Source organism: Hakea prostrata, chromosome 5 (assembly GCF_041222555.1).
Source record: "Hakea prostrata isolate BN-2017 chromosome 5, UWA_Hpros_2, whole genome shotgun sequence".
Taxonomy (NCBI): Eukaryota; Viridiplantae; Streptophyta; class Magnoliopsida; order Proteales; family Proteaceae; genus Hakea; species Hakea prostrata.
The window spans coordinates 41,329,188-41,401,276 of NC_142604.1; the positions used below are offsets into that span (position 1 = coordinate 41,329,188).

General features: G+C 40.2%; 3 protein-coding genes across 5 annotated transcripts in view; 1 reads left to right on the forward strand and 2 right to left on the reverse strand.

Annotated features, from left to right (window-relative positions):
- The window catches only part of LOC149015995 (disease resistance protein Roq1-like), a 4,526-nt gene extending 797 nt beyond the window's left edge, over nt 1–3,729 (forward strand). Inside the window, exons 2-5 of one of the 2 annotated variants that reach the window (XM_089157212.1) lie at nt 675–1,797; nt 2,135–2,422; nt 2,561–2,927; nt 3,207–3,729. In XM_089157212.1, coding sequence (XP_089013338.1) covers nt 675–1,797; nt 2,135–2,422; nt 2,561–2,927; nt 3,207–3,211 — 1,783 coding nt within the window. In that variant the 3' untranslated portion in view covers nt 3,212–3,729. Of the gene's footprint in view, nt 1–674; nt 1,798–2,134; nt 2,423–2,560; nt 3,044–3,206 lie in introns of those variants that run through there. The other variant, XM_089157211.1, reaches the window with a different exon arrangement.
- A 31,019-nt stretch (nt 3,730–34,748) lies between these two features.
- LOC149015996 (thioredoxin-like protein YLS8) lies at nt 34,749–44,751 on the reverse strand. Of its 2 annotated transcripts, XM_089157027.1 has the most exons (4): nt 44,548–44,751; nt 44,388–44,440; nt 42,955–43,100; nt 34,749–35,485 (listed from the first exon to the last, which is right to left on the reverse strand). In XM_089157027.1, exons 3-4 carry the CDS (start codon nt 43,072–43,074, stop codon nt 35,177–35,179), a joined length of 429 nt encoding a protein of 142 aa, XP_089013153.1. In that variant the 5' UTR covers nt 43,075–43,100; nt 44,388–44,440; nt 44,548–44,751; the 3' UTR covers nt 34,749–35,176. The 2 variants fall into 2 exon arrangements, with proteins under 2 accessions (XP_089013153.1, XP_089013152.1); XM_089157026.1 differs by lacking the exon at nt 44,388–44,440 and having other exon boundaries at nt 34,752–35,485; nt 44,548–44,750.
- Nucleotides 44,752–66,634: 21,883 nt separating this feature from the next.
- Nucleotides 66,635–72,089, reverse strand: part of LOC149015997 (magnesium transporter MRS2-F-like) — a 15,690-nt gene continuing 10,235 nt past the window's right edge. The window contains exon 5 of the mRNA XM_089157032.1: nt 66,635–67,682. Within this exon, the coding sequence (XP_089013158.1) occupies nt 67,404–67,682 (279 nt within the window). The 3' untranslated portion in view covers nt 66,635–67,403. The remainder of the gene's footprint in view (nt 67,683–72,089) is intronic.

Genomic DNA, 72,089 nt, shown 5'->3' on the forward strand with positions numbered 1-72,089 from the left:
ATTGTTCTCTAAAACTCGAGGTAGATCTGCACTGCGTTTAAAGATCCGTTTGTTCTTGAAATCATTTCTAGTGTCAACCCCAAGATCATCAGAGTTCTTAATTTGTTACTCCAATAAGATCACTTGCATTATTTCATTGTATATTAGGTGTTAGCCTAGCGTGTCCCTTCCATTGACTGCTAGGCTGTAATCAGTCTTCTTCGAACGTTGCATGCTCATGCAAAGATTTATATATGAAAACTTCGGTTTGTGGTGTATATCAGTTTCTTAATAATTTTCCAGTTCGACAAAAAGGGTACTTCTTAATAACAATGTAATATTTCGGTAGGCTTCGGTCCAATTTGGGCGTCTTGGTTTGGTTTCAACTTAATATACTCATAATAATATCTATGGGAAAAATGTGATTATTCAATGGATTTCAGGTACTATAAGTTTGGAATTGGTGTTGGGCTCTTTTGCTTTAAGTGTGTTTTGGGTTGGTCTTGGGTTCTTAATGGTCTACACCAAAGCGAGCCCAATACGACTTGGGTTTGATTCTACGCAAGTCCAAATGGACACCATCCCTGGAATTGCAACCTCCATTTGTTCCGTTTATGAATGGCTTTCCAATGAGAATCAGGAGATATACATCATTATTCAACTCATTTGCTTTCCTTTTTGTTTGAATAATGCAGGCACCAAGCGAAGTTAGTAAGCTTAGTTGTTGAAGAAGTTTTCCGTAGAATCAAAAGTCCCTCGACTGTTCCAGACATCAAAAGTCCCTCGACCATTCAGTCTATTCCAGACATCATTGTGGGAATGAGCTCTCACGTAGAGGAAATAGAGAAGTTGATGAGCATGAAACCTAATCAGATTGTGGGAATCCATGGTTTAGGCGGGATTGGAAAAACAACAATTGCCCAATGCGTGTACAATAAAGTCTATCGTGATTTTGAAGGATATTGCTTTTTAATGGATGTTCGAGAGACTTTCAATTCAATGGGAATTATCTATTTGCAGAGTCAACTTGTAATGGATCTCTTGAACCAGAAGAGACCAGACATTTGTAGCATTGATGAAGGAATTGCTATGATTAAGCAACGTTTATCCACTAAAAAAGTTCTTATCGTTCTTGATGATGTGGATAGATATATTCATTTAGATGCACTAATTGGGCATGGTGACTGGTTTGGTTCTGGAAGTAAAATTATCATCACAACAAGGGACGAGCATGTTTTGAGTAATCTTGGAGTGGACAACATATACAAGCCCAAATGGATGGATGAAGATCAGTCGCTTATCCTCTTTAGTAGATATGCCTTCAAGACCGACAATCTTCCAGAAGATTATTTGGAACTCTCAAGAGAAGTGGTAAAAACTACTGGAGGACTTCCTTTGGCACTAAAGGTTGTCGGTTCGTATTTTTTTCTCAAAAAGAAATCAGAATGGATAAATGCATTAAAAACATTAGCCAACCGTCCTCTCAGAGAAGTGCAAGAGAAATTGATAATAAGTTATGAAGGATTAGATCACGAGGAGAGACAGATGTTTCTTGACATTGCTTGCTTTTTTATTGGAATGAAAAAGGACATTGCATGTTACATATGGGATGGCTCTGACTTTTCCCCACATTTAGGAATTGAAATCCTTCGCCAAAAGTCATTCATTGAGATTGATGAGAGAAATATAGTAAGAATGCATGATCAGCTCAGAGACCTTGGGAGGGAAATTGTCTGTCAAGAAAACCCTGTTCTGATTGGCGAGCGTAGCAGGTTATGGTCACGTCAAGAAGTAATGGAAATATTGAAAACTCAACAGGTTAGTTCTCAATAAGTAGTCCCAATAAGTAGTCGTATATTTAAATTTGTGTTTTTAATCATTGCAATGATTTAAAGAATATGTATAGTTTCAGGCTTTCAGCTGAAGTTATCATTTAAAATAAAATGTAGGGTTTGAAATCAAGTCGTAGACATGGGTGGATCCCTGCTACAAAGGATCCAACGTAACCCACAGCCCAGCTCCAACCATTTAAGCTATCCCCTCTCAGTCGAATATAATGTCATAATGACTTGAATGGGGTCATTATGCCGTTTATATAAAGTGGATCTTGAGAAAATTTTGTGAATGTGAAGCTTCTGGTAAATTTGTTGTGCAGGGAACAAACAAAGTTGAAGGAGTCTGTCTCTCTCAAACCTGGGAGGAATGGAGAGATGGCCAACACACAATTATTGAAGGATTTGGGACAATGAACGAACTAAGGATACTTAAAGTCGATGATGCAAATGTTGCAGGAAATCTTGTGCATCCGTTTCCACGTTTGAGTTATCTTAGTTGGCACAGCTGCCCTATCCACTTTGTGCCTACACATCTAAAAAGATTGTCTGTTCTTGATCTATCAAGAAGTGATATCAGTGACGAATGGATGGGTTGGCAATATATCAAGGTAGGTCTCTAAGAATAAGATCTCTCTGTGTCTTTTCCGTTAAAAGTTCTTTTGTAACGGTTGTAATTCCTTGCTATATATCAAATGTAAATATAGAACAGTTTAAATTAATCAAGTTGCTGCTATTCTGTTATGCAGGAGGCAGGGTCTCTCATGGTTCTGAAGCTATCCTGTTGTCGTCAACTATCCCAGACTCCAGACTTGTCAGCAAATACACAATTGGAGGAATTGCATGTTGACGGCTGTTTAAATTTGAATAGAATTGATGAATCCGTTGGTCATCTCAAGAATTTGGTCACATTGGACATTAAGTATTGCCGCCATCTAAGGTTTCTCCCAGACAGCATTTGTGAGTTGAGTTCTCTCGAGACGCTTGACCTTCGATGGTCGGGAATCCGCCAATTGCCAGAAAGATGGGTCCACTTAGAAGCCTCAGCAGAGCAACACACTGAGTTTTCTAAAATACGGCTACGACACCTTCCAAACCTCGAAATTTTAACTACTGGTGTGTAGAAATGAATTTAATCCCACTCCTAGAGCTCCCTCCGAGTTAGAAATACTAGATGCTTTGAGATGCAAAATAATTAAATTGTATTCCATTTGTCATCTTGCTGGTCCATTCTTTTTTGAGTCCGGATCGTCTCTCCTAACGGGATGCTCTCCGGACGACTACAAATTACAGAAGGTCCACAGAGTCAGGGTGATGGAATTTTTTTATTTTTTTTTATTTTTAATGTTGTCAGGAGAGATATCCACACTCATTTTTTCCATCCTTCTGTTTCAGGATGATGTACCTAAACATGGTATGCTCTCTCATATAGAGGTGATAATGAACATGGAAGAAGAAAAGCAGCAGTACTATTGCAGAGGATGAAAACTACTAGGCCAGCGCAAAGCTCCATGTTGCAGTTTCCTTTTGTAGAATTGCTATTGCTACGTCTGCAATTGCTACTACTACAGAGCATTGTCATGATTTGGTGATTAGATGACACAGGTATGCATTTTTGTGAAGGTTACCTAAATGGCACAAGTCCTTGACTATGTCATCGGCTCTGATGTTAAGTGACTATTGTTAGGGACCTCATATTCCTTATTATCTGTAACATCAACTAGAAAACGGGAATTGATCTCTTTCTTGTTTTCTTTTTTTAATTTATTTTACTATTTGTTTCAAAGATTGCAACTTGTAATGCTGGTGGTTTTCATTGCAAAAGCATTACTTGCTTATCAGTTAGTGAAATTATCTATCCATTTTATCATACTTCCCTAGCAGGTGTCCCTGAAGATAAAGAAAACATATAACCATGACTGTCTTCAAACATAATGAGTAAGGCCCTTTCTGTTTCTCATCCTTCTCTCAGTTGCTCACTTCCCTTCGCCTCCCTCCTTGTTTCATGCTATTAAATGTAAGATGTTGTCACACACCATCGAAGCATTTGACTGTTGTTACTGGAGCACTTTTAGGCATTAGCGAAACAATCTTATTGTTTTTTGGTTCAGTTCATTCCAATGCCAATGAAGGGGGTGCATCAGGATCCCCTGCATGAGTAAGAAGTCTGGCTAAGCTTTGGCGCTGCTGCACTTCTGTTCAGTTGATGATTAGTCATTTCTGGTTAAGCTGATGTATGGGTCTCTTTCTAGGTAATTGGTTGCACTCTTGTAAGCTTAACTAGGGAAGCTGGTAACCTTTTCATTTTCTAGCTCTTGACCAAATATTCTAATGGAGATGGTAATACTATCAACACTAGCTTTTAAAACAATATAAGAAAGAGATAATTACTGTTGCTCTCCCCTGTGTTATAGTTTAATTACTATTTTATCTTCTATACCTTTTAAAATTATTAATTTAATCGTAGAATTTATCTATAATTAATGTTGTCTCACCGTTAAATTCCATTAATTAAAGGATGACGTGGCAGATTTTATTTGTTTAAAAATTCTAAAATAATCCTAAGGTTTTATTCTACTTATTTGTACTTTATATTGAATTATATTATTACCTTTCATAATTAGGAAAAATTAACCTTCATTTGGTGGTTCTTTATTTTTGTTAGCTTTTTTATATTTAATTTTCAATTTGGTATTATTTTTTAGTTTTTGTTAATTACTTTTCAATTTGATGTTATCAATTTTAAGAAGTTCTTACCTCAATGAGGTTTTCATTTATTTACTACCTAATTTAACGTTATCAATTTTAAGAAAAAATTTTCTTATCCGGAAAAAACATTAATTTAGATTGTCTTTTTTTAGAATTCAAAATGATAAGAATACAAATGTAAATTTGGTACTTGATATGGTTCTTTCTAAATGAGGATGGTATTGTATTTTGACTTCTTAATTTTAGAATGACAAAATAGATGCTAAACATTCAAATCTAACGGTCTCTTAATACCACTAGAGCTGAGGGAGACAATAGTAATTTCATAAAGAATATGATTTTTTTTTAATAATTAAGTTATAATACAAGGGGTAACAGTAATTATCTCTATAAGAAATATGAGAGGAGGGTACTTCTCAGAGAGCTCACAATAGAATGGTGCAATTGTTCAGCAAGCCCACCCACAATGCATGAAGTTCACCAGAACCTATTGAACAGGTAATTTATTAGCTTGGTTGAAGTTAGGAGGAATTCAAAGCATTTCGTCAACTAAAGAAAGTTAAAGCTTATTAAGTAAACAATTGAGAGCAGCTGTTGGGGTAATTGTATTACAAATTCTATAAAATACAAAAAATGAAATTGCAACACAATTGAAAGATGAAGATCCTTACCTAATCCGGAGAGCTTGATGTTGCAATCGAACGAACCACCGATCAATGAGGTTGAGTCACACCTTGAGTGTTGTCCACATTTGATTCCGGTTGGTACGGAGCAGTCTTTTCATGGTGATGAGGTGGGCTTACTTGAATGATGGAATTTGTCCACATTGAATGAGCGTCTAGAACTTCTTCAAGGGCCGGATATTGAGATGACCTCCTTAAGAGCTCTCCAACCAAGTGGAATAACTAGGATGCCTGCACACACAAAGAAAGCAAGAACGGTCCGGCCTAGTTTTGGCCGGGGAACCGCCTCCGAGGCCCAAGTCAGCCTAGGCAACAATAAGGGTTCTTGAGAGAGTTCTCAAGAATGTAATGAATGATTTATCAGGTGAACTTCTCGTACCTTTCTCCATGTAGGAGGTGGGTTTATATAGAGGTTACCTGGAGGCGGCGATTCCTTAAGTTTCGGATCCATAGTTGAGGAGTGAGTGGAGTAGTGGAATAACGGCTCCTTCTTTGTCGCACCAGATAGTGCCGTTATGCTGACTCACCTCCCCAATTCTCGGAATAGATATGCTGGGTGTTTATGCGTAACTAACTCTTCTTGACTTGGTCAAGAGAGTCTTCTGAGAAATGCTTGAGTTGGATATATATCCTTCCCGAGTGAGGCACTTGGGACCCTTCAAATCAACGAAGAGATGAGCCTGCCTAAGGGGGTGTATCTGTCCCGAGTGATGCACTCGGGACCTTTTCCAAGGAAGAGATCAGCCAGCCCAAGGGGGTGCATCTGTCCCGAGTGAGGCACTCGGGACCCTTTATGAGGGAAGAGATGCACCAGCTCGAGGGAGGTGTATCTCCCGAGGGGGGGGGGACTCGGGACCTTAGTTCCCCACAACAGAGCCCCCATTCCGTGCGATTGACTTCTCAAACGTATGAAATGTTATTCCCAGGCTTCTTAGAAAATTTCCTTTCTTCTCGGAGAAACTTTAAGACGTCGTCTTGAATAAGAACCATTATTTCTCCAAGGCCTTCGTAACTCCCAACCATCATACTAATTCACATTTATTGTTGCTTTTGATATGCGAACGGTCACATTATCTCAGCCGTTGATTTACTCGATCATGGGCCGTTTGATTGAGATCTTGAGTCCCTCAATCTCAACCGTTGTGTCTGTTCATTGTTGGTCGTTGGATCGCGACCTTTTATGTGCCAGATCTTAACCGTCGCCTTGCTTGATTCACGACCATTGGATGTGTCTCTTCATCTTCTTCCTCCTCACTATAAATATAGGTTCAATCCTCTTTCTACTCTTTTGCTTGCAAACTCTCTCTAAAGTCTCCTGACTGCGTTGCTTGCTTTCTTCAACCAGCTCTTCCAATCCTTCGACTAGTAAGTTATCTTTAACTTTTCTCCATTTCTTTCCTTTGTCATTTCTGCATTATGGATAAGTTGAGAAAAGGCAAGGAAATAGCCCGAGCCCCCTCCCGACTACTGAGATCTCCAGTCCCGAGACGTCTTCCCGAACTCAATCTATGCATTATTCCAGTGAAGATGATTTCTCAAATTCTTCTATTGTTAGAGCTGCTGCTGACTTAGCTAGGGACGACCCTCTTGACCAAGAACCCCTATGCTCTGATTTAGGAACGGACTTAGTCAATTTCGATGCTTCTGTAAATTCTTTGGCTGAGCAGGAGGTTGATAGTATTAGTCAATCTCCTGCTAAATTCCGAGTTGCTAGTCAGAGGCATTATTCGCCTCGTCCACCCCTTTCTCGCCCTCAAGATTGCCGGAATAGTTGGCCACCATTTCTCCCTACTAAGTTGCTTCCTGAAGAGGAAACTCTTGAAGAAAGGAACAAACCAAAGACGCCCTCTCACATTGACTATGACCTCAAGTTTTCGGGTCCCGAATTCTATCCCGGAGATCTTAACCAAAACCATCTCAAGCGTTTAAGGGATTTCTCTGAAATTCCAGAGGATTATTCCTTCTTGCTCCCGTCTCTATCCAGTCGGGTTGGAGAGCCCCCGGATGGGGCCTTCTCCCTTTATTATGATGCTTTCTTAGGGGGTCTTCGCCTTCCCGTCCAGAAAATCATTGAAGACCTTCTAATTCATTATGGAATTTCTCCTTCCAACCTTATTCCAAATAGTTGGAGAAATGTCACATGTTTCATGGGTTTCTGTCATAATGTTGGAGTCGAACCAACATTCCCCCTTCTCCAGTGTTTCTTCGAAGTTAAGAGTCAGTCGAAGGGGGGTTGGCTCTCTCTTCAACGTCGGGCAACTGACGCGGTGGACTGGTCGGGCAACATCATTTTGCCGGGGTCTATGCCTACGTCCACCAAGGGGTGGAGACATCACTTTTTCTTCTGCAAGCCCCCGGTCCCGCCGCTATTCCCAACTGCCTTTGTGAAGAAATCCAAATCAGATCTTAAAGAACCCAATACTCTCATTGAGTTATCCGCCGCCGAAGAAGCGGCTTTAGAAAAGATCATCCAGGTTGACGGAGATTCATCCGCAGTTCACGGATACTTGTCTGAGTATCCGTCTGTTCTTCAGTTGTGGGGCTTTTCTCCGGGTGAGCCCCTTCTTCATTGACGTTCTTCAATTTTGTGGATTTTCTTATCTTTGCATTTTCTAATCTTCTTCATTTGTCGTCGCAGTGGCCAACAAATTGGACATCGATGCTCTCCGGGCCATCACGAGCGGGAACACCAAAGAGGCTTTCGCCCGAAAGCCAGTGAAGAAAGGCGGAGCCACAGAGACTGGTCCCGTCGTCCAAGCTCTCAGCGCTCCTGACTCGTCCAAGCCCTCGGGCAAGAAGACCGCCAGGAAGAGCTCTTCAGCTGGAGGAGGTCCTCCCGAGATAGGCGTCCCTCAGGCGTCCCCGTCCAGCCGCTCGGGTAGGCCCTCCAAGAGGCCTCGGGACAGCGAGGATGCTGCCGAGGGGGATTCCCAAAAGTCCCCCGTGTTCGTTCCCGGATGGGACTTAACCTCGAGTGACACTGTGCTGGGGGATTCGAACGCAGCCAGGACTTGGCTTCTTGAAGGGATGATCCCTTCTGATCGCCAATATTTGAAGAATCTTCCGGATGACAAGTTTTATGCCAGCGCCTATAGGTAATTCTCTGTCCTTATCTTTTATAGTTCTTCAAGTGACTTCTTTAACATGGTATTCCATATTTTCTTTAGGTACTTCTCTGGAGGGGCACATTATATGGGAGAGTGCATGATCCGTTCTGAGCACTTGGCTAATCAACTTCGGGATGTTGAAAAGGATCGGGAACGAACCGTCATGGAGCTTTCCGAGTCCATCAAGACTGTTGGGTCATTGAAGAGGCGGGACGCAGAAAGGAGTTTGAAGCTGAAGGAGATGTCCAAGAGCAAGGCAGCTCTTAAAGAGGAACTTTCTGAGACCAAGGAAAACTTGGAAGAGGCCCTTAAAGAAAAGGAAAAGTTGGAGCGCGAGAAAGCTGATATGGAGTCTATTGCCCTTCAACTTCGTGAAGAAGTTCGGGCAGGGAAACTTCCCGTCAGTGCAGACGAGGTGCCTGACGTCGTCCAAAAGGAGATCATCACTTCTTACCTCGGCACTTCTCAGTTCAAGAAACTCCAATTGGCTCTCTCTGCTTCGACTTATCTCCTCGGGCTCAATGATGCTTTCACTGCAGTTCTCCGACGGGTAGATATTCCTAACCCGAAGGAATTAGCCGAATTGCTGGACGGTAGAGTCTATGAGACTCTTGAAAGAGCCGTGCCTGAAGGGATTGAATGCAGAGAACCTTTCAACCCTCCCGATCCTCTTCTCTATGTTGATGAAGATGAAGAGGTGGGCTCTGGAGAGAGTCATGAGAAAGAAGCTCCTGGCGGCAACGGGCCTGATGAAGACAAGCTTCCCAAATCTGGGAATCCTCCTGAGAGTTGAAAGACTTGACTTTTTCAAGACTTACTTTTTCTTGCTTTTGTTTCTGAGAAACTTTGAATACTTGAACTTTTGCTCTTGTTTTTTGGAATTTTTATAAACAATGTTGAATTTTGCGCAACTTTTGCGCTTTCTGTAATATTGGTCCTTGTGGCCAAATATTTTGGATGGTAACTTGTAGTTGTTTGCTTCCAATTGAGGCATTAAGCTTCTTTTGACTTGTCCCGAGTGTCTTCCCGAGTCACTCCCCTAGCGTAATGCCTTAGAGTTGATGATGTTTGAGTTCTCCCAGGCCTTTATTCCAGTTGGTCTGCCCGAATAGGGTCCCATGAAGGTCTTGTAGAGAATTCTATCTCATGTGTTGGAGAAATTCATAAGTGATGGAGAAATTCTCCCGAGTGGCTACCTGAGTGACGCCTTTGAATAATTCCATCTTATGAAAGCCTTTCTTGGTTTTCATAAGAGGTGGGGAAATTCTCCCGAGTGAGGTCCCGAGTGTAACGCCTTTGAATAATTCCATCTTATGAAAGCCTTTCTTGGTTTTCATAAGAGGTGGGGAAATTCTCCCGAGTGGCTACCCGAGTGAGGTCCCAAGTGTAACGCCTTTGAATAATTCCATCTTATGAAAGCCTTTCTTGGTTTTCATAAGAGGTGGGGAAATCTCTCCCGGGCGGCACTTTGCCGTTAAAGGGGGAGTGAGGTCCCGATTGTAACGCCTTTGAATAATTCCATCTTATGAAAGCCTTTCTTGGTTTTTCATAAGTGGTGGGGAAATTCTCCCGAATGGCTACCCGAGTGAGGTCCCGAGTGTAACGCCTTTGAATAATTCCATCTTATGAAAGCCTTTATTGGTTTTCATAAGAGGTGGGGAAATTCTCCCGAGTGGCTACCCGAGTGAGGTCCCGAGTGTAACGCCTTTGAATAATTCCATCTTATGAAAGCCTTTCTTGGTTTTTCATAAGTGGTGGGGAAATTCTCCCGAATGGCTACCCGAGTGAGGTCCCGAGTGTAACGCCTTTGAATAATTCCATCTTATGAAAGCCTTTCTTGGTTTTCATAAGAGGTGGGGAAATTCTCCCGAGTGAGGCCCCGAGTGTAACGCCTTTGAACTCTTTTGGGTTCCTTGTTGATATGAAGGGCACTCCTGGGTTCTTAAACTTTAGTAAGAACTCTCCTGGGCTCTTCTTAAGAACGCTCTCGGGTTCTTGAACTTCGTCAAGAACTTTCTTGGGTTCTTTTGAAGAGATGCTTGTATATTCTTCGCTATAACTTTCTTCTTGAGAAAAAGGATGTCAACAATGAAGACGTAGTTTTATTGAAATTCAAATGGTCTTTCGACTTACTTGCAAAAGCTACATATCTGGACTAATTCTATTGATAGAACTTCCAAAGGTTCATGGAATTCCAAGTTCGATCTATTGTCTCGCCCGTGTCCAAGCTTTTTAGCTTGTAGGTCCCTAGTTTCATCTCTTGTTCGAAGAGATATGGCCCTTCCCATGTGGGTGAGAGCTTGCCTTGATTTCTTGGGTCGGATGCCGCAACTTTGCGGAGCACTAAGTCACCCGCACGATGTCTTCTATTTTTTACCCGAGCATTGAAGTATCCAGCTACTCGGTTCTGATATCTGTGATTTCGGTATTCTGACATGCTCCGCACTTCATCTATTAGATCAAGATTGCTCTTTAAGCCTTCTTCGTTGAAGTCTATATATCTCCTTGATTCTGCCAATACCTCCACCGGGACAAGTGCTTCTGTGCCGTAGGCTAGCTGAAAAGGTGTTTCTCCCGTAGGAGTTCTGGCCGTGGTGCGATATGACCAAAGGACGCTTGGTAATTCTTCCACCCATTTGGTTCGACTTGTCTCCAAACGCTTCTTTATTCCATCTAAAAGCGTGCGATTGGTTATTTCAACTTGCCCATTGCTCTGCGGATACGCCACGGATGATGTTCTGTGCTCGATGTGATATCTTTCACAAAAATTCTTGAAGCCGGCGCCGACAAATTGTTTTCCATTGTCGGTCACAAGGATTTTGGGAATTCCAAATCTGTAGATTATTCTTTTCTTGAAAGAATTTCTGCATTTGTTTCTCAGTTATGGATGAGAGAGGTTCGGCTTCCACCCACTTGGTGAAATAGTCAATTGCCACGACCAAATATTCTCTATTGTTGGCGGCCTTAGGGAGCTTTCCCACCTAGATCCATTCCCCACATAGCGAAGGGGATCGGACTGGAGACAGATGTAAGAGGGACAGCCGGAGTCTTCGGAATAGATGCATGAAGTTGACATTGTTTGCATTTCCTGACATAATCCACGGCGTCTTGCTGAATAGTCGGCCAATAAAGCCCTTGACGTATTATTTTGTGGGCCAAAGCCCGACCTCCCATATGCGCTCCGCATATTCCTTCGTGTACTTCGGCTAAGGCATATTGAGCTTGAGAAGGGCCAACACATTTTAGAAGAGGCTGAGTGACCGATCTTTTATAAAGTTGTTCTTCAATAATGGTGAACTTCGCGGCCTGGTTTTTAATTGCCTTAGCCTCCTTGACGTCTTCTGGAAGGATATCATTCTTCAAATATGCTATAATTGGGCTCATCCAACTAAGCTCTTCTTCATCATCCATCGCCTCGGCCTCCCGAATGCTAGGAATTTCTAATTGTTCAATATAAACGGTTGAGCCTAAGGTCGAATATTTGGATAAAGCCAACTTGGATAACTCATCTGCTACTTCATTTTCCTTTCTCGGAATTTGCTTTATCTCAAGATGATCAAAATAATGGCAACAATCATCAATTTTGGCTAAGTAATTTGCCATTCTTGTTTCCTTCGCCTCATACACACCACGAACTTGATTCACGATCAACTGAGAGTCACTTCGGACTTCCAATTCTCGGACTCTTAGGGCTCGGGCAAGTCTTAGTCTTGCTAGTAGGGCTTCATACTCGGCCTCATTATTAGAGGCTTTGAAGTTGAATCTTAAAGCATAATGAATAGTGAATCCATCTGGGCTGATTAGCATTAGCCCTACTCCACTCCCCGAAGAGTTGCTCGAGCCGTCAACATGCAAAGTCCATAACTCCGGACCAGGTGAATTTTCTACTCCCGAACTAGGCATGCTATTCTCAAGAACAAAGTCGGCCAAAACATGTCCCTTTATAGCTGGACGAGTTTTGTACTCAATTTGATATTTGCTTAACTCAATAGCCCATGTGACCATTCTTCCGGCTAAGTCTGGTTTCTGTAGTATCTTCTTCAATGGGAAGTTGGTCAAGACTACAATTGGATGAGCTTGGAAGTATGGTCTGAGTTTCCAAGATGCGATTACAAGTGCTAAGGCTTGTTTGTCCACATCCGGATATCGTGTCTCGGCATCTACTAAAACATGACTTATGAAATAGATAGGGTTTTGTGAAGTACCTTCTTCTTTTACTAAGACCGCGCTTCCTGCCGTTGGAGATATGGCTAAGTATGTGAATAGTTGCTCTCCCGTTGAAGGTCGGGCTAAGAGAGGTGGAGTCCCGAGTTTTTCCTTCAACTTCTCGAATGCTTTCTGACATTCATCGGTCCATAAGGTATCCTTTGCCTTCCCGAGGTCTTTAAGAGCCTTGAAGAAAGGCAAACATTTTTCACCCAACCTCGAGATAAATCTGTTTAAGGCTGCTACTCTTCCGGTTAGGCATTGAATATCTCTAACCGTCTTTGGCGACTCCATCTTGAGCAAGGCTTTAATTTTTTCCGGGTTTGCCTCGATTCCGCGTTGGGATACCATAAATCCAAGGAATTTTCCGGAAGAAACTCCAAACGCGCACTTCTCTGGATTTAGCCTCATCTGATATGTTCTTAAAGTATCAAAGAGTTCTTCAAGATCTTCCAGATGACTTCTTCGGACAATACTTTTGATGAGCATATCATCCACATATACTTCCATATTTCTTCCTATTTGGTCCTTGAATACTTTGTTTACCATTCTCTGATAAGTGGCCCCAACGTTCTTCAACCCGAAGGGCATTACTTTATAAAAGTAACTTTCTCGATCCGTCATGAAGGCCGTATCCCTTTCATCCTTGGGATTCATCCTAATTTGATTATATCCCGAATAAGCGTCCATGAAGCTCAATACTTCATGTCCTGTTGTAGCGTCGATCAAGAGGTCGATCCGTGGAAGTGGATAGCAATCCTTGGGGCATGCCTTATTCAAATCTGTGTAATCCATACACATTCTCCATTTGCCGATGGCTTTCTTCACCATTACTACATTCGCCAACCAAGTTGGGCATTCTATTGGTTTTATGAAACCCGATTGCTCTAGTTTCTCCACTTCGGTTCTGATGGCAGCATGTTTCTTGAGCAAAAAATTCCTTCTTTTTTGGATCATTGGAATTGCATCGTCCCTGATCCATAAGCTGTGTTCTGCAACTCTTCGATCTATTCCGGGCATATCTTCGGCCGACCATGCGAATACATCTAAGTTGTTCCAGAGAAACTCGGTCAATTCTTCCTTGAATTCTGTAGGTTGTTCTAAACCGATCATAGTCCCTCTCTCGGGAGGATCCGGATGAAGTTGAATTCGCTCAAGCTTTTCAATAGGTACAGCTCTCTACATAGCTTCTTCATCCCGGTCATCCCGAATTTCAATACTCATTGTATTGCCCGATCTCTCGGTTCTTCTGACTTTCTTGAGATAATTCACATAACATTGTTTGGAGACTCGCTGATCAGAAGAGCACTCCCGACTCCTGTTGTGGTTGGAAACTTCAACTTCATATGTGTTGGAGAAACCAACGCCCCTAAGGCGTTAAGAGTTGGCCTCCCGAGTAAGACGTTGTAAGCTGAAATGTCCCGAACCACCATGAATGTTGCTTGGACGACTGCATCCCGAGGGGAGGTCCCGATCCTTAGATCCAATTGGATGGTCCCTTCGGATATGGCGGACGACCCGGCGAACCTATATAAGTGAGTCCCGCATGGAGTCATCATCTCATCCTCAAATTTCAATTTCTTAAATGCTTCATAAGATAGTAAGTCGGCGGAAGATCCCGTGCCCACAAGAACTCGGTGAACTTCTCGATTTGTCAATTTCACTTTGATAACTATAGCATCGTCGTGAGGAGAAGTGACGCCCTTGAGATCTTCGTCGGTGAAGGTTATTGGATCTGGGCATAAGTCATTTCTTCGTTTTCTTGGCAATTGCATCGATCCAACGAACCGTGCCTTTTGCTTCGCCTTCTTAATGGATTCTTCCGTCGGATTTCCCAAAACAATGTAAATGGGGGAAAATTCTCGAGTGTCGGTTTCTTCTCGGGATTCTTATCTGCCCTCTCGGGACTTTTGGATCTGAGTCTTTTTGTTGATCTAGGTGGGGACTTCTCTCGATCTTGTCGGCTCTTCTGAAGATATTTTTCAAGATGCCCTGCTTGGATGAGCTTCTCGATCTCGACCTTGAGATTTCTGCACTCATCCGTATGGTGGCCGTAGTCCTTGTGAAAGCGGCAATATTTCGTCATATTCCTATCTTCGGGTCGGGCTCTTATCTTACCCGGCCATTTCAAGTTTTCTTTATCCCTGATCTGTAATAGAATTTCTGACCTCTTAGTATTAAGAGTTGTAAAGTCCCCAGTGGCGAGTCTTTCTTTCCAACCTCCCTTTTTATCATCTTTTGCCCGAGCATTTGAATTCTGACCTCTTTCTCCATAATTCTTCTTGTCCTTTACGCCTCTTGTGGACTCTTCTCGGGCTTCAATAACTTCTGCGACCGTCGCTTGCTTTTGGCATTTCTTAAAAAGTGCTCCATAAGTCCTCGGCTTATCTTGGAGCAATACCTCAAGCAAACGTCTTTGAGTTATTCCACTCCATAGCGCATTGTATGCTATTGTATCATCCAATTCTTCAACCTCAATAGCCACTTTATCGAATCTGAGAAGATAGTCTCGAACAGACTCATTCGGCTTTTGCCTGATGGCGAAGAGGCTATCTGCTGTCTTCTTACTCCCGATGCAACTTCGGAATCGGGCAATAAATTTTCTCCTGAGTTCTCAGAAGTTTTGGATGGATCTTGGCGGTAGGCTAGAAAACCATTATATCGCCGGGCCTTTGAGAGATGCCGGGAAGGTTCGGCACAATAGCTCATCTTCTAGGCCAATAACAGCCATGACAGATTTAAAATAACTAATATGTTCTCGAGGATTGGACTTACCTTCATAGGGAGTAAACGTCGGCATGATAAAGTTAGGTGGAAGAGGTGTTCTCATAACTTCTTCTGAGAAGGGTTCTCTGTCAACCACGTCATAGTCGTCATCAAGGTCCCGATCATCAAGCCGTCTCTCCATGGCATCTAATCTTCTCCCGAGACCATGCGCCTCTTGACGTTCTTGCGGAGACCGAACACTTCCGAGATCAGAATACTGGGAAGTTGGTCCATGAGAAGATCCATACTGACTAACCGATCCTCTCGAGTCATTAGATCTGGAATGGCCTCTTCCGTGGCTTTCGCCTTCTTGTTCCCGGTGTTAATGACTAAAATGGTCATTCTATATCCCCTGGTCTGGACTGGCAGTTGCACGATCCGACCAGGTTCGATACTTAATAAAGTTTGACCAGTCGGCTCATGGTAGGACCGACCAACTTCATTCACCTAACAGGATGAGAAACCTCATAAGGTTAGAGTCCTATCGACCAACAACCACAGAGGAGTTCCAGTTAGGTAAAAGAACTCTCCCAAAGAGTTACTCTCCTATGGCAACTCTCATTAGAGTCATATTCCGAATATAACTCCATCACCATACTCTATATAAACACCTCAGGTAAACATTATGAGGCAGGTATTCATACTTTGTGTGATCAATTACTTGAGTTCTCCATTGATTAGTTGAGATCATAATATTGTTACTGACTTGTTCGTCGGAGACGTACCTCGACCCTCCAAGGTCGAGCTCGTATCTTGCAGGTTCGTGACAGGGAAGGACGAGCGACATTCCGTATCAACAATTGGCGCCGTCTGTGGGAAAATACCTAAAAATCTCAGGCAGAAAAGACCTGAAAATCTCAGGCAGAAAAAGACCTGAAAATCTCAAGCAGAAAAAGACCTGAAAATCTCAGGCAGAAAAAGACCTAGGCAAAAAAAAAACCTGAGATTCCTAGGAAGGCCCTACGAATCTTAAGGCACAAAAGACCTAAGATATTACTTGGGCAGAAAAAGACCTACACCCAATAGGTAATAAAGACCTAACATTCCTTAGGCACGAATACTTCAAAAGACATACCAAGTTATCATGCCCGGGAGGTAGGGGTTATGGACGAACAGTTGTTGATGAACACCTATTTAGTCCATGACCGAACAAACCTTACTATACAGAACAGCATGGCTTGGAATGATACAAGTACATGACACAAACGAGCACCATTATATATCGAACAAAGGTATTCCCACGACCAAGTAAACTTCGTACAAAGGAGGGAAATATGCCAAAATTGGTATCATACCGAACAAGCATACTTGGTACAAAAAGAGGAAAATACCATTGACAAAAATTTACATAGGCAAAAAAATCCTATGATAAATTATCTATTACAAACTTCATTGTTCAAAGGAAGTGAAAAGAAGGCTACTCGGCAATTATATCATCAGAGGCAATCACATCGGTTGGATTGGTGGTCGTCAAGGGATCGGCTGGATTGATGGTCGTTGAGGGGCCGGCATCATCCTCCTCCTCAGGGGCCGGTTCCCTGTCGGAGTCTAAAAAATCCTGTACGCTCACCTTCTTCGGCAAAGGAAAAGCTTTCTTACCAACCGCCCAAGATGGTCGAGGAAGCTTAAGCTCATCGAAGATACCCGGGTCGACATACTTCTATAACAGATCAAGATCGATTTCGGGATAGTTTTCAATAACTCAAGTAAAAGCATCTCTTCGACCATATTTGAAGCCCGGGGCTGCAACTTTAGAGACAAATCCTATACAACCTTTGGTACGTACCCATCTCTGAATCACCTCCCAACGTGATTCCTCGGAAAGATTCTCGAAAGAGGCTAGGCATGCTCGAGCAAGTTGATCGGTCAAATCTCTTATAAGCTGATCCTTCTCTTGCTCGACCTTCGTAAGGGCAACATCTTTGTCTTCCAAAGATATCTTCAAACTTGCAACCTCACGCTCGAGAACTAAAATGTGCTCTTCGGCAGATAAAGCACGAGCGTCAGTGACCGCCTTCTCATCCTTCAAAGCAGCATTTTCACCGATCACATTCTCCAGCCGACCACTTAAATCCTTGACTTTATCGTCAAGCTGATAAATAGTGGATTGATCCTTTCGAGCAGCCTCCAAGTTGCCTCCCCAAGCCTGGGTTAAGGCACAAACCAACCTACCAAGAAAAAAGCAAATAATGAAAAAGGAGGACTGTACGGGAAAAGGAATCTCGTGCAGAAACCACATACCTATTCATTATATCTTCAGTTCAGGTGGGTCCAATTTTCCGAAGAAACTGCTGATCGGTGGGGAGCAAAGCTGCCAGCAACCATGCCTTGGCAACTTCAGTACCATTAGTAGTGTAATTTAAAACATAAGATCCAGCTTTAAGTGGTCCACTGGATGGAGCATCAGCAGATTGGGTACTAGGAATATCCTCAGGAGGAGCGGAAGGGGAGGCGTCCACATCTTCTCCCGAGCCTGCAACGAAAGACGAAGGAGCCTTTTTCTTGTTCGGCCTAGGAGGAATGGCTGGCACATCAGCCGATCTCTTCGGACCTGATAGAACTTGCTTCTTTCTATCTGACCGAGTTCGTTCAGGTTTGGTAGGGATCCGAGCTTCAACTTCTTCCATATCCTCATCAGCTGCCCGGGAACAATTTGGCCGATTAAGCATCACTGAAAAAGGAAAGGAGAATTACTATCGAACACAAAAAGATAGCCGCAAAAAAATAAAAGATACACCAACAAAGAATACTCACCAGGAAGGAACCCCCAAAAACGTAGTATATTGGGGTATTCCAGACAATAGCCGTGAACGGCAAACCTGTTCTTATCCTCGGTTGGAAGCCGAAGAATCTTCTCCCTGGCACGTTGCTCGGCTTCAGAAAGGATAGGGATGTCATTGGAACCTGTAATCGGTCCACGAACCCAGAAGATGGGAAAAGAGGGTTTGGATGGCGGCAGAACAAAAAAATATTTGGGACGCCATCCCTTCGTGTTGGATGGAAGAGTTCCTGTCCCGACAAAGTTGCCTTCCCAACCACATTGGGAAAAGGTACGTTTTGAAAGGTAAAACCAACCATCTTGTTCCTGCTTCTTCGCCATGAAGAAATGAAGGAATAAGGCAAGGGATGGTCGGACACCTACCTTTTGACAAAAGCAAATAACATTGCGCCAACTGTTCGGCACAAACATACCCGGGCACATGCGGAAATGAAGCAGGATCTCCCGAAAAAGAAGGTGAACGGGAAGACGGAAGCCACTCTTTAGGGCATCCTCGTACAAGGCAAACTCTCCGGGACGAGGAGAGTTTGCCCTCTCTTCGGGGGTGGGTACACGGAGCACATGATCGGAAAGAACTTCATATTTTTGTCTAAGATTGATGCGTCCAAAATCTGCTCAGCCCTTGGATCTCCACGTGATGTCCTGCAAAACGAAAGCGTCAGATGTGGCCCGACCGCTGGGGTCGGGAGTCCACCTCCGAAGGCTAAGTCAGTTGATGAACTTAATCACAAACGGCTCTGCTAGAAGCACAGAGCTAATGAATGAAGAAACGGGAAAGGTGATCTAGATAGCAGGACGTTGATAGTTTGGATCTATCAGTATGTATCTGAACCTGAGTCTCAGATAGTATTCTTTTTGATCGATTGATCCCTCCCTCACCTTGTATGGTAGTGAGGTTTATATAGAGTGTACCTTCGAATCTCCTTCGTTGGATGCACTCGAGCCTTCTTCGGGTAGTCGTTGGATCTTATCAATAAGATCCGTTGAGCGATAGACTTCTACTAGTTTGGGCTAGTAGAGGACTCCTGAGATAACCGTTAGGTTATGCGATAGTTATCCCTTTGATGATGATTATCCGCAGCCGTCGGTTTGAGTCTCTTTGTCATCGGGGTGATTACCCTAATCCATAAGTAAGATTAGGGCACGCTTGCAGCGAGAATAATCTTTCTTCTTCAACAAGCCATCTTCCGGCTCCAGTTCGCTCGGGAGCGATTCGGTTTTCTCCGTCTCGACCGGTGGTCGAGGGTCGGACCAGGTATGAACCCGGTCAGATCATAAACTCTCCATATCACGAGCCCCCCGGACCAAGCGTTCGGGTCGATCCCGAGGGCTTGGTTTTTAACTCGGGTTGGTCGTCGGGTGATGATCTCTACGTGCTTCATTAAATGTCATATCACATTTAATGCGGTGGTCACTTTTCCTCGAGCGTTGTGAGTGTAAGGCCACGTATCTTCGTTGCGGTTGATCGTCGTGGCTCACGTCATCCAAGCGACGGTTTCCGAACGCCTATTTCGGATTCGTGAGTTCAAACTTTCAAAACGTCTTTGAATCCCGATCGTTGATTTTTAATCAATCTCGATCGTTCGGATTCCCGAACACTCGTGCGGGAGTTTTAAAAGCGGTTCGTTGTCTTCGTAGGTTACATTCTTCCTGTCTGGAATTTGAACCTTTGTTGTACGCCGCGCCTTCCTGCTCTCAAGCTTCCGTCTCCATTGAATCGGTAAGTTTCTTGGTCTTTTCTTTTTGTAGTTTGCTGAAACGAGTAATGGCGGACGATAGGGCTTCTTTAGTACCCCATGTTGGTGATAGCGAGTGATGCTTTTGCTTCTCCCTGCTCCCGAACGATCGGATAGTGATAACAAAACCCTAACCGTCCTCTGCGGGGAGTTCGCTGAAGTTTCTCAAAAGGTTTTGAAAGAAAACCGAAACTTCTCCTGTCCTTCTCGAGTCTGGATCTTCCAAGATTGTCGAGTCTTCTAGGCAACCTCAAACCTCCGGGTCCAATGGTGGGCACAGCTCTGTTCCTTCCATTTATAATGGAGAAACCCTTCTTTCAGACTGTCCAAGATTTTGACCTTCCTTCCTCATATCGAGTTAGGGCTCCCCACCCCGATGAGAGGGTTGATTCATCCCTTTCGGGTGAATTTTCTCTCAGTACATAGATGCACCGGAAAGCGGGGTTCACTTTCCCTTTTTTAATCCTTTATTCTCCGCAGTTTTGAATCACTGGAACATTTGTACCGGAATGCTCCTCCCCCAATAGCTGGCGTCTCATCGTCGGCTTCTTGGGTTTGTGTTTTGAGCTTGGCATTACGCCATCTCTTTCTCTTTTTGTACATTTTCATGTTCTTTCTATCTCTCATCCTCCCGGATGGGTCTTTCTTTCCAAACGCAATAAGGCTGAACTTGATTGGAGGGGCAGCATCCTTGTCAAAGGAACTTGCCCTTCTAATCACAAAAGATGGCGCGAACGATACTTTTCCTCCGTCGAGCGCCTCCATCAGATCTTAACTTCCCGACCACCTGGAGGAGGTTTACTTCTTCGTCTGAAAGTAACCGGGGCCTTCCCTTATCCAAAGAAGACAAGGCGGCCATCAGGAAGATCAAATCCATTCCGTGGTATCAAGAGATACATGGATATGAAATGGAGTATAACTCCATCCTTCAGATCTTGGGGCTTGGCTCATTGTGAGCTTCTAACCATCATCATTTGATTTGGTCGAAGTGATATGTCTTGAATTCGATTCTTGTCCTTCTTCTTTGCGGTGCCTCCCCGAACGAACCCCGAAAGCCTGCGGGTGAAGGCCGCTAGGGTCGTTGTGACAGCCGAGCAACGATCGCCCGGGGTCTTGACTGCAGATCAAGAGGCTTCTCTTCCCTCTCCCGACCCCTCTTACGGGGGTATCGGGAATATCGGGCCTGTAGCTGATGCTTCGGGTAAAGGGAAGAAACTAATGGTGGAGAGGGCTAACGTCTCCTCCTCCGTCCGAACCAAGAGGAGGCATGACACAATTGATGCTCCCTCCAACAAAAAATCCAAAGCTTCGACGGATGGTGAGGAAGTCTTCATCCCCCGGTGGACCCCGAAGATGACCGACGGGGTCACTCGGGATCTTGAGAAAGCTGCAGAGTGGAGCTCCCTCGGTCTTGCTCCTTCGATCGCCAGGAGTTTGAAGCCCTAGATGACACCTCCCTTGTTAGTCAATCTACAAGGTATCGGTCTTCTTGCTTACTTATGTTTTCATAATTTCTTATGACTTCTTTCGATATCTTCCGTCTTCCCAAGAATGCTTTGTGTTGAGCTTTTATCAACACATGGAAGCATTGAGCCGGGTTGGTCGCACCAGCTCCTTCTTTGCAAACTTGTGAAGAGAAATTGGCCAAGGCCAATTCCGAAATAGACAATTGATCGCAGCTATTGTGGAGCTGCTGGAGAAAAAGCATGAGGAAGAAGTGATCTCCCTCAAGGAAGCTCTTGAAGCTTCGAGAATTCGTGCTCTCGCTGCCGAGCGCGAGGCCGGGGAAGCAAAAGGAGCTGCCACGTTGTTTGGTGACAGCCTTGAAATCAAAAGTAGGGAGCTGGAAGAACATCCTGAAGTTGGCAATCCCTAGCAAGCCCGAGCATATAAAGCCGGACCTTCGGAAGGAGTGCATTCGGAAATACCCGAACAGCGTACCTTTCTCCGAATTGCTAGGTTTCTACAACATTCGGGCTTATTGCATGGGGCGGAACGACGTTTGGGAGCAGATCCTTGGAACGATCCCCGACTTCGACACTTGCTCCTTTTCGCGAGGTATGCCACCCAGAGGTCTTCGGGAGAGTTGGTATGGATCTCCCAGACTAGGCTCAGGGAGAAGATGATCCTTTTCCAGCTGACCCTCAATATGAGGCATATCTAGATGACGAGCCGGCACTTCCAGAGGAGAAATCACAAGCCGAGTCTCAAGTTGTTGCTGTAGAGGATTCAGCCGATGCCACTCTTTGAGGAAGGCTATTCTCATGGTCCTGAGAAAAGTCATCCCGACCAGGGTCCCTCGGGCAACAATGAAGAAAAGGCTTAGGGAGTTGTTCTTTTGTAAAGTTGTACTCTTAATTTAATGAATAGACATTTCTTTATTCATGTTGGCCTCAAAATTTCCCCGTCTCCTGCCGAAGTCTTGCCTTGAATATCAAAGTATTAATGATAAAACCTATCACTTAACTTTTCATTCCTCGCCGAATAATGATCTTGTAGAAATATTGTGAAGATGCGTTTCGGGAAGATGCATTAATCTTCCCCACTACTTCATTTATTGCAAAGTCCGCACGTTTCCCTTCTGCGAAGTTCAAACGTTTTCCTGCTTTTGTATATCATTCTTGTTTCCAATGAATTGGAAATACATCCATTATTTTAATGGCGGTGCGACGATTGGAGGTTTCTCTGCATCAGGTGCTCGCTTCCACATGTCTCCATGTGGCATCTCTTCGACCGTTGATCTTGCTTTTTGCGAATTTCGAAGCGTCGTTTTGATCTGGGTCGTCGGTTGTCCTTAGCCTTCAACCGTCGTCTTATACTTTAGGCTATTTAAAGCCTTCGTGGGTACTCTCCATCTATCCTGACTTCTGCAAGATAGATTTGCTAAAGTGCCAAAGCAACCTTTCGTCCTTCGCCTCGCTTCCGTATTCCTCGTACTCCAACGACAGCTCTATCCATTTCGAACAAGTGAGTTTTTTGATTTCTCATCTCTTTCCCCACTTCCCCCGAAGTAAACCGCACGATAGTTATACTTGGGGTTTAGGTTGTTGGTGCTGTCCGAAGCTTTAGAAAACTAGGGTTTCCCCATTGTTGTTGTCGTTTATTTCTGTATCGATACGGGCTGTTTTTTTTTTTTTTTTTTTTTTTTTTTTTTTGCATAGTGGCTCCCAAGATCAACCCGAACTTTATCGGAGCAAAATCTTGCAAGAAAAAGGTTGCGTCGGTGGTGGTTGGGGCCGGTGCGGTGGTTTTAGCTAGTGAATCCTCCAAGCGTAAGGCGATCGCTGGCGGTGAATCTTCAAGTCGATTTCCGTAGCTTCGTTGATGCCGTCCCTACGCCTCCTTTGCCCGAAGTGATCGCTCGTCTTTCCCCGGAAGATCTTGATCACTTCGTTGCCGCGATGGTGCCGCCGAACTCCCGCTTGTGAGCTTTGTTGGTGAGCCTGTTGGTGCACCCCGAAGAAGACTCTTTGGGCATCCGAGGCAACTATGTTGGCGTCGATGAAGGTGTGGTCCCACCAGGTGTTGCTCCTATTTCTAACTCTAGTGCTTGTTTGGCATCCTCCTCCTCTCCTTCGAGTTGGAGGATTTTGCCACTAGGAAGCGCCGTCGGGTGACAAGTGATGAAGCTCGGCCTTTGCTTGGTGTAGTTCATCCTTCTCATCCTTCGCTTGAATTAGTGTCAAACGAGTTTGACAGAGCGTTGGAATGGTGTACTTGCTTCTCGAATGACTTCTAAGAGCGCAGTTCTTTCCAAACTTCCGGATGAAGTCTTTACGAAGTCACTTGGTGATGTAAGTCTTTCTTCATTATCCTCTCGATTTTGAAAAATTACTTTTCTCGCTCCTCGCTAACTCGAAAGTTGTTTGCGGGAGTCTTCTTGGTAACTTCCACAACCAAGTGGAAGCAAGTTACTAGACTCGAGTAGGTTGAGCAATGAAGTTTCTAGGCTTCGGGAAATCTCTCGAAGCTAAAGATGTTAAGATTGCTCGCCTTCGGAATCTAGCTTGGGAGGTGGCGGGGAGAAAAGAATTCGATGATTGGTCGTCTTCGGTCGGACTTGGATGATGCCGGGGAGAAGATTCAGCGACTGGAGCGAACAGTTGGAAAGTCGGGAGCTAAAGGATCTCGAAACATTACCCGAAAGGCAAGCTGTAGTTCCTTTGCCCGAATCCCTTCCAACCGATGTTCGCAGAGCCTGCGTCTTCAAGTATTTACACGGTAAGCCTTTTGTTGATATGCTGAATGCTTATAACTTGCAGAGCGCATCGGGATGGTGAGAACGAAGTATGGGAATCAATATTAAGGAAAGATCCTCATTTTGATACGACTCCCTACAGGTCTTGTTTGCCATCCTGAAGTATTTACCGACCCGAGTATTCCTCCCCGACTGGACCAAGGATAAGATTGATCCTCCACCTTCCGATCCGGATATTATGCAATATCTGGAAAATTCTCTGTTTATTCTCCAGTTTGGAAGAAGTCAATTATGACGAGCTTGTGCCGAATGCGAGTTTGGTCGAGGACCATTCTCCTCCTGGACAAGCTGGACAAAGAGTATGAAATTGCGGAGGATTTTCTAAATATCGAAATTTTTTTGTAATCCTCATTTCTTCTCTTCTTTTCCTTGACTCCCCACCAATGGTTGACTCATATGTTTGTTCTAGCAAAGTCGCGTCGATCTTGTATAACTTGTTAATGATCTGTAATGACTTTCTTCTTTGATCGGAGATTGTATCCAGCTCTTGTAATTGTTTTGATACTGGCCTCTTTGGATCTTCTTGAAGAAATAAGAAATTACTTTATCTCGAACTTTGCTAGCCACTTGAATCGCCGTTGCATTAGGTCTTAGTTGTCGCGAAACAATGCCTTTACTTAAGGATTTCCGGAGAAATACAATAAGTCTGAGAAGGAACTCACTCGGGTTTTAAACCGATGCCTTATACTTAAGGATTTTCGGAGAAATACAATAAGTCTGAAAATGATTACATCGCTAACAAAATTGAAATCATCCTCAAGGATAAAACTTTTTGAGATGCCTAGCATTCCACGAACGATCCAACTCTTTCTGGGAATCGATGTTCTTCAGCCTGTAAGCTCTTGAACCGACCGGTTTCACAACCATATAAGGTCCTTCCCGGGGAAGGGTCCAACTTTCTTTGGTGACGCGGGTCGGAAGCTAGGGTGTTTCTCAACACCAAATCTCCGGCTAAGTACCGACGATTCTTCACTCGAGTATTATAATGAGACGCTATCCTTCTTTGATAATGTTGAGTTCGTGCTATTGCCTTTGCCCGAACTTCGTCCAACAAATCAAGACTATCAAGCAGTCCTTGTTCATTTGCTTTTTCCTCGAACTCACGATCCCTTAACATCCCCGCCATTATCTCCACAGGTGCCAATGCTTCGGATCCATATGCCAACCTAAATGGGGTTTCTCCTGTAGGTGTTCGAACCGTAGTTCTATAAGCCCACAGTACATTATGTAGTTCTTCGACCCAAGAAGCTTTGTCGACTTCGAGTCTTCTCTTTATTCCTTCCAGTAGCGTTCGGTTAGTAACCTCTACCTGGCCATTGCTTTGGGGGTATGCCACTGAGGACATACGATGCTCGATCATATATGTTCCACAGAATTGCTCAAATTGTGGACAATCGAACTGAGTACCATGGTCAGTGACAATTATCTTTGGAATCCCAAAGCGATATATGATTGATTCAAGCACAAATTTCTCCACTTTTTCTCAGTAATTGTCGCCGGTAATCGGCTTCTACCCATTTTGTGAAGTAATCAATTGCTACTATCGGGATATTCCCGTCCGCCTTTGATGCCTTGGTGAATTTGCCCATGATATCAATTCCCCACATTGCAAAGGGAATGGGATTTAGAATTGAAGTCATAATTTCCGCCGGGCGCTTCGATCTTGTAGCATGAATTTGACAGATTACTACATCGACGAACGTAGTCCATAGCAGCCTCTTGGATCTTAGGCCAATATAACCCAAGTCTTAGAATTTTGTGGGCCAGGGCTCGCCACCCATGTGAGCACCACAAATTCCTTCATGAACCTCAGCCAAAGCTGATTTTGCTCCTTCGGGGCCTATACATCTCATAAGGGGTCCAGCATAAGATCTTTTGTATAGTCTCCCATTCTGAATGACAAATCTAGCTGATCGAATCTTGATCAACCTTGCCTCTACTGGATCCTCGGGTAGCTTGTCATCTCTTAGATATTCGATTATTGGATCCATCCAAAGCAATGTTCGCTTCAATATAAGAAATTTCTTTCTCATGATAACTTGGAAAAGTTACCTCTTCAATGTAGACCGAAGGGTCTAGATTCTTTTCCTTGGCATTGGCTAGTCGGGATAGCTCATCTCGCCACCGAATTTTCATTCCTCGAAATCTGAGATATCTTCAAATTTCGAAATTGGTTCTCGAAATGCCCGCACTATCTCCCAATATTTTTGCAAGCGTGGTTCTTTAATGCCATACTCCCCCCGGACTTGGTTGACTATAAGCCGAGAGTCACTATAAATAGTAACATCTGCAATAGCTAATGCCTTTGACAACCGAAGTCCCGCTATCGTGGCCTCATATTCCGCTTCATTATTACTTGCATCAAATGCGAATCTCAAAGCATATCGAATAATAAATCCTGCTGGACTTTTTAATAGAATTCCAAATACTGCTCCATCTTTATTGCTCGAACCATCCACATATACCTCCCAAGTGGTTGGTATAATGGGATCCTCAATGGTGGGTTCCACTGGTGCAGTAGTTTCTACTACAAAGTCGGCTAATGCCCGAGCCTTGATTGCGGTTGTGGGCTTAAAACTCACTTGGAACTCACTTAGCTCAACCGACCAGGATACCATCCTTCCGGACAAATCAGGTTTGTTAAGAACTTTACTAAGAGGAAAAGTTGTAAATACCTCAATTGGATGAGCTCGAAAATATGGCCTTAGCTTCCCGGCGGCCATCATGAGAGCCAGAGCTCGCTTCTCAATCTGCGAATATCTCGTCTCCGCATCTAGCAACACGTGGCTTACATAGTAAATCGGCCCTTTGTTTCTTATCTTTCTCCCGAACAAGTACTTGCACCGACCGCCGAAAGGGATGTCGCTAGATATAGCTGTAATATTTCCCCCTTCTCCAGTGCCGGACAGGATCGGTGGTTGTCCAAGTGCTTCTTTTAATTCCTCGAAAGCTTTCGGCACTCTTCGGTCCACTTTGCTTCTTTACTGCCCTTCGGGTCTTTAAGTTCCTTGAAGAAAGGCAAACATTTTTCTCCGGACTTGGAGATAAATCGATTTAAGGTAGCAACTCTCCCTGTCAAACATTGTACATCCCGAACGGTTTTGGGAGCCTCCATATCAATCGAGCTTGTATTTTGGCAGGATTTGCCTCAATTCCCCTCGTGATACCATGAAACCCAAGAATTTGCCCGAGGAGACTCCAAAGGCACATTTTTCGGGGTTCAACTTCATTTGATGTTTCCTCGATCTGAGAAAACCTCGATCAAATCTGCAATGTGATTTGCTTTTGTAAAGCTTTTCACCAAAGCATGTCGTCAACATATGCTTCAACATTCTTTCCTATCGGCTCTTTGAAAATCTTGTTGACGGCCCTCCGATATGTTGCTCCCTGCATTCTTTAGGCCAAAAGGCATGACCTTGTAATAATAGCTTTCACGATCAGTCATGAAAGCCGTATACTTCTCATCCTCCTTATTCATAAGGATCTGATTATACCACGAGTAGGCATCCATGAAACTTAAAGTTTCATATCCTGCGATAGCATCTATCAAGAGGTCAATCCGAGGCAACGGGTAGCAATCTTTTGGGCAAGCTTTGTTTAGATCCGTGTAGTCTGTACACATCCTCCACTTCCCATTCGCCTTTTTCACCATCACCACGTTGGCCAACCAAGTTGGGCACTCGATTGGTTCTATGAAACCAGAATTCTTAAGTTTTTCAACTTCGTTCCGAACGGCTTCATACTTTTCAATAGAGAAATTTCTTCTTTTCTCGTATCATCGGTTTCGCCTTAGGGTCTATCCGAGTTTGTGCTCTGCAATGGCCCGATCGATCCCCGGCATGTCCTCAGCGGACCATGCGAATACATCCTTATTCCGTTGAAGAAATAACTTCAACTCATCTTTAAATTCTTCCAATTGTTCGGACCCGACATAAGTAATCTTTTTCTCATCCTCGGTACACACTGGATTTGCTCCAGTTTCTCCATTGGTTCGGGCCTTTACATCTCTCGTCTCTTCCCGATCATCTCGAACTTCTATGGGGAGGGCAGTAACCTTCCTCGGACCCTCCTTGTCTTTTAAATAGGCAACATAACACCGCCGAGAGATCTTCCCGGTCGGAGGAGACTTGACCGATTCCCATATCGTCGGGAATTTTATCTTCGAGTGCTTTGTCGAAACAATAGCACCTATATTGGATAAAGATGGTCGCCCGAGAATCATATTATAGGTTGGTAGTTCTCGAACCACCAAAAAATTGATTCGGACAGTTGTTTCTTTAGGAAAACTACCAATGGATAGATCCAACTGAACCGATCCTTCCGCTACCGCAGATGACCCCCGCAAAGCCATATAGGTGTGTAGATGAAGGTTTCATCAAGTCCCGACCCACCTTCAATTTTTGATACACTTCGTAGGAAATTAGGTCAGCTGCAGACCACTCGTATCAAGCAAAACTCTATGCACTTCCCGCCGTGCAATCTCTACCTTGATGACTATAGCATCATCATGAGGTAAACAAACGTCTCTTTCGTCTTCTTCGCTAAAGGTGATAGAATCTTCACCATTCAGCTTCTTCCGCTCTGCGCCTCTCCGGCTCCAACAAATTTGGATTTGGTTTTTAAACTCCGGAATGATTCGGGCTCTGGACCCCGAAGATGGTAAGAATCGGTGACCGAGTAGCAGCTTCAATCACCTCCTTGCCTTTTTTAGACTTCGGGGCCTCCCTTGATCGTTCCGAACTAACCGAACGATTCCTTTTAGAGGCAGCCTCACGTGGCCCACGTGGCTCCTCCCCTTCTCCTCGCTAACAAACCGGACAGATGTCCCCGAGATATCAATCTCTCAATATCCGCCTCGGATGATGACACGATCATTAGTGTAATGACCATAGTCCTTGTGGAATCGGCAATACTTTTCCCGATCCTGCTTGCTCTCCCGGGTTTCAAAAGAATTTTAGGCGGCCACTTCAAAATATTTTTTCTTTTGAGGATATTCAAAATATCGGCCCGAGGAGCATTCAATGGAGTGTACTCACTTCTACGGGGGATCTTTGGCGCCAAGGTTGGGATCTTCCAACCCGATCGTGAACATTCTTCTTTGGCTTTCGCTCGTCAGAGCCTTTTGTTCCTTATTGGAGACTTTATTATCTCCTTGGCGCACATCCCGAATCTCCATGACTTCAGCCGCATCGGCATCTCTCGTACCAACTCAAAGCATAAGTCGTGGGTATATCCCGTAGTAATAACTCCAGGAGTTTCCGATTTGTGAGTCTTGTGAATAGAGCGGTTCTGGCTACCTGTTCATCCAAGTTTTCTATCTCCATCGTCACTTTGTTGAATCTTTTCGAAACTCTCTCGATCGATTCGTTCTTTCCTTGTTTGACGGTAAACAAGGTTTCTTCCGTTTTCTTGACCTCGTATCCCACTGGAATCGCCCTATGAATTGGCGCGCCAATTCGTCAAAGTTTACGATCCTTCCCGAGGGGAGGTTAGAAAACCACTTTTGTGCCGCTCAAGTTAGAGATGAACCGAAAACCCCGCATAAAATTTCATCGAATTACCCGAAAGCGCCATGGTCCGTTGGTAATAGCCGATGTGAGCTGTTGGATCTCCGGAGCCATCGAATGTTGAGAAGGTAGGCAAACGGAAGTTATGGGGAAACCGATATCCCGCAATTGGCTTAGCAAAAGGAGTCTTCCGAATGACCGAGTAAATATCCTCGGTTATTCTTCCCTTAGCCAATTGCCCTAACTTCTCATTGATGCTGGCCAATTCTTGACCAATGGGTCGGGTGATCTTCAAGCAATACGATCGCGACCTCGATTAACACGATCATCACGTGCTACTCTATCATCACGAGCAGCCCGTCCTTCATGAACGTTTCTCTCGTCACGAACCGCTCGATCATCACGAACGGTTCTTCGACGGTAGGGTGAGTGAGTTCTTACCCCTGTATCCAACCTTGTATTTGAATCGGTTGTACTCTCTTGCGGTCCGTCGAACCGATCGCCTCGCCTTGGTTGATCATCAATCCTCCGAAGTCCTCGGTCTCCTTCACGGAAATTCTGATCAACATTCCGGTCTTCAGCCATTCTTTGGTCACGTGGCAATGCATGTCTCCCTGAATCGCGTTGATCGGGTTCTTGTGGTAAAACCACTGCGTGCGGTGAGCACGCGGAGTGCTTGGCTCACCTCCAAGAGTTGAATCTTTACCTGATCCAATTGATCTTGGATTGTATCGGGAGGAAGATTACGTCCTCCCCGGCCTTTATCCACTTCGATAGGATTTTGGCTTTCCTGGGGAATATCTCGGATTATTCACCCCGGTATCTCGAACACCGGAATTGCGTTGTGCAGCGGCTGCTGGCTGCTGATCTAGTCACCATGGCTTTTTCAAGTCTTTCCCACGGATGGCGCCAAATGATGCGTCCAAAATCTGCTCGCCCCTTGGATCTCCACGTGATGTCCTGCAAAATGAAAGCGTCAGATGTGGCCCGACCGCTGGGGTCGGGAGTCCACCTCCGAAGGCTAAGTCAGTTGATGAACTTAATCACAAACGGCTCTGCTAGAAGCACAGAGCTAATGAATGAAGAAACGGGAAAGGTGATCTAGATAGCAGGACGCTGATAGTTTAGGTCTATCAGTATGTATCTGAACCTGAGTCTCAGATAGTATTCTCCTTGATCGATTGATCCCTCCCTCACCTTGTATGGTAGTGAGGTTTATATAGAGTGTACCTTCGAATCTCCTTCGTTGGATGCACTCGAGCCTTCTTCGGGTAGTCGTTGGATCTCATTAGTAAGATCCGTTGAGCGATAGACTTCTACTAGTTTGGGCTAGTAGAGGACTCCTGAGATAACCGTTAGGTTATGCGATAGTTATCCCTTTGATGATGATTATCCGCAGCCGTCAGTTTGAGTCTGCTGTCATCAGGGTAATTACCCTAATCCATAAGTAAGATTAGGGCACGCTTGCAGCAGAATAATCTTTCTTCTTCAGCAAGCCATCTTCTGGATCCGGTTCGCTCGGGAGCGATTCGGTTTTCTCCGTCTCGACCGGTGGTCGGGGGTCGGACCAGGTATGAACCCGGTCTGATCATAAACTCTCCATATCATTGCCTTAAGAATCCTAAGGGGTGTAAGGTGAGGTTTGGGCTTATATAAACCCAACATTTCCTTGCATGTGGTGTGCAATTGAGACACTCCTCACTCTCACATTATTTTGTGTTACAAAGTTAATTTCTTTCTTTTAGTTGTCTAAGTGTTGTGCTCTAGCTTTTGGCTCCTTGAAGGGACTAGAAGAACTACCTTATCTTCTAGTTGGAGGTTGCTTTATCTTGGAGGTGGTGGTGTGAAGAACTCTTGGTAGTAGGGTCATCAATTACCTTAAATACAGCACTCAAGGTGTGACTCAACCTCATTGATCAGTGATTCATTCGTTTGCAACGTCAAGATCTTCGAATTTGCTAAAGAGCATCTCTCAATTGTATTGCAATTTCATTTTTGTATGTTTGAAGAATTTGTAATACAACTACCCCAACAGCAGCCCTTATAGAACTTTCTAATGGGTCTTATTAGATGCTATCAAACTCAAATTTATCTCACAAACTCTTCTACCATAATTGAGATCACTCACAACGACTATCCTAATCTAGAACAAGATAAGCTTTTTGGTTGCAGCGTATGGGTTCGGTCCAGTATTCCAATTAATACAGATTTGATTGATTATATTATTTTTTTTATTTTTTATATATTTTTTATTTCGGGGGTCAAATGAAGAATAGATTTGATTGAGATCATGACATAACTCTTCAGCAAATGGGTTTTAATCTGGATGAATGGGGTTACTGAATAGATTTGAATGGGGTTACTGAATAGATTTGGGTTTTTTATGCAATGATTGGTTACTGCATGATTCGCCATTTTCACTAAATAAGTGAAGAATGGAAGAAACCACTTAGCGTCCAAAATGCTGCTTTGGCAGCAAACCTCGTCAAAAATATAACCAATTAGGAAGGTGGCCTAGAGCAATTCTGGCACCATCAAGGTGACTTGGGATCCTTTACTCATCTTACGGGAGGTTTTTATTCCTTTAAAATGTATATTTATTGTTTACTGTTGGGGTAATTGTATTACAAATTCTACCAAACACAAAAAGAAAATTGCCATACAATTGAAAGATGAAGATCCTTAGCCAATACGGAGAGCTTGATGTTGTAATCGAACGAAGCACCAATCAATGAGGTTGAATCACACCTTGAGTGTTGTCTTTAAGGTAATTGATGCACTTTACTACCAAGGGTTTTTTACACCATCACCTCCAAGATAAAGTAACCTCCAATTAGAAGATGAGGTAGTTCTTTTAGTCCCTTCAGGGAGCCAAAAGCTAGAGCACAACACTTAAACAACTCAAAGAAAGAAATGAACTTTGTAAAACAAATAATGTGAGTGAGAGGAATATCTCTATTGCACCACATGCAAGGAAGGGTTGGGTTAATATAGGCCCAAACCTCACCTTACACCCCTTAGGATTCTTAAGGCAATGAATTAGATTTAATCCATTCAATAACCTTAACCTCACTCATGGTAATGGCCATGAATGGTCATGAAGTTGAAATGAGAAATGATGGTCAAAAGTTAGAATTTAAGTAAATTCCACCCTTCAAGTAAGCCCACCACACCACCATGATCAAGACCTTTAAGACCCATGACCAATGTCATGAAGAGCCTCACTGAGGGGCGACATGAAACCTCCCCAACGATATGATATTTACAACATATCGGCAATATATCGCAAATTTCCCGGCGATATATCACCGACGTTCGACTTTTTGGCCCTGAACAAGAGAGGGAACCACACTTCTTCACTCTGCGTGAGAGAGGGAGAGGCAATTTGAGAGTTTCAATGGAGATCGAAACCCCATTTGTGAAGAGCTTTGATTTGGAGAGAGAGAGAGAGAGAGAGAGAGAGGCGATTTGAGAAACCCCATCTGTAAACCCCATTTGATTTGCAGTCACGAGAGAGAGAGGTGATTTGAGAATTTCAATGGATATCGAAACCTATGAAGAGAGGCTTTGATTTGCAGCCAAACCCCATCTGTGCACGAACCATGCTGACTGAAATGGCTCGACTTTTGTGCCACCAACTCCACCGCAGAGAGAGAGGTGATTTGAGAATTTCAATGGATATCGAAACCTATGAAGAGCTTTGATTTGCAGCCAAAGCACTCGTTTTCTTTCTCTTCCACTGCTTGCAAGCATGCATCGACTTTGAAATGCTCACTAAAGTCATAGACCTCTTTTACTCATGGTGCCTCATTACCAACTCCACACACAACAAACAATAGATAAAAAAATGCAAACCTAATTTTGAAACTAAAGATTTATAAAAACCTAACATTTACTTTATAACTATTCAAGGTAGATGAAGATTTTATTCTTTTAAAGCCGAACTCAAAACATGGAGGGCCGAATGTATGTCAATGTGGGAAACCTATAGGTCCCACTCATAATATATATCAATTTTACTGGAGCATTTCCAAATAACCTAAATTAATAAAAATCATGAGTGTGAGAGGAAAAATGAATAATTTGAGAAAGAAAGTCGATGTGGAGAAGATTTAGGAAAATTCCAAAGTTTGCTAACTACTTCAATATTTTGTGAGACGTGTGAGGAAAAAAAGAGAAAAATAGGAATAAATGAAGAAATCAATGAGAGAATAAATAGAAGGACAATTTGAAGAGACTATATAGGGAAACTCATGGTGCCTCATTACCACCTACCTCATGGGTCCCACACACTAACAAAACAATTAGATAAAAAAAAATGCAAAACCTAATTTTGAAACTAAATATAGATTTTATAAAAAACCTAACATTTACTTAATAAATATTCAAAGGTAGATGAAGATTTTATTCTTTTTAAATCGGTACTTATGGTCTATTTTATTAATACTTAAAGGTATGATATGAAGAGAGACCAATCTTTTATCAAGGCAACTGTTTCAACCAGAAGTCCCTTCACTTGATTAAATTGGATATTTTTTCTCATCGTTTTTAGGATTGTAAAAGGTAATGTAAACCCTCTCTTTCCTTTTTTTCTATTTCGTAACTGTAGGAGTCATTCTTGAGAGAGATTTTAATGTATATGTGTCTATTGTTATCATCATCGTTGTCAACACAATCTCGATTCAATATTTTTACTTCCAGTCCGGATTATCTCTTTTGATGATTTTTGACTACATAAATAAATAAAGAGTAATATTCATTAAGTAAATATAAAAACTAGTAAAAAATTAAGCCCTATAGGTCGTACTTTCTCTAAGTAATCAAAAGCCGTCAAGAAAGCAAATTGTGGTCCACGAGAGGGCTGATCCAAACTCGAATAACGTATTTGCAATTCTACGTTCTTTTCATTTATTTATAGTTAACCATTTCAAAGTTTGTCTGTGACACTTGGATAACTTTAGATAACTTTAGAGTAAAAATAAATATAATTTTGATATTATTACATGAAATTGACTGACATTGCCATTACTGCATCAGATTCGTCAATACTTCCAATCGCAACGATACTTAAAGCATTCTAATGATAAAACCGATTAAAACTACATAAATTTCTATTTTGATGGATATCAGATCTCAAGCTTAAACGCAAAGGATCTTCATCTAGAAAGATCGGACTTCTATAGTTTTATATAACATCCCAGCATTTGATTGATGTGAAAATGTCCTAAAACAGAAGAGAAAATAAAGTACCAAACCAGACAGCGGGCAATAAAGAAAACCTGCTGCTTCTCTCCTAAACCTTGCCTCAAACTGAAAGCCAGTACCACGGTTCTTTAAGTATCAATTTGGATGGAACCGAAAGAGCACTAACAGTTCTCCAGAACTCCCATTCTGTCAGGATCGTCATGTTAGACGATCTCACCAGGATTGGTGAAGCCACAAATTCAAATGCCATAGAGAGCAAAAAGCACTGAACAACACAGAATCCAATATGAACTTATACGCTAATGTCTTGAGAGATTCCATCCAGGGATTTCAAAGAGGACAAAAGTTTCGAAGAGTATAGAAATTATCACAGGTACATGATTGTTTCAATACAGAAATACCCCAGAGCTCAGTAACGGTATTTCGTGGAGTAGTCTTTCGGTGCAATCACTAGACCACGACCCTTTCGGGCACCACGATAAACAGTCTCAACAATGTCAACGAACTCCTGCTTGTCCTTGAGAGCCCAGTTGATCTTGTTATTATTTCCAGTGCCAAGATCAATCATGATGTGCTTGTTACGGAAGAAAAACATGATTGTTGAGGGATCATAAAGCTCATACATAGTATTGAAATCTGGAACTTCTGTGATGTCCACCAAGTAGATAACAGCAAAATTCTTTATTGTCTCCGCAACGGATGCCAGCACTTCATCCATCTGGAACCCAACAAAAGATCATTATTGAACTCAGCAGAACAAATGAAACTTTAAAAATAAAGTAAAAGTGAGACACATAATCCAGATTTCGATTCCAGTCCAAACTCAAGACAGCAAAAACATTCATTTAGGGAAATGAAGAAGATATCACTAAGGCACAAGAAGCAAGGTAGGAAATTATTCATTGCATAATATGCAAGTGAACATTGAACAGATGAAAATAAAACAAGCATAGGGGAACACTGCAGGTCTAACAACACTACCAGCCTTAATTATACAAGATTACTCATGATCCAACTGTTAAACTAAAGCTTCCACCTGAAGCATGTTCAACCAAACTCACTGGATAGTAGGCTGCTTGGGTAGATCTAGTTTACCACTCACTTCAAGGAATAAGATTGCAACCCAAGGTTCAAAATCTCAATTTCGACCAGCCTTGAAAACAAGATGGTACTGAAATTTTGGTCGAAACCTGGGAATTTTCCTAGGTAGTAACAACACCAGGTTTTGGCGGCTTTAACAGGGTTTCTTTGTCTAATTTCTTGCATACTACCTATTTAAAGGATAAAGAACACCATAAGCATGGGAATCCTGCTTCTTAACCCCCCAAAAGAAAATTTATCATTCACGTGTTAGTATACAAAAGAGATTTTGCGAAATACAAACTTGTAAAATTGAACAAACTGTATTACAAACATTAAATGTTTGATACAAAACTACAAATACAATGACCAAAAAGAAACTCCCAGGCTTTAGTTCTAAGTTGAGTGACTAGGCAGATCCATCCCTTGAGACACGTACTACTCTGAATATTGGAAAAAAGTAGGCCATGTCATTGTATGCCTATACTTCTCTAGGAACTCTACCCCTACCCTTCTATAAGTGGCCCTGTCAACATAAGCTAGATATCCCAACTTAGGCAATGTTCATCAGGCCATGGACTGTAAGACGATGATGACGGCTAAGCTAGCATAATTGGGTGTGATGGTCCCAATGGACATCAAAATATAAGGACTATAACCATGGAGCAAGCAGCAAATAGAGTGAAAGAAGACAAAGAAGTGATCATTTTTGAGTGAAAGGAGGTTGAAAGAGGCAAAAATGGCACCAAAATTTTTTTTTGGGGAAATCCCCAAGATTTCAACTACGACATACGCAACTTCTATGAAATTTTGTGAACTCAACCCAGATTTGGGACTTTTAACCAGGATTTCACAGATTTCAACCATCTCAGTCGAAACTAGGGAAAACAAAATTCTCCCCTTGGTTTCATCTAGGCTATAGGACAAAAACTGAAATTCAGTGGTTTTGACTGAAACTCAGACTATACCCCCACTTGTATGAAGTAAAACATACTTAATTATACTAGCCCACATGCTATACGGTAAGAAAGAGTGGAAGTAACACTTGGCAACTGATTTTGGATGGTTAAGATAAACTCCAAGAAGATTTCATAAACTAAAATTTATAATTGATACTTGTTGATATATTATTTATTCATCCAAAAAAATTGGTACTTGTTATTGTGGTTCCAGGATATAACGAATTGACACAAAATATCACATTTCAATGTGCTACACCATTTATCACCTGTTCCTTCCTGGACCGCCTAATGCTTTACAAGATATAAACAGTAGGAAGATCTGGATGTGAGCATCGTCACCATCCCAACCATAACAAAGTTATAATCTGTTGAGCTATGCTTACATCATAAAACAAACTAACATTGAAGTAACATTTTGCACATCATGGATGATTGCAAGAAAGCCTCTAAGATCAAGTCCAACACATATCTCATGATCAAATAGAAACAAAATAAATTTGTGTGAACAGACAAAACATTTGCCATAATGATTCATGAAAAGAACTTTTCTTTGGTTTGGGAGGTCAAGCATGACATCAATTGAGTTTATGGTGAAGAAGAAAAGGAAGTCTGTAGCATCAACACACAGAAGAATGAGAAGATATCCTTCCCTCTAGCTGGTGGACTAGGAACATATCTGGGCTTCCAAAATCATGATGATACAGGGAATAATAATTAAGGGAAACTACCCATGCAACACCTGAGTTTCCCCTTAATATTAGTGCCACCCTAAGAAAGATTCAATTGTCATTTGCACCCTTACAATCAGTGAACCTCTTTTAACTAGTGATATTAGCAGTTTACTTTTCTAAAAGACAAAAATGCCCCCTAATAATTTAAAGTAGAGCAAATTACACGGCACCTACTATATTTGGGGCAAAACTCTTGACCACCCACTATTGCCTCATAAATTACATGGCACCCACAGTTAAGTTTGCTGTTAAAATGGGTTAAGAAATTACCTAAATTTCCTTTGATGCCATACCCAACCCCCAAGCCATCTTCTTCCTATGCCGGAAACTGCTCTTCACCACCACCGGCGACCAGTCTTCCGTTCTTGTCGATTCAGTCCCTGCAAAGGTGTGTTGTCGTTCATTTTCTCAATTAGTTTCTTCTTAAGGTCAAACTGATCTCGATCTGCGGCACTATTAATCTCTCAATTTTTGTTTTGTGATTCAATGTTTAAATTTTTGGTGATCAGCCCGCAATTTTACTGATTAAGTTTGATAAAGGTGTGATTTTGCTTGTTAGATGTGATTGCTTTTTTGTGGTTTTCCTGGGATTTCATCGTCGTTAGAGAATGTAAATGGTAAAACATGAAGTCATTTCTAAAGCCAGATCTTTTCATCTCTACTGCTTCACTATCTAATTTTATACCTATTTGTGGTGGATGCATTTTCCCGGTATCTTCCATTGTTTTGAATTTCCGATTCTCAAGATCAATAATTGAGAGTAGGAGACCATGGATCTGTAATTTCCTCCAGATCTGTTATTAGGTAACTTCTATTGAGTTTGGTTGCTGCAGTGATTAGATGCAGTAGTGTTTCCCAATCGGGTTTCATGCTTTCTCTTCACCACCACAACACAAAGAGGCTGTGGAATTGGTCTGTTCCCCCCACCAAAGACCAATTAGTTTGAGAGATGTTATAGAGAAAGAGAGAGAGAGAGGGGGGGGGGATGTGGTCAGTGGATGGGTCTCATCGTCAGCTGTGGCGGGCAGTTTCCAGTGGTGGAGAGCAGTTTCCAGCATAGGAAGAAGATGAGTTCTCCCTTCACCCACCTAGGGGTTGGGTATGGCATAAAGGGCATTTGGGTAATTTTTCATAATATATTTTAACAGCTAACTTAACTGTTGGTAACTTGTAATTTATTATGTAATTTATGAGGCAATAGTGGGTGGTCAAGAGTTTTGCCCCAAATATAGCAGGTGCCGTGTAATTTGCTCTTTAAAGTACCCATTATACCCAAGCATCTTCTTTCCAAAATTCTAAACCAACACTATTTCTCTCTTTCTTCAGCATACAAGGGGAGATAGTTATAGGACAGTGTACACATTTCAGTCCTTCAACATACAAAGGGAGGGAAATGATGTGAATCCAATTCTAGGGTTAAGGTTTCTTGAGAAGATTCCCTAAAATTAAGGATCCGCCCAGAATCTTCCAGCAAAAACGGTAAAAATACTATGGAATGCCTAAGATTGGTAGAAAGAAGCTAAAGAATTTTTGGATTGTGGAAGGGATGGATATGGGTCAATCAAAATTATGTGGAACGGCTTTTGAGAGAAGGGGAAACTAGGGTTTTGTTAAGACCAAAGATGAGATAGTTTACCAGGTAGTAAGATAGCGAAAATAATATTAGGGAAATTAGGAAATGGACGGGAAACAAAAGGAAACCTATGATTGGGAAGGGGAAAGCAATATAAACAATTTGGGATGAAATAGGATGCTATCAACTAGGCAAGGAGGGGAAGGGAAATATCTTGGATAAGGGAAGGGAGACTTGCAATTGGGAAGGGTAAGAGAAATCTTGCCGTTCTTTCTCTTCTCTCTTCCATCTTTCTTCCCCCCCCCCCTTTCCAGTCTTTCCTTTTTTTCTTCCATTTCGGTCTTCATTTCCCTTTTTCCACCCTTTTCACAACTGCCACAAGAAACAGAAAGTTAAAAAAGGGTGACTTACATTCAGACCCCCTGAGCTTACTCAAGTCATTTTTAACCCCCCCCCCCCAAAAAAAAATATAATATATAAAAATATATATATATATATATATATATATAACAAAAAAAAAAAAAAAAAAAATATATATATATATATATATGCTTTTCCATTTTATATTTAAGTATTTCAAATTTACAAAATTGAACCCCAATTTCAAACTCGATTGAACGCCTTTTAAGTGCTTCCACTCCTTTGTCAATATGAAAATATCCACTGATAATTGAAGTCCATGAGACAACATTAGTTTCTGCCATTGAATTGAATACCTTACATGCCCTTGAAGCTTCATATACATATTAAATAGTGCACTAGAAAGTAGAAACAACTAGATGAGATTCAAGCCCAATTTTTAGAACCAGACAATGGAATTTCTCTCCTTGCTTTAAGTCTTCCAACTCCCCACAAACTTTTGCAGCAATTGAAAATGTTTGATGACTAAAAACTCCATGCCTTGGTCAATCATTATTGAAAACAATTTCGAGGCTTCACCACTCATATCATTTGGTGAATAACCAGAAAGCAACGAATTCCATGATACTGAATCTTTAATAGGAATTTCATCAAACACCTGTGCTGCTTCACTAAACTTCCCACACTTGGATCAACCACCAAACATCAACCTAGGGTTTGTAAAAATCCAAATCTTCGGCAGCCAAAAGTATAGTGAAATACACAGTCAACTGATTCAGTTCCATCCTAGGTTTTCGCCGAAATTTTGATCCTCTGCCCTCTTCCCCCTTTTCTGCCCTTGCACTCCAGGAAACCACGCCATCCTGAAGGTTTCTTTCAGCACATTGTTCTTCTTCATTTATTTTCCCCTTCTGCTGGCAGGTCACAGGTAGAGAGCTGTATCTGTGGTTAGCGTTTCTTGAATCTAATTAGGTTTATATTGTCTCTGTCTATTCTTGTTCGGTATACTAGATAGAATTGGCGAGCATTGCCACTGTTTTCAAGTAATTTGTTCCTCTTTAGTTTTCTCTGAACCCTCCATCTTAGCTTGAATGATCTAAGATGGTAACAACATGTAAACATCGCTTAGGCCTTAAGGTTAATAGCAGTACCGAGTCTGCCACAAGCTTCATTGAGTTTCAATCTAGGGTTTAGTTTTGTAAATTTAAAATTCCAAAATACTTTAATGTAAAATAAAAGTCATAATTACAAGTATATCTCATTCTTTTTATAAGAACCATTGGATCAAGGCTCCCTACATGATGTAATCCTAATGGTCAAAGGGCCTACGGGTATTTTGGTCCTAAAACTGATAATTTGTCCTTAATTGGTTTTTTCGAACCCCCAAGGGAGGCAGATGCAAGATTTCATTTTCGTTGGGTCAAAAATGACTTGAGTCAAAGCTCTAGGGGTCCAAATGAAAATCAACCTTTAAAAAAAAACACAACTAAAAAGGGGGAAAGAAGGTGCCACAGGGTTTGGGGAGGTGGGGGAGGGGTCTAGGTGTTGCCTCAAGGGAGGGGGAAGGTTTTCTTGGCTGCTGCCAAGGTGGGACAGTAAGGGTCTTGAAGGTTCTTGGTGTTTCTTGGTCTGAAGTCGCAGGGTAGGGAGAAGAGGAGAAAGAAGAGAGATTAGGGCCGGGGTTGAGGAGGGGTTCAATTTACTTATTTGCAGAATCTGGAAGAGATTGGTTTCTGGATTTCTTGCTGGAAGCTTGCTTGAATGCCTCTAGTTGCTGAAATGAAGAAGAAAGGCTACAAATTGATGCAAGGTTCCTTGATCTGGAACAAACCTTACTGTAGGCATGCCATCTCAAATCCTTCCTCTATGAAATTAAGATAAATAGAAGAAAAAAAACAGGCCTTGTGATCTTATATCCTTACCTTTCTTGGGTTCCCTTTTGGATTCCCAAAAAGACTTAAAAGACTTAAAGAGGGTAGAAGAGAAGATCTTACCATAAAGAAACTTTCTTTATTATATGAAAGAGAGATTATAAGAGAGCACACTACTACAAGAGAAGAGCACCATCCTTGGAAAGACTTCTTCAAAGAGCTAAGATTCTAAGGTGGGAGTAAGGTTCACGTAAAGTGCTAACTTCACAATAGCTACATTTATTTATAGGCAAATGCTATGCATAATGCCTTATTACACATGTCATTTTACAAACAAAGTTACATAAAATGACTAAAGGACATTTTTTAGGGCCTATAATACCTTTAGTCCTTAACTAGTATTTACAATCTTGTCATTTGAGGTGTCACATCAATCATTTAAGGAGATGATTCCATGTAACACCCTCGTATGATCTCCTGAGGACCGTCGATTTGGTACTTCTTCAACAACCGCCACGTGGCATTCCACGTAATATGAAACTACTGTTTTCCACGTTGATTTGGTTCAGATGATTAACCCATATTTTACAAGCAGGGTTTTTGTCTGACATGTTTTTATCCTTAGCATGTTCAAGTAAAAACACTTTATTTATAACCTATGTTTTGGGTTAGCTGGTTTTATACTAGCTTGGCCTAGTTTACCCAATCTTTTACATGTTTGGTACTAGCATGGATCCTGTTGTAGCCCGGATCAAGAGTTAAGGGCAATTTTGTAATTTTAACAGAAAATTTTTCTGAATTATATATACATATTTGTTCTATAGTTTTTGAGTGATATTCAAATGTTTTATTTTGAGGGCAACTCCCAATCCTTCTTCACATCCATCAATTTCTAAGATTCTATAATCCTTATCAATAGGTAATCTTAATGGTGGTATGTTTTTAAATAATTCTTTAATTTTTTGAATAAGTTTCATATCTTGGTTATTCCATTTATGTTCTCCAATAAGGGAAGTCTTTTGGTATAATGGTCCTAATATTTTTCCTAGATTAGGAATAAAGGGTCTAACCTTGTTTGTGTTATACTCGTTAATTTATCTAAAAAATCTAGAATTTTAGTAGCAATATGAGGTTTTAATTTTATTGTCCCTTCTCCTAGTTCCATCCCTAAGAATTTTATGTATGTTTTTCCTATTTCCATTTTCTTTTTGGAAATGACTATTCCATGATTCATAAATTCTGGAGATATAATTTGTAAATGGCTAATATGTTCCTGAGGTGTTTTGCTATAGATTAATATGTCATCGATGTAAACTATAGCAAAATTTCTATGTTTAAGGAATATTTCATCCATGCGTTTTTGTAACATAGAGGTAACCATAACATTCAAAGGAAACTAAGGGGTTTTGAGAATATTACAAATTCTTAAAATAAGGACAACTATCCAGAATTTTCAGAAGGAAAAGAAAATGATATCAGCTATTGGGAATCACAATTGGAGGATGACAAACATATCAGAACTTGACAAAACATAGAATTGGATCAATTTAAAAGAAAAAAGATTAAAACTCAGAAGTATATCCAAACCAACTAAAAAGAGAACAAAGTACCTGCATGCAGGTTTCATCCCAGTCATGGCCAAAGCGAATGATGACAAGTCGTTCCTCCTCAGCGAGAATTGCCTGATCTACAGCCCAGCCTGAGTGCAAGTGAGGGAGAAGATATGACATCTCTCCTCACCTATGGAAGAGAAACCCTAAAATCACAAATACGGAAATCAAAGAAAAATAAGTGAAATAGTAAATCACTGCTGTAGTGCTATTACCTTTATTCTTTGATCTTGTTTTATTATTTTCAAATGTCATCTAATTAGATAATAAGAAACAGCCACTGATAAATCAAAAGAAGCATATAGGACATGGTTTTGAAAACCAGGATCCATAACAGTGATTTGATAGAATGAGATTGGATTCAGTTGACACGAGTCCCAGTTTTTACTGTTCCCAATTGAGGCTTCTTGAATTGTAATTGGATCCAACTTGCACAATTTACTTCATAACTAGGGTGAAACAGGGCTTGGATTTTCAAAACCCAAGCGGTCCATCCCCATTCAAAGTTCCTAAATTTGTCATCTCAACCCAGCCCTGCCTGGCCTTGATTGACCTTGATCGGGATGGGCCAGGTTGATCTTGATTGACTCTGATTTTGCTGGATCCGATTGGCCCTAACTTGCCTACTTTATATGCCAAAATTTGTTGTCTTATGCAGTGAAAAAAATAATGGGTATCGACTGGTTTATTTCATACTAAATTGAATGCTAGTCAACTTTTTTTTTTTTTTTTTGTTGGGGGGGGGGGGGGGTTGGGGAGGGAACTTGAAGAATTAACCGAATCTTAACCATAAATTAAAAACAATAAACCGTAAAGCTTAATGATTTAATCAGCTAATCTGACTATGTCCAGGCCAAACCCTAGAGAAGTTTCGGGATAGGCAATAACATAAATAAAGAAACACATGGCAGTTAAAAGGCTAGATGGTAATAATACTTTAACAAAAATCCAGCTGAATAAAATATGTGTAGCAATAATGTGTAGTGTGTATAATACAGCTGCTCTACGAGCAAAAATACAGACCTATATAAGAAGTATTTACAACATGATGAACAATATATAATAGCATTTTCAATCCCCCTCCATCACATGACTAACGAAATCCACAAAACAAAGTTCATTCCATAATGTTTAAAACCGTGAAAATCCAGAAGATAGTACAGTACAAGAAAGAACATCATCCATCATACGATTCATGAAACCCAAAAAAAATTGGAGTTCAGTTCCTCCAAAGAGACCCAAGAGAAGCCTTAAAAGTCTAAACCGTTTCTTTTGGTTAAATAAGACAGGTTCTCAATCCATATCTGTAAACGTCTCCCTGATTGGAGTATGGGATGTAAAACATTAAGCAGGAGCCGGAGCTGATTAAGTTCTAAAACATCGAATTTTTCTACAATACGCAAAACCTAATCATCACCTACATATATATATACCTTAAAAAGGGCTTTAAAAGGCAATAACACTGAACGTATTGCAATCACGACCTCTGGATCAAATAGCAACATGAGGGTATACACGGAGAAAGCACAACTATATATGAGAACAATCCGAACAGAAGAATCAAAAGGAGAAAAAATCGATTATCCCACTGACCTTGAAGGCTCTGCTTTACGCAGTACCACAACCAGAAGAAAACGAGACGAACAAGATGAGGAAGAGATGAACCTCTGCAATAAACAGATTTAGAAGAATTGAATCACCGGAGACAAAGAAGATGAAGACGAGGATCCTTTAAAACCAAGATTGAACGTTTGTTTCACAAAGAACAAGAGAAAAACGCAATCGACTTTCAATCGTTTTATTCTGCCCTAAGGTAGTAAGGTTTAGTTTTTCCCCCTGTGACAAAAATGCCCTTCATGTAAAAGTATGATTTTTTGCGAAAAATATAAATATAGGATTTCTTTCACATTTGCCCCCATTTAAAAATGGTATTTTCATTTGCAACGGATGGTTGAGATTTTGCTGAGAATCAGTAGCCATATGTGATTTTTATTTTTACTGGTTTATAGTTTATTAATTTATTAATTAATAAAATAAATCCCTCCATTTTTTTTATTGGAAAACATGTGAGAGATATCATAATAAATAAAGTAGATAGTCTTTTTTGTCAAAAGTTCAAACATTTCATTCATAATTGAAATATAACAAAAACACAAACACCGAACAAAAGGAAAAAACAAAGACTAAGGGATGGGCCGAGCCCAATAAACCCTCAGAATACTGGTTGTGACAACCACAGAGCCAGAAAAACCTAATGGGTATGATAAACATAACCACCACCGCCTGCGGAGACACACCACAAAGGCGGACACCGACGCAGACATAACCACGCCACAAGGGCTTAAATACCACACGCCTCAAAGGCGAAAACCGAGCACACCACAAGGGCTGAAAAACCAAACGCCCCAAGGGCTTACATACCACACGCCTCATAGGCAAAGACAGAACACGCCACAAGGGCGGACAAAACACACGCCCCAAGGTCTTACAAACCACACGCCACAAGGGCGACAAATGAGAACGCCATAAATGCGAAGACTGAACACACGCCACAAGGGCGACAAATAAAGTAGATAGTTACATAGGATACTACATTCCAAGGAACCTACGACCATGGGCTTCTTGTTGCACCATGGTCGTGAGTTGCAATGGTAACCCCCTGCAGCAAAGAACGCAAGAAAATCTGCACAACAATTCGTCTCACAAACTCGATGAACTATTGAACATGAACCAAGCTACCCCCTCCAGTTCGAAATGTCTTCCAAAACTCCCCAAGCATACCAGTGTATGGTCGTTACCCACGATCATCCTTACAGCGTTTTTAGAATCCGATGCATCAAGACCCTATCAAATTGCTTCTCAACAACAACTTGAAGCCCACGCCATATGGCAGTCAACTCACGCATCAACACATTGTTACCAAAAATGCTTCTAGTGATTGCAAACATAACTTCACTTAAGTTGTTACGACTAATAACGTCGTAAACACCATGATCTCCCCACACCAAACCGTCAGTGTTAACAGTGTCTCAGATTAGCTATAACGCTAGTGTTGTAATGTGAGGAATTGCTCCTCTAAAGTATATTATTCACAAGACCCCAATAGGGTATTTATAGTTACAACCTATTTAAGTCCTATACTAAATAGGAAAGGGAAATATAAAACAAATAGAAATAAAACTCTAGACTTATTAGAAAACATAATGCTATTCTAATTTGAAAACCTCAGTCCATGTTTTCAACACTCCCCCTCAAGTTTGAGCATAGATATTTATCATGCATAACTTGTTCATAATGTAATTGAACATCTTCGTGCTTAAACTCTTTGTGAGCATATCAGCCTGTTACTCGTTTGAAGTAACAAAGGTGATATGGATCCGCCCAGCTTCAACCTTCTCTATGATGAAATGTCTGTCAATCTCCACATGCTTAGTCATATCATGTTGTATTGGGTTATAAGCTATGTTGATTGTTGACTTACTATCTGCGTATAACTGTATAGGAACCTCCAAATCTGTCCCAACCCCTTGAAGCAGCCCTTTAAGCCATAGTACCTCAAAAATGCCTTAAGCAATTGCCCTAAACTCGGCCTCGACAATGGACCGCGCTACCATAGCCTGTTTCTTGCTTCTCCAAGTCACAAGGTTACCTCCCACATATACACAATACCCAGAGGTAGACCTCCTATCATCTGGACATCATGCCTAGTCTACATCTGTATATGCCTCAATCTTCAAATGTCCATGAGCTAAAATTAAAATTCCTTTTCCTAGAGTAGTCTTCAAGTATCTCAAGATCCGATATACTGCATCTAAATATGAGGAATAAGGATCATGCATATACTGGCTAACAAGACTAACTGCAATGTGATGTCAGGTCTAGTGTGAGATAGATAGATCAACTTTTCCACTAATTTTTGATATCTTATCTTGTCAACTAGTTCTCCTTCCTTTGCCTTCAAGTGTAGGTTAGGCTCAATAGGAGTCTTAGCAGGCTTACATCCTAGCATTTCAGTTTCCTTAAGAAGATCCAATGTATACTTCCTCTAAGATAGAAATACACCGCTAGTAGAATATGCCAACTCTAAACCTAGGAAATATCTTAGTTTTCCCATATCTTTGATATCAAATTCAGTTCCCAAAAAAGTTTTTAGTGCTGAAATCTCATCTTTACTATTGCCTATGATCACAATATCATCCACATATACTAAAAGTATAGTAGTGTGGCAACCATCTCTTTTAATAAACAAAGTGTGGTTTGCATTGCTCTACTTATAGCCATTAGATATCATTGCCTTATGGAACCTTCCAAACCACGCTCTTGGAGATTGCTTCAACCCATATAAAGCCCTCTTTAACTTGCACACTTTCCTATAAGTCTCTATAGTAGAATACCCAGGTGGTATATCCATATATACCTCTTCTTGGAGTTCTCCATACAAAAAGGTATTCTTCACATCTAATTGTTGTAAACTTCACCCTTTATTAATTGCACATGAAATAATAGTACGAACTGTGTTCATTTTGGCAACAGAAGCAAATGTCTCCTAGTAGTCAACTCCATAAGTCTGAGTGAAACCTTTGGCCACCAATCTTGCCTTGTACCTTTCAACAGTCCCATCTACCTTGTACTTGATCACAAACACCCATTTGCAGCCAACAGTCTGCTTTCTTATAGGCAAAGTCACCAAGTCCCACGTTTTGTTTTTCGTTTTCTTTTTCTAAAGCTTGCATTTTCTCATTCATAACTTCTTTCCAGTTTGAGTGAGATAATGCCTCCTGCCAAGTGTTAGGAATAGAAGTAGATGACAAAGAGGAAATAAAACTTAGAAATTCTGGAGATAAAGACTGATATGAAACATAATTGGAAATAGGATATTTGGTGCAAGTTTGAGGCTGCTTTCTTAATGCAATTGGTAAGTCCAAAGTAGGAATAGAAAAAGGGTCAAAGACAAACTCACCTGGAGGAATGGATTGTTCAGGGCCAAGAACCAAAGCTTTTAACTGGCTTGGTTCAGAAGGGGTCACTTGTTGCTTTTTTTGATAGGTCTTCAGAGGTCTAGTCTCCCCCTGTATATCATCCACCAGTTGTTCCTGTTTGGTCATTCCATCTTCCGAAGGAGGATCATCTACAGGAATCTCAGGAGATATCGAAAGGAGGAATCAACACTGGAACATCTTTACTAAGACTCTCCCCCTGAAGAGGTGTAGGGGGAAAATAAGGAATTTGTTCCTGGAACACAACATCCATAGAGACGAAAAAACGACAAGAACTAGGATGATAACACTTATACCCCTTTTGTGTAGGCGGAGAACCCAAGAAAATGCACTTTAACCCATGAGGATCTAACTTTCCATGAACATGGTGGTTCCAGACAAAGGCAACACATCCAAAAACCTTAGGTGAGACTATAAAGACTGTTGTCCCTAAAAAAACCTCAAGGGGACAAGGTTGGTCTAAGACTCAAGAAGGCATTCGGTTAATTATATATGCTGCAGTAAGAACGGCTTCACCCCAAAACCGAAGAGGTACATGCATAGAAAACATGAGGGAACGTGCTACCTCAAGTAGATGTCTATTCTTGCATTCGACAACTCCATTCTAAGGTGAAGTGTCAACGCAACTAGTTTGGTGTATGATGCCATGGTTTGCTAAGTAAGAAGAGAATGTGCCACCCAAGTACTCAGTTCCATTATCCGTACGAAGGATTTTGACTGTCGCCCCAAATTGAGTCCTAATAATATTATAAAAATTTTGAAAGCACGAGAAAACGTCACTTTTTTGGTGAAGTAAGTAAACCCATGTGATCCTAGTACAACAGTCAATAAAGGTAACAAACCATCTATGACCAGATACAGACACGGTCCGATAAGGACCCTACACATCAGAGTGAATGACTGAAAAAAGGAATTTTACTACGATTATCTGAAATAGGGTAAACATACCTGGTCTGTTTGGTCAAAATACATGCCTCACAATAAAAATCATTCAAATTACACCCTTTAATCAGATAAGGAAATAATTTGAACAAAATAGGTAAAGGAACGTGGCCAAGACGACTATGCCACTGTAATAAGGTAAAAAGTGCAGGAGAGGTGGAACTAGAGACCTTAGAAAGAGCTGATGGGGACCCATCCATTAAGTAGAGCCCCCCTTTCTGTCTACCACTGCCAATCGTAAGCCCCATTTCCAGGTCCTAAAACATACAATGAGAAGGAAAGAAAGTTATTTTGCAGTTCATATCACGAGTAAGGCTACTAATAGATAAAAGATTAGCCGAAAACTTAAGAACATGCATGACATTAGATAAGGTAAAAGAAGGCGAACAAATAATAGATCATTTCCCAGAGATAGGGGAGAGAGACCCATCAGCCATTCGAACATCCTGAGCAATAGGGACATATGAATAAGTATGAAACAAAATAGATGAGCATATCATATGGTTGGTTGCCCTAGAGTCGATTACCTAGGAGGGTTAAGTCAAATTGACATTGTGACAACCAAAAATACCTGTGGGGCATTGTGGATCAACAGAGGGAACAATGACAAAGGATATACTCACACCGGAAGTCGGTATTGGAGAAGATGAGTCAAGTCTAGACATCAACTGGCGAAGGTGTTGGAGCTCATCTGAGGAAAGAGGTGTTGGAGTACTCAGGGGTGTCGAATTGGCTTGATTTGCAAATGTTTGATTGCTGCCATTGATTCCATTTATACCTCCTCCACGGGAATTTGTTAGACGTCCATGCAACTTCCAACACTTGTCATTTGTATGACGCTCTTTTCCACAATACTCGCACTTTACTGGAAGGCAAAAATTACCAGAACTAGATTTATTATTGCCATAACCAGCCACCAATGCATATCTATCAGATATTTGAGTGTGTATCATAGCTGTCCTTCGACTGTCCTTGGTATCTACCATGGCATAGGCTTGAGCCAGAGAAGGGAAAGACTCTCTAGAAAGGATCTGTGCCCGAATTTGATCAAATTCTATATTCAATCCTACCAAAATATCATAAACTCTCTGTTTATCTTCCCATTGTTGATAGGCAATAGCATCTTCAACATTCTTCGGTGTAAACTTCCCATAGAAATCTAAAGTCTGGTAATATCCCCAAAGAGTGTTTTAGTACTAAGAAAGAGGAAGGCCCTTATGCATGTAACTGATTGATTCTTCGTCTAATTTCAAAGCACTATGCATCATTGCCAACTCTGGAGTATGTATCTTTAGTAACTTTCCAAATAGTTGTTGCATCAAGAAGGAGGAGATAACTCTCTACTATGCTAGATTCAATGGAGTTGATGAGAAAACCCATGGCCAAAAATTCATCTGTATGCCACTTGGAAAGTTGCAGATCAGGTGTAGAAGGTTTTGTAGAAGTCCCATCAAGATGGCCAGTAAGACCACGAGCACCAACAGCGAGGGAAACTGAACGAAACTATCTAAGATAATTTGTCCCATTAAGTTTCACAGTGGTTATCTGAAGCGGAGAAAACTCACGATCCTTATGAATAGAAGACATGGGAGACTCTGGAACTATTCAAATTTGCAAAAGCTGCCCTTGCTTCTATCACAAACTGTTGCTGACTACATAATAACTCACACTAATTCACGTGAAAAGTATCTCCTCAGGTTACCTCCAATTGGTATATTGTTGAACCAAAGTAAAGCAGGAAAGTTTCTAAGAAAGACTGGAGGGACACAACCGATTCGCTTAAATACTAGACTCCTTAGACAAAATTTTCCTATACATGCACTTAATCATCCAATATACATTTTAGGATACCCGAAAAGAAAACAAACACGTGAATAACAACTCCAAAAAACAAAATTCTATAGCACCTCTGTAGGATGAAAACAAAACCTTGCTCTAATACCATGTTGTAATATGATGAATTGCTCCTCTAAAGTATATTATTCACAAAACCTCAATAGGGTATTTATAGTTACAACCTAGTTAAATCCTATACTAAGTAAGAAAAGGAAATATAAAACAAATAGAAATAGAACTCTAGACTTATTAGGAAACATAATGCTATTCTAATTAGAAAACCTCAGTCCATGTTTTCAGCAGCTTAGCATTCAGAATTCGGATATAAAAAACAACTCATAATTGATTGTGAATCAAGTGAATGGAGTATATGAAGTGAAAAGAAAGAGAATGGACAAATATCTCAGTCTGTTCGACCAATATAGACAACAATTCATAGACCTACTAATCAGGAAAGTTCCCAGAGCAGAGAACGACCAGGTGGATGCATTATCTCGCCTAACCATTGTCACATCCCCCCAGCTGGTACCCTAACTGCAATACCCAGAGGTGTGATCCATAGTCCCAAAGATTAAGTCTCAACAATCATCCTCCCATATAGCACAATAGTATAATCATGAGCAAGAATAATCATTGTATTAATATAATTAAAAGAATAATCAAAGAATGGATCTTTCAAGGATCTCAAAACAATATCAGAGTGCAGAAAATGATACCAAAATAATTAGAGTAAATGAGTATGCGGAAGTAAACTCTAATAGTCAAAGTGTAGAAGGATAGTCAAACTAAAGTATTACAACTGAAAGAAATAAAGAAGACTATCAAACTAATCTATGTCTTCCAAAGGGTCTTCTTCTTTTATTCTTGCCTTCTTCTTTGTGGGTTTGTATTCTTGAAACTTGGGATCAATATCAAGCTCGTAATCCCATCGACGAGCAAGACGATGTCTATCACTGTTGATCGAAGCCATGATAGTACTCCATACCGGTACTCGAGTTGCACCATGAGCTACTATCAACTCCCATTGTTTTCTCAATTGCATAATATAAGGAAGAGACCTCAGAATAGGGGCTCGGGGATCTCTTCTCACATGCAAAGTCATCTGAACAAACATTGTCCCCAAAGGGTGAGCTCAAAAGAACTCAACAAGTAGTTCGTATACAAATAACAATCACAATCCAACTCAAAAACAAAGCATGACGCAATATGATATGAGACAATATGCAAGTATGCAACTAACTCTGACGGATGCTAGTTTCTAATGGAGGACATGTATTAAGATAGAACATCATACTCCTCTGGGCAGTCTCAATCACTCTCCCTCAACAAGAGACATCTATCGGGTTCTCTACAGCTGTTGGGTCAAGGCATCCTTCTCGGACTATCACTATGGCTGGGCTTTAGGTCACCACTCTCTCACTCCATTATTGGTATGAGTACTGGCGCGTGTCAGGATTATACATAGCCTAGTGCAAGTTAGACATCAACTTAGGGTCGGATACTTCCCTTCCTTGCCTCTCACAATCTATTCTGGTATTCTTCCCCCTAGATTCATTATATCCTATGGCTCCAACCAATTCGAATACAAACTCTATTGGTCATCCACAAATAATAAACGAGAAGCTCTCATGTCCTCTCATGGGTTATCTACCGATATTGAGCGTCCATGAGCCCAGGTTTATTATAATGCGACCCTATCAATGAATGGCTTCCACAATATGATTTTGTCCTCTTACGGGTTGGCTACTGGTCTTGAGCGCCCACAATCTCCATTGCTGCCACTGGCACTCGGCCTCAATACCCACGCCGATAGGGTGTGATATAACAGGGTTTCTAACCATACACTTAGTATTACCACTATCCGATCTGAATCCGGTCTGTTTACACCCCTACTTAATAGCAACTTGAAAATTTTACTACTTCTTATTTATTTTCTATAAATCAAATAATTCAAATTTAACAACTGTTTAAATTGTTAAAGTTTTATATTTTTTTAATTGTACATTTAGTTGATATATTGTTGATATCAGATTTATCAACATTTTGATAGTAATAACCGCTTGGAAGTTATGTTATTTTTTCATGTCAATAATATAGAATGAATGATACGTTATGTCATGAAAGTTTTAATTTAAGTTTTTATTGTATATCTAGTTAAGATATTATCATTACCAAATTTAATTAAAAAATAATAATAATAATAAAAACTAGCTTGGATGATTTGCACTAAAATGAATAAGAGTATGGATTTTGCAAATTTTGGTTGTTTGATTGGACATCTCATTTTCAATTTAGCTAAGATATTTTCATATTATACTTGCAAGGGCTGTAGCCAGGGCCAATATCAAGAATAGGGATAGTGACAGAACCAACCAGGCCCAATCAAGGAGAGTCAGGATGGGATTAGATTTTGGCTTATCCATTAAAATTTAGGATCAGGACAATAATTTTAAGCTTTGAATTAGGGTCTAAGTTGGATTTGTTTTGAAAAAACCCGATCCAATTGCAGCCTTAGGCAAAACAGTTAGACATGCCAGATCCTCATCTTTATCATCACTTCTCTAGCTCTGTTTTCATTATGTCTTGTAATGCTTACATACAAAATGGAGGTGGACCTCCAGTTATGTCATGTGTAAGTAAGGTTGTCAATTTGGTTACAAAACTGTTAAACCGTACCGTACCGAACCGTTTAAACCGTACCGTACCGAACCATTTCCAAATTCGGTACAGTACGGTTATGGTAAACAGGGTCATACCGTCGGTAAATACCGTTTACCGTACCGTTTTACCGATTACCGATTATCATTTACCGTACCGTATTTTATATCGTATACCGTAAAGATATTAACCCTTCTAAACTTTAAACCCTAAACTTAGTCACGCTTCACTTCGAAGAATCAGAGGACACTGAACAGACTCATTTGTCGTTCCGTCTTTCGTTTTTCACTGAACAGACTCATTCTCTACTTCTTCGTTCTTCCTTCTTCCTTCCTCCTACTTCTTCATTCTTCCTTCTTCCTTCTTTTTTCCTTGAAGAAACGATTGCTCTGTGGCTCTTCATTAGGTTTGTCTGGTCTCCAAATTTTTTACAGCAAAAGGTTGAAGCCTTGAAGCCAGCTAGGGGTAAGCAGCAAGTCAGCAACTCTTTTCGACTACAAAACTAGGGCTCCTTGCATCTCTCCTTGCAAACCCTCTTGTTGATGCGGTTGACAACTTCTCCAGCGCTACATATATTCCTTCGTTCTTCATCTCTTTCATAGCCCTGCTGTTGGCTACAAACTCGAGTGAGGCAGTGTCAACACTTATTTTTGCTAGCCGGAAGAAGCAAAGAACTGCATCTTTAACCTTTTCTGAGGTTTGTTTTTTTCTCTGTTCAGTTATACTCTTGGAATTTGGAAATATATGGAGTATAGGTTTTGCTCATTGCTGCAGTTTTTCCTCCAAAGGTTGTTGCTGTCTCAGCAGTCCTTGAGTGTGTCCAACGTGATTGTGTCAAGCAGTTGCCAACACCAACATCACTTAGGCGGGCACTTGGATGCCTGGGTAGTCTTGCACCTGACCCCTGCAACACCTTGGATCACCCTCTTTTCTGATTCATCTATGATTTAATTAATTAATTTTTTTAATTATATGCTGTTAATTTTGTAAATTGTGTTAGGCTCTGGTGGACACTGGTTCTGACAGTGTTGGGAGCATAGAGAGTGATATTATATAATGCTTGAGGTAAGTAACTAATCAAATGTTATAGATCTAATTAATTATTAACTACCCTTTCTTATTTTGTTTGAAAACATGGACATGGACTGTAGTCAAGTAGACCCAGTCAGAAGGGGCAATGGAATAGATAGAAATCTAGTGAATGATTTGGAAGACTTGAGAGAAGAATTCCCTCTCCCTTGGTTGACAAGCAAAAACAGAAAATAATGAAAAAGGAATTTACCAACTCCAATCTCCACATCATTGCTCACGTATGGGATCTTTTCCTATGCTTATGGGTTCCTAGCATGCTTCATTGTCATCTCTTTCCTCCATTTTTATAGATAACTGTGTTCACTCTATTCTCATAGACCTTTGCTTTGCTTCTTGTTCAAGCCAAGCTCAGAGAGAGAGAGTGAGACAGATGGGGCTTTCTATGGCCATTCCTTTTCAAATTAGTTGTAAATTAAGTTATATTTCATATCATGATACAAAAGGAAAAGGACCTTCACTCCTGGTCTTTGGGTCTTTGATGTTTCCCTTTTTCTTTACCTAACTTCTCTAGATAGGATTTAATAGGTATATGATTTCTATTTGATCTCTAACTTCTCCAGATAGACTTCATTTTTGTTTTTGATATGGGAACTTGGTTTAATATGTTGTATTTATGGACTTGTAGGTATTTTGGTTACTATTGTCTTTGTTACTCCAGCAAAATGAAAAGGGTTGCATCTAACGTTGTCGAGTCACATGATGTTTCTAATTTGAGTTCTGAAACTTCAATTCCTCAGATTGAAAGAGCTACTGAGCCATCTAATAGCCAACAAGTAGAGACCCTGACTGAAGAATCAAATCAACCATCCAAAAAGACCAAAGTTAAAACTTCACTATGTTGGACAAGTAATTGGTTCAAGATGGTTGATCCTGATCCTAAGAAATATCATGATGAAAGATATAGAGCAGAGTGCACAAAATGTGGGAAATTATTTTTGGCTGATCCCCAAAAAAATGGGACCACTGGTTTCAATTATCACATGAAAAAGTGTCCTAAGGCAAATAACAAGGACATAAATCAAATGATGCTGGAACAAAAGGATGGGAATTTGGGAATGAGAAGCGTGAAGATTATCTCGGAAGTAGTGCGTGAGATGGTCTTGGAGTTGATTGTTCAAAACGAACTCCCTCTAAGATTTGTAGAGTATCCACAGTTTAGGAAACTGATGTTATATCTGTATCCTGAGTATACTCCTATTAGTAGGAATACTCTTTTGAGTGATATTCATAAAGTCTTTAAGAGGGAGAAACATGCTATTAGAGAGGTAGTGAAGATGTCATCTGGAAGAGTGTTAGTCACGACAGATCTGTGGACTTCAATAGCTAATGATGGGTATATGACACTCACTGCACATTATATTGATAAGTCATGGGTTTTGAATAAGAAATTGATTAAGTTTTCCATATTGATGCCTCCACACTCGGGTGCAAATATATGTGAGGCTGTTCACAAGATTTTGATTGAATGGGGGATTGAACAAAAGTTATTTTCAGTGACAGTTGACAATGCAAGTGCAAATGATTGTGGGATTAATTATTTGAAGTCCACTTTGAATTCTAAGAATGCATTGATCTGTAAGGGAGATTTTTTTCATATTCGATGTTGTGCCCATATTTTGAACCTTATAGTTCAAGATGGCATCAAATTCATAGATGCATCTGTTCAAAAGGTTCGAGATAGTATTAAGTATGTTAAGAGCTCACAAGCTAGGAAATTGAAATTTCAGGATTGTTGTGACCGTCTAGGAATGTCTTCTAGTAGGGGCTTGCATGGAGATGTAACTACACGATGGAATTCTACATTCCAAATGCTTAGTGATGCTCTGTTTTATAGGTCAGTATTTGAGACTTTGGGATACACAGATCAGAGTTATGCATTGAACCCCAACTCATGAATGGGAGAGGATAGAAATTTTTTAAAATTGTTGACTCCATTCAATAAGATCACAAAGACTTTATCGGGTTCAAAGTATCCTACTTCAAATTTGTACTTTATTTGTGTGGTGGAAATTTTTACAACTTTGAATAATGGATCACTGTTAGATGAGTTTATGGGAGATATGATAGATGCCATGAGACTGAAGTTCAACAAGTATTGGGATAAATACTCTCTAATTTTGTTAGTTGCCATTGTTTTGGATCCCCGATACAAAATGAGAATTGTTCAGGCTGCATTTGAATCAATCTATCGGGGAAACTCTTTCTTAGTGGATACTGAAATTCAACGTGTGAAGGGAGCTTTGGAAAAACTCTTTGGGGAATATATGACCATTCCAAAAGATAAAAAGCCTTCTTCTTTTGTTGTGACCGACGATAACTCTTTTGATTTTCTCAAGGTATATTATTATGTCTTTGATTTTTTGTTATCTTGTGATATTATAGTTTGTTATATAATATCTTCTATGTTTATTTTATAGAATTACCTCAAAAATGTTGTGGAAAGAGTTGTAACACATAAGACTGAACTAGAGCTATACCTTGAAGAGCCATCCAAGCAATGGGCTAAGGATTTTTATATTCTTGCATACTGGAAGACAGCTGAAGGCCAATACCCAGATTTGGCAAGAAGAATAGCTCGTGATATATTGGCAATTCCTGTGTCAACAGTTGCATCTGAGTCGGCATTTAGTGCGGGGGGTAGGGTGATTGATAGATATCGAAGTAAGTTACTCCCTGGCAATGCTGAGGCCTTAATATGCCTTCGAGATTGGATGTATGATGTGAACTTTGGAGGTATATTTTTTTTCTTGTTATTACTACGCATATTTCTTAAAATATGTATTTTTTTTAACTCCAATTAATTATTTTAACTTATGCTTTTCTCATTTTGTGTAGCTGAACCGAATTAAGATGAAGATGCTGAAGAATTATCTGAAGCATTGCAAGATGTTTTTACAATGTATTCAGATTCTACTGAAGCGTCTACAACTCCTTGCGACACAGTCTAAGTCTGTAAGATTGGATATGATGTGATTGCTTTAGTTATTACATTTGTGATTGCAGAACCCTAATAATTAATAAGTAATAATTAGGCTGGCTTATTGTTTCTTGGTTTATCTTTCTTTCTTTTTTAATTGTAATATTTTGTGTTTTCTTTCTTTGTTTCTTTGTTTCTTTGTTTCTTTGTTCTTTGTGTGACTTCGTCTATGCTTCTTGTCTTCATTCTAATTAGTGGTTCTAAGGATTATCATAAAACCATTTTTTTAAAGATGATGAGCCCACCAACTGATCCTTGCTTGCTAACTATAGGGATTGATCGATGAACATTAAGGAAAAGGCAAGGTTGGGGTCGTTGGGCATTCTATATTTCTATGTAGTGTGAAAGGGAGGATGCTTGGCAAGAAAGCATGGAGTTGCTCATGAAATTGAACAATGTGATCGATATCGATGCTATTTTGAAGGCTTGTAAACATTGTTTAATGGTGTTAAAAAGGCTTAACATTTTAGATTAGTCTAAGAAGGAAACGTATTTCCTATTCAATGGTGTTTAAGTGGCTAGAGACAATGTCTTTAAGGTTCTGTAATTGTGGATTAATATGTTGGGATAATTACTGTTGTCCCCCTGTACTTTGATTTTATTACTAATAAAACCCTGTTCTTTATGAAATTACTGTTGCCCCCCTTCCTTATAACGGTGTTAAGTAGCCGTTAAGTTTGAATATGTAATGTCTAATTTGCCCTTCATTAAAATTAAGAAATCAAAAGACGATGCTACCCCATTTATAAAAACTAGATTAAATGTCAATTTTACTCTAAACTTCATTTATTTTGAATTAATGAAATGGGCAAAATCCAAATCCAATTTGATTTCCCACCTCCACTAAACTTCATTTATTTTGAATTAAATAAATGGGCAAAATCCAAATCCGATTTGGTTTCCCGCCTTCATTAAGCTTCATTTATTTTGAATTAAAGAAATGGGCAAAATCCAAATCCGATTTGGTTTCCCACCTTCACTAAACTTCATTTATTTAAAATTCATTTATTTTGAATTAAAGAAATGAGCAAAATCCAAATCCAATTTGGTTTCTCACCTTCACTAAACTTTATTTATTTTGAAAATATTTTAGGTGATATTCACTTTCCAATTTGAGTTGAATTAGATTTTCCTTCCTCTTCAGTTCTATTTGAGTTTTATTCAATCATTCTTTCTTTATTTGGTAGTTTTTTTTTTTTAGAATAGAATAAATTATAGTTATTTTTTTCTCCATAGTTAATTAAGGGTACTACTGTAACTTGACAAAGGGGTAAATAAGTAAAGAGATAAGTATAAGGGTATTTTGAGGTTTTTGAGAAAATATAAAGATGCCACATCATCAGTAAACTAACGGAACTTAACGGTAGGGGGGCAATAGTAATTGTAGACAAAGTTAAAGGTTGGATTAGTAATTTTGAAAAGTATAGGGGATACAATAGTAATAAAATCAAAGTACAAGGGGGCAATAGTAATTATCCCTAATATGTTTTCATGTTTTGATTATGATGGTTCTAAACTCTAAGCTCTTGTTGGTAGTAAATTGAGATTTGATGTTGGTTGTTTGTTGTGAGCTTCGGATGTTATTCTTGCATACTGTTGATGTATGTTTATTATAATTCACATTGTATTTTTTTTGCGTGTTCCATACTTGAACAATCATAAACAGAAAAATTGTTCCCATACAATACCGTAACAAAACCGCACCGCACCGTATACCGAACCGTGCCGTTTTACCATACCAATTTTATACCGTTTTCATACCGTACCGTTTTTTAAATTACCGTTTTCATACCGTACCGTATAAATATGGTACGGTATGGTTATGGTTTGAGGTTTTCAAATTCAATACCGTACCATACCGTACTGAATTACCGTTACCGTACCGAATCGACACCCTTATGTGTAAGGACTAAGAAGGTTTGTAAATACAAAGAGTTTGATGTATTATATTTTGACTTGTCCTTCCCCAATAGATCAAGTTTTTAGGTAAGACAATACCTTTTTTTTTTTTGGGTCAACAGTTTGAATTTTCTTTTAGTTAAATGTCCAAATACAAAGTCTTGGAGAGAAACAAGGAAGGAGAAACAACAAAGCAAGTTGGTATAAACCCCCCCCCCCCCCCCCAAAAAAAAAAAAAAAAAAAACCCTAAACCCAAATTGTTTGAAAAGCTTAGCTCCCCAAGCAGAAAAGTTTGCAAAGCTATTTTTATTCCTAGATATGTAAGCAAATCTAATACATGTAAAGTTTAACATAATTATTCTAATTTCTGAAATAAGGCTTAAACACATCCAATCAAGAGAGGTATTAAGACCTTGAAGAACTTGAATAGCCAGTTTGAAGTCCGAGCTAAGGTGCACCTTGGAAATTCCCAAGGTTTGTGCCAAGTTGAGACCACCTCTAATTGCCTCGAGTTCCATTATTGCTGTTGATGAGTGTTCATTTCCAATGCATTGGGTTGCTGCAAAAGTTTATTGAGTTTCTACACATAAAGTAAGAAAAGACGTGTGTGTTATAGAATGATCACTTCTACTAAAATGAATGAAATTCTTAAGTTTCCAAATACACCACATAAGAGAGCTCCACACTTGAACAAATAGGGATAATTACTGTTGCCCCCTTGTACTTTGATTTTATTACTACTTTATCCCTTGTACTTTTTAAAATTACTATTCCAACCTTTAACTTTGTCAACAATTACTAATGCCCCCCTACCGTTAAGCTGAATCCCGTTAAGCTCCGTCAGTTTACTGATGATGTGGCATCTATATATTTTTTCAAAATCTCAAAAATAACCCTGCAATTATCTTTTTACTTATTTGCTCTTTTTTCAAGTTATAATACTACCCTTAATAGGAAAAAATTAACTTTAATTTCGCTTTTCTTTTTTAAAAAGAAATCACCAAATAAATGAAAGATGCTCTAAAAATAAATCACCAAATAAAGGAAAGATGTAATTAAATAGAAACTAAAATATTAAGAAATATAAAATTTAATTCAAAGCTGAAAATTGAAAATCACCTAATATATGCTGACCATTATGTATGTTAACCAAATTTTCTATCAATTAGATCTTATATGCTAATTTGTTTGTAAAACTTCCATCATGGTAATTATGAAAAATTTAAGTGGAATGTGAAAGTTTCAACAATCATAAGTATGTGGGCCCACCAAATCCAAAATTAATTCTAAAATATAAGATTTTAAGGATATAATTAACATGCAATATAGTTTCTATAAATGAGGGTAATACCATATTTTTTTTACTTCTTAACTTTAAGGGCAAAATAGACATTTCATATTTAATGTTAAACAGCTACTTAACACCTTTAGAAGTGAGGGGGACAATAGTAATTTCACAAAGAAGATGGTTTGATTAGTTATAAAACCAAAGTATAAGGGAGGCAATAGTAATTATCCCAAAAATATATAAAGCTTATCCAATCATAGAAGGATTCACCATGGATATCTGAAACATCTAGTCTAAGAGATGACATTTTCCAACATTCTTTTGCATGGGAACGAAATAGCAAGCGGGGCCAAAATTTTCAACATTCTTACCATAGATAAGGCATAATGGTGTTAGAGATCCATGAAAGACAGATTTTCCAATAGCAATAGCCTCATAGGATGTTTTCCACAAAAATTGCTTAGTCTTTGATAAAACATGAATGTTCTAAATTCTACTCCAAAAAAAGATGGTGGTAATGAGAAAGAAACATTACCTTGAGAGTCAGACATTGTTGTACACTCATAATAGACAGATTTTACCATGAAAGCTCCTTGACTTGATTTGTACCACACTTATGAATCCAAAGTATTGGAAGGAGAGAGTGGGAATGGTCAGGATTGCATCAACCTTCAAACGAGAAAACAAAGAGGCCAACATATCTCTTTTCCAACAAAGATTCGGCCAATCAATCAAGTCATGTACAAATGAAGGCCCATTGGTCATGATAAATGTGAATGTGTAAATCATTACCAACATGCCTAATCAGACCATGTTTTAGTACATTGTTTTGCATTAAAACACTTCTCCAACCCCAAGAGCAATTGATTGAGGCTCCACTTCCAAGATAGACTTCCCTTTGAAATATTTGTCTGACATTACTTAAGCCCACAAGGAGGTTGGATTAGTTAAGAGCCTTCAGCTTTGTTTGGCCAATAAAATTTTATTAAAGCAAATAACATCTCTAAAACCAAGCCCTCATTTTTTGCTTTTATATATAGTATTTCATTTCACCCAGCAATACCTGAAAAACGGTAGTATCTATTTTTCAAGACCACAATCTTTCCTTCTTTTTTTTTTTTTTTTTTTTTGGGGGTGGGGGATAGAGTAGATTGACATTGAATCTTCCAAAAATTTGTGAATATCAACTAGGGCTGCAATTGGCTGGGCTAGGCCGGGCTTTTGCAATCCCAAGCCCAGCCCTATATGGTATAATTTGAGCCTATTTCCTGCCCTAGCCTTAATTCGAGCCAATGATTATTGTCTCTAGCCCTAAGCCCTACAGGGCCAAGCCAAGCCCATTCCCACCCTAATTGGCCCTAATTGGGTCGGGTTGGGATGAGTTGGCCCTGATTGACCCTGACCCTGATTGGCCCTAACCCTGATTGGCCATGTCCCTGATTGGCCTTGTCCCTGGCCCTAATTGGCCCTATTCCTGACCCTGATTGGCCCTATCTCTGGCCCTGATTGGCCCATGCCCTAATTGGTATTGTCCCTAGCTTTAATTGGCCATATCTTTGGTTGTAAATATCAAATGTAAGACAAGTAGTAATTAAAATACATATTAAAGTAATTAAATTCTTAAATTCCAAACTCAGTTCTGGAAAATAAAATAGTAAAGATGTCAACAAATAATCCAAAACTTATATTCAATATGTATTTAACTATTTATACCCATTTAGATTTTAGAGAAATAGAGAAATCCAAATTTCTAGGGTTTTTTAATTTGCTATTCGATGAAAATTATGGTTATTATATGTAAGCTTGAAGGAAAAAAGAAAAAGATTTATCTCAATTCTCAATTAATTTCTAACTTCTAAGACAATGGTCAAACTTCATTCCAAATTTCTAATTTGTCTTTTTCCCAAGTTTCTCTCTCTCTCTCTCTCTCTCTCTCTCTCTCTCTCTTATTCTGTTTTTTCCTTTGGTTTTTCTCTAGCAGCAAAGAGTTAAAATTATTCATAAAATAGAATAAGTAGAGAGAAGAATTGTAATTAAATTTAGGCATATTTGAAAGTCAAGTCAATTATAGAGCAAACTCTTTTTGTAAACTTAGAAACATCAGAGATTCAGAATTCAAAAGGAATTTGATAAATGAAAATTTTATCTTCAAAGTCAAGAACTTAAGCCGTAGGTAGGTATGTTTTCGTTCACAACTGTTAAATAAATTGATATCTTTATTCAATACAAAAAAATTCATATTCAAAACCTTGTTAACAAGTAAATCGACGATAATTTAGTATTCAACAAAAAAAAAGTATTTTTTTTTCATAGTTAAAGAAAATGATGTTTTAGTTACAAACATAGCTATATGCTTTTAATAACTTTTTTTAAAATATCACATTAGATTTGTTAGATATTCATGATGAGAAGTTGGGGTATAGATTTGTTAGATATTAATTCTTTATGTAATAGTTTTTATTATTTATAATATATTATCTTGTTTTAGTCAAAAAATAAAATCAATATTTTATTGAACTAAAAATGACTTTGTTGGAAAAATAAAAATTACCTTAAAAATAATATAAAAAGTGAATTTATAGTCTAATATGATCAAAGTGACTAAATGTCAAAATCAAGGCTCATATATCAATGTTAGTATGAAGATTAGGGTAAAAATCTAGTACTGTAGTACATGATCATCGTCAAATTAATATTAAGATTAGAACCAAAATTAGGGTCAGGATCGAGCCAAAATCAAATAAATGCTTATTACATTGGTAATGAGGTTATAGTTTATTTTTATTAATTTTCTACAAAAGATGATCATGTTTCTAAAATTTGACACGTGTCAAGTATCCACCCATATGTATTACAATTAATTCCTCTCCATGTGGGTGGAGGGTCCAGAGTCTTTAGACTCAAATCAGGGCCAGGATCAGGGTCAGTATCAGGGCTAATATTAGGGCCAAGATCAGGGCCAGGATCAGGGCCAGGATCAGGGCCAAGATCAGGGCCAGGATCAGGGTCAAGATCAGAACTAGGATTAGGGCCAAAATCAGGGCCTGGGTCAGGGCCAAAATTAGGGCCAAAATCAGGGACGGGCCGGGATGGGCTGGGCGGGCCAGAGAGTAATCCTAGGCCCGCCCTTGGCCCTAGTTCAAGTTCAGGGCCAGAATATTTTGGCCCTAACCCGCCCTTAGGGCCAAAATCTTTAGCCCAAGCCCTATTCGGACTCAGGGCGGGCTTTAGGGCGGGTCAGGGCCGCCAGGGCCAAACTTGCACCCCTATTATCAACCACATTTATAGAACATTTGATTTTCAAACGATTTCAAAGACAAAAGAAATGAAATAAGAAAAACCCTGGTGGAACCGAGGTTGCATAACCTTCGCAACATAGCAAGCAAGGCCAACCCATTATATATTCCTTCGAGAAACCCAAACGCAGTTGAACTTAAATCTAAAATCTGCACTATGAGATGAATAATTAATAAAAGAAATATTTTCCATCATCAGAAATATGGAGAAAGTGCTCAAGATTCACGGGTGGTGAGAGTGATAAGTATTTCACTCATTAGGGAATCACTGGTATAAAACAACGGACTTTTTTTCATCGATTTTTCAAGTATTGTTCATCAAGTTTAGTTTACTAATGTTTTTCTAGTACTTCAAAAAACCCAGGTGGTTATGGCACCGAGAAAGAACACTTTTATGCAAACTTAGAAGATCAAGAAGTCCACATGTCTGCGGCACAAAAAGAATAATAACAAGGAAGAGGGCAAATGAGAAGAACGATTTTCAAGTTTGCAAGCGATGGAGATCCATTCAATTTCCCCCAGTTCAACAATTGATTAGATATCGTAAATGGCATAATCGCCCAATGAATCATCAATTGCGATGGCTAATGATTTCCAGAAGTTGCTGCCGATTGACTTCATTATTTATCCTCATTGCCCCCATCTTCTTCTTCAGAGAACAAGAAAAAAAACTTATACGGTCAAAATTGAAGGAATGGGAGGATATGAAAAAGCTAAAGTTTGTAGTACCAAGTTTGGTTGGCTCATGGCTGTTACTAAGTTGTTCTAGTTCTGGATCGCATTGCCCTCATGCTTCATTCTTTTCATACTCCCCCTTTATCAACCACCGGATCGACTTACCTAACTTGAACTCTTCAAAGTTTAATGTTGCAATATTTTCTGCACCACCCACCTCTCTTGATTGCATGGTTTCTATTTGGCATTAAACCGATAAACAAGGTGCGAAATCTCGTTTGAGATCGCCAGTTGGCTACCTGGCAAACCAGGCAAACCGGCAAAATCTCACCGAAATTTCCCCAATCTCCTGATTTAATTTAAATCCCGAATCCTAATTCCCAAACTCATATTTACAATACCCTGTTACCATGGCACGCAATCCCAAGTCCCACCATTTAAACTTCAAAATCCCAACCCATTCTCATCTCATGCAACCTCTTTTCATTTTAAAAAAGTGGTGTGTCAGAGATATTTCCCAACCCATTCCCATAATCCCATCTCACGTAGAGGACTTTTCATTTTTCTCAATTTTTTCAATGTGGTGCGTGACGTGCATCAAAGATATTTCCACTTTGTGTGTGGGATAATCGGATTTCAGGCGGTGGTTCCTCACTTCCTCGTGCCATGGTTCCTTTTTTCAGACATGTAGATTGTGTCTGGTTCCTCTGTGCAGTGGTTAAACAATCTATATTCTTCACATCTTCGCTGGTTCACCCTTCATTGAGATTTTAAAGAAATAAAAGGAGGAGAAACAAGTGGTGGTTCCGCGGAGATTTCTATTTCAAGCAGTGGTTTTGGTGATTCCAGCACTGAGAGAAGAGAATAAGTGAATGATGGAAGGGTTTCGGGCATATTTTGTTGATTTTGGCCAAGCTTTTCGCTGGTTCGACGATTTTTTGGCGATATTGAGCGATTTTCCGGCAATTTTATTTAATTTTGATTTTCAATGTAGGTTTCGGTTTGGTACTCACCGAACTGGGCGAAATTCGCTGAAATATTTGCCTTGCCAATAAAATGAACATCAACATATGTCGGTTAGGAGAGATGGCTTGGAGTTCAAGCACTTTCCCTGGTAAGTATTCGAGGATTAAAGAAGTAGTCTACTTGAAGAAGGTATTGTATTGCTTAACTACTCGTGGTGTATTGATGGCCTTCAATGTTGCTCAACAACCTTGGAGTGTTCTTCCAATACCTTTGCCAAGAGTGGCTTCACCAAGCTATTATCATCACCAAAAGTTATATGGTGGGACATGAAAATGGAGAGCTTTTACTAGTTCTAATGAGCAATTTCGGTCTCCATTTTCTTGTTCACAAACTAGATGAATCAAAGATGAAGTGGGTACCAACGGGGGTTGGTCCAAGTGGTAAGCAGCTTGGTCCGTTTAAGCAAGGTTCCGGTATTGAAACCTTGTGGATGCAAAAAATCCCCGCTGGGAGACTCACTCACCACAGCCAGGTGTGCAACCCTGATCGAACATCGGAATATTCAGGGCAAAGCCTTAGAAATCGGGATTGACAAACAAAAAATAAAAATAAAAAATGAAGTGGGTCAAAGTTGAAAATTTTAACAGATAAAAGCATGATTTTGTTAACTCATGCATATGGTTTGTGAATTTTAAGAACCAGAGGGCAAAAAGGGAGATGAATAGGATTTATTACTGTCTATCCCATCAGACCCCAAAATTCCACTCTTTAAAAGTAGGAAGAAGATATCATTATTTTCTTCATTATAGTGATTTTGCCATGGGGTCTCACAAGAAATATTTTTGGGTTGAACCTCCATGTTAGGGAGAGACTAGAGAGCACCAGGAATGTAGTCCCACTTTTAATATTGCGTGTCAAGTGTACTTTGTGAAGAAAAAGAAAGAATATAATTTTCTTTTACTAATGCATATATTTTGTGCTTCTCGTCACTTTTGCAAATTTTATTTTAGACTTTTTTATTCCCTATATAGGCAACTATACCAACAACAACAACAAACCTTGCCCTAACTAAATAACGTAAGCTATATGGGTTATTGCCTTACATGAGGCCATGGTAAAAACTACGCCTAGTCTAAGTTATGCATATCCTTTCTCACCAGTTCTCTTAAAATTATCTCAGGTCTACCCTTGGCTCTTCTAATTTTTTCAATCTATATTATATCATTTCTCCAAACAATGGCATTTTATAGGCCTCCCTTGAACGTGGAAGTGCCACCTCAAATGACTATCTCGTAGCTTATCACCATATCGGAACTATGTAGGCAACTATGCAGCAAGTATTTCCACTGATAGCTAATAAAAGAAGAGACCATTCTAATCAAAGAACTAGCAACCCATCATAGCTAATGAATATATCTTTCTAAATCAAAGATTTAGCAACCCCCAACTTTTTTTTACGAAAACCTACAAAAATGCTCTTATCAGGGTAACAGGCCCTGATGACGACTCATTTCAATTTTCTTCATCAATGTCAAAGTTGAACTTATAAATCCAAAAGAAGGTATTTCAACCTACACTTCTAAATCTAAAATTAAATAAGAAGAATCTCTGGATATGAAAGTAAATAGCAATGATATGAATCCAGCCATTGTCCAAAGAGTAAAAGTATACATATCAGTTCCAAGAAACAAGTGCAGATGTTGCAGGACTACAAACTGGATCCGAAAAAGAACTATGCAAACTAGAATTTCATACATTAATATCGCACAGCAGTGAGATATAAAACTCCAAATTCTTACAGCTTATGGGCTGGGAAGTTTCATCACTCCAATAGCCCTTTCTTCTTACCCAGGTAGAATGCTATAAAATATAACACTATAGAACCCGTGACAGTACCAAAGGCAGTCTCCCAGAATGCAGCATGCCCAACCTCGAAGAGAGAAATGTGGATATTCATTCCAAATAAGCCAACAACAACTATGCTTGCATTTAATAGCAAAGTTGCTGTACTCAACAATACTCCCATCTGTAGCAACTGATTCTGTTTGTCATCCAGCATTATGTTGATATAATCCTCAGTGTCATCGACGTACTCCCTCAACTTTAAAGACCCAAAGAAAAGATAACATTAAAACATGAAAAATAGACGTGTATGTGCATGCAGCCATTTATGCATAATAGAAATGCACAGATAACAAAGCTTTCAAGCATAGGATAACCTCAAAGGGAAATGGGAATTAAAAAACTTTTAAGGAATGTTTGCATTTGATGTTTGCATAGAGAGCCCCTAAACAGGTTGGGGGGGGGGGGGGGGGAATACAGGGATATCAAAATTCATTGTCCAGACATGACCTTAGAAAAGTATACAACACCAACTCTCAACAGAAGGGCGTTGTTACATCTGTGGAGCAAGCAGCTGTGAGATATGGCAATGTGATTGCTGTCCACTGGCAGAAAGACTTATACAAAAATCATCTCTAACAGCTCTAAGCAAGAAATAGGAGTGGCAATCTGGTGGATAGGGCAGGTATAAGCTGTCTTGTGTTACATGCCTAGCCTGATCCTCCCTAGTGTTAATGATCAGGCACCAGGGGTGAAAATAGATAACCGAAATCGGCTCCCAAATTCGCATCCGCATCCGTTTAGGGGCAAATCTATCCGATAGCTAATAGGATGTAGACATGGTATACGCATCTCCTACTGATTATTATCCACCCGATAAAATTATCCAATTAAGTTACTTATTTGGATTTGTTTTTCTTAATTTTACAATTTTTTTACTTTAGATATATGACTAGTTTTCCTAGATTTTTCTATTAAAATAACTATCAAAGTTGCTAAATTCTTAAATTTCAAACTTAGCCCTCACAAATAAAATGGTAAAGATGTCAACAACTAGTCGAAAACTTGTATTCAATCGGTATTCATACCCATTTAGAAGAATCTACTTCAGAAACAATCACTATCATCCGAATCCGATTCATCCGTCCAAAAACTGAAAGGATATTATCCGAATCCGTCAGAATAGAATAGGATGTGAATATGGAATTACCACTATCCGATCCAAATCCGTACACCCCTATCAGGTATTAGGCAATCTGGTGGATAGGGTTTTGTTATCCAACATAACCCATTTATTATCAAGCAGGCTAATAGCCACAAAAAATTGGTATATGGTTATTTTAGGTTGACTACATAATAGGCCATTTTAGCTTCTCTAAAGATAGTCATCCACTGGACATTGACTTAGTTCATGCTGGATCATCACTAGGTCCAGTAAACCTTCCTGAGCCCAACCCACCTGGTAGGCTAGCATGCAAAATCTATCAATAGCCAGTTTACCAATCAGTCAGGACTTCAGAAGGAAGCACATGAACTAGGTAGGTCAGCCTGTACATTGCATGTCTGTGGGCCTGAAGCTTGATAAAATTTCAGAATGCAATATAACAAAAGTGAGGAACAATGCATCTTCAAGTGCCAACAGCCAAGCACTTTCTAACAAAACTTACAAGTGGATGGCGAAAAATATTCATAAACCAACATATCAATGCAATCAGTTTCATTTTTGCTACCTGCTCACATGATAAAATCGCACAACGCATCCAAAAGTATTTAACAAGTCTAACTAATGCAGAACATTAGCAATTAGAGCAACTGTCAGGTGGAGCCAGCTTGCGGTCATCTATTGTTCATACAAAAATTCATTTGGCAGATGTCATAGAGCATGTTCAACTATTGTTGGTGGGTTCTATTCTTTGGATATTAAGGAAGGCTATCAATGCATTCATATAATTCTTGTCTTCGTTAGATGTGGATATGAGTTATTACTTCATTACTTGCATTCAGGCTTTGGTCCATATTAAGTTTAATTAGGCTATCTAGCAGTCCATACTATCTAGAATCAGGTGCAAATGACACCTGCATACATTAACAAATTCAAGTAATGAAGTGATTGTGCTAGAATTCAAAATGACTATAGAAGATCCATTAAACATTCATTTAATTAGATAAATAAAATTTTTGCTGCTGGGAAGTCTTTGAATGTGTCAAATTGTGAATCCAGTCAACGCTAACAAGCCAGAACTTGATTCAACATAAAAAAACTCCTGATTAAGATCTAAATTGAGCCAAGTGGTAAAAATAAACTTCAGTTACCCAGGGGAGGCCCAATTAAGATGTGAGCTTCTGATCTAAGATCTAAATTGAGCCAAGCAGTAAAGTAAAAATAAGCTTCAGTTACCTAGCAGAAACCCAATTAACACCAAAAAGAACTCCAAACAACAAAACATAATGAACCTCAAAACACACCAAGTGTATAGTTGCGTCCAAATTACAGCTGCACATGTTACATTTGCAGGGCAATTAGAAACTCTACTTCAAAATAACTCAATAGGGAGAAAAGCATTAGGTGAGACAGCTCATGCAAGGACCTTCACACCAGTGGAGCCTGATAAGTCCAAGTCAGAGTTCCAACTTTATGATACCCAGATTATCACTAGGATCCATGATTTGCCTTCAAAGATAATACCACTTTTACAGCTTATGCCATTCAATTCAGATCAGGAAAAAGCTTTTCAACCCAAACCAACTCACCCATGTCAACCTATCTCTTCTCCAAATGCTCTCGTGCCTACACCATGTCTGACTTTGGACCGATTTCCTTGTGCAACTTGCTCTACAAATTTATCCATGGCTAATATCCTTGCCAACCGTCTTCAGAAGGTGATCCAAAAATTGGCCAGCCCAAACCAATCAGCCTTCTTCTTTGGCAATAGTATCACGGACAACATCCTCCTCTGCTTGAAGATTGTTCGCGGCTTCAACCTTAAGCAAAACTCCCCTATAACCTTTCTCAAGATCAACATCCACAAAGCTTTAGATTCCCTGCGATAGGATCTCCTCACTGATGTTCTCAACCAAATGTGTTTCCCCCCTCACTTCTCCCATTGGATCTATACTTGCATCTCCTCCTCCATTCCTTCTTCGTTTTTGTTGGCTCCTCAACTGGTTCTTTAAATGGGCATCCACTAAGGATACCTTCGCTTTTCCTACCTCTTCTCCTTGGCCCTTGAAGTCCTCTCCCTAACATCCATCCAAAATTGACCACCATCTCATCTACCCTTTCCAAGCTTACACATCTTGCTTTTGCTGATGACCTCATCATTTCTTTGGAAAGTTAACTCATCCTCACTTTCAACATCATGTTCTCCCTTTAGTAATTTGAATCCCTCTTCAGAATGCACATCAACCTCCTTAAGTCCAAGCTTTTCCTATCTGGCATCTCTGATACCTTGTCTCTTCTCTTCTCCTCCTTGTTGGCTTCACCCTCAATTCCTTCGCTGCTAAATACCTTGGGCACCTTCTCATCCCACCGATCTTCATGCCTATCATTGCACCCCATTGCTTTTGACCACATTCCAAGAAGCTCCAATTTTGGAAAGGCAAGCTCCTCTCCCATACGGAGAGGGCAATGTTTGTCAAATCAACTGTCCAGTCCTCCTACATCTACTAGTGTGGAGTTTTTGTGCTCCATAAATCCACAATTCATGCTACAGAATCTCTCTTTTGTAGCTTCCCCTAGGCAGTTTAAGAATCCCTAAATTCATCCACTAAACCAGCTTGCCAACATTTGTAGACCCAAATCTGAAGGAGGCCTCAACATTCGTAGGTTTAGAGATTAGTAATTACAATATTGCCAATCTCCTCAAAACTTATCTAGAAAAAACTCTTGTAAAGAGAACTCCATATCAATCAATTAGGTCTATCGTTACCTCCTCAAAAAGACTCCATCTAAACTGTCTCTTGCCCTCCCAACCCATCTTGGGCCTAGGATCCATCCTCTCCCTTTGTCCCCTTGCCCTACCTGCCATCTCTTACTCGATCACCGATGACTTAAGCATTTCCTTCTGGGTTCACCCCTAGATCCGCTTGGCATCCTCTTCCATGTGATTAGTGCAAGAGTGATCGATTCCTCTGGAAACCCTAAAAAAATCCCTCTCTCCTCTTCATCACCAATCGTGTTTGAGCTCCTCCCTCATCTTACCCTCGAGATCTCGACTAGATCTTGTCTCTCCTTCCTTCTCTCTCTCATCCCCTACCTAGGGCTATGACAATCTTCTCTGGTTCCCCTAAAAAAAAAGCTCCTTTTCCACAGCTTCCACCTAAAACCACACCCGACTCCCTCCCCTAATGTCTCCTGGTTCAATGTTCATGTCCCTCACCAGGCTTTCACTACCTAGAAAGCCCCATCCTAATGCCTTCCCACCAATCCCTAATTGTTCCATCTAAGCCTACCCTTCTTCCACCTTTTGCCCTAATTCTAAGACACCCCACCCCCACCTATTCTTTGCTTGGCCCTTCTCCAAACCCACATGGACCCAAGCTCTTGCCTCTGTTTAGCTTTGGAGTGGATGCCCTTAACCTTTTGATACTAAGTGCTAATGGCTTACCTCTTCCTTTGGAGGTTCTTCTATTGTCAACACCACGTGAAAGTTGTTGTCTAGTGGAT

Bases quoted from the DNA above. Each gene is read 5' to 3' on its own strand.
- LOC149015996 (XM_089157027.1), bottom strand. From the start codon at position 43,074: ATGTCATATCTTCTCCCTCACTTGCACTCAGGCTGGGCTGTAGATCAG. The intron at 35,486-42,954 runs GTACTTTGTTCT...GTTGGGTTCCAG, and splicing joins GGGATGAAACCTGCATGCAG to ATGGATGAAGTGCTGGCATC.